This window comes from Carcharhinus amblyrhynchos, unplaced genomic scaffold (genome assembly GCF_965287045.1).
Source record: "Carcharhinus amblyrhynchos unplaced genomic scaffold, sCarAmb.v2.hapA scaffold_43, whole genome shotgun sequence".
Taxonomy (NCBI): domain Eukaryota; kingdom Metazoa; phylum Chordata; class Chondrichthyes; order Carcharhiniformes; family Carcharhinidae; genus Carcharhinus; species Carcharhinus amblyrhynchos.
Window position 1 is genome coordinate 1,515,766 of NW_027649784.1, and position 71,500 is coordinate 1,587,265.

The following is a 71,500-nucleotide window of genomic DNA, read 5'->3' on the forward strand; positions in this document are numbered from 1 at the left end:
CCTCAGCACTGACCCTCCGACAGTGCAGCGCTCCCTCAGCACTGACCCTCTGACAGTGCGGCACTGCCTCAGCACTGACCCTCTGACAGTGCGGCGCTGCCTCAGCACTGACCCTCTGACAGTGCGGCACTCCCTCAGCACTGACCCTCTGACAGTGCGGCACTCCCTCAGTGCTGACCCTCTGACAGTATGGCACTCCCTCAGTGCTGACCCTCTGTCAGTGCGGCACTCCCACAGCACTGACCCTCTGACAATGCGGCACTCCCTCAGCACTGACCCTCTGACAATGCGGCACTCCCTCAGCACTGACCCTCTGACAGTGTGGCAGTCCCTCAGCACTGACCCTCTGACAGTGCGGCACTCCCTCAGTGCTGACCCTCTGACAGTGCGGCACTCCCACAGCACTGACCCTCTGACAATGCGGCACTCCCTCAGCACTGACCCTCTGACAGTGCGGCACTCCCTCAGCACTGACCCTCTGACAGTGCGGCACTCCCTCAAGCACTGACCCTCTGACAGTGCGGCACTCCCTCAGCACTGACGCTCTGACAGTGCGGCACTCCCTCAGCGCTGACCCTCTGACAGTGCGGCACTCCCTCAGCACTGACCCTCTGACAGTGCGGCACTCCCTCAGCACTGACCCTCTGACAGTGTGGCACTCCCTCAGTACTGACCCTAGACTGTTGTCCTGTGAGCCATGAGCGAGATGTGGCACCGGCTGTGAGTGATGCTGCGGTCCGGCTAACACAGAGATGGTTGGCCATCCGCTGGTGTTTGGTACTGATTCTCTCACTCTCTTACACAGATTTCACAGTCGAATGAATTTGCAGTTGTGTTTCATCAATGACAGCAGCAGCGAGAGTGACACCGAGGAAGCTGTCGCGGGAGCCTCTGCCACACCGCCTCCTCAGGTAGCTTGACCCATCTCTGACCTTTCACTCCCTTTGTTTGACAGCGAGGTGAAAGGTCACCCTGGACACTGCGAGGTGACAGGTTGTCCTGTCCCATTTCCTTACCCACTACTGCCCTTGTGTCAGAATTCCTGTTGTTAAAAAGTCTAACAATGATCCATCAAGACTTTGACCCTGATTGCCAAGGTGGATTGGAGGTCAGGAACCATCCATACTGAGGGGGGCCCATTCAGGGGATTTTGATTTGATTTATTATTGTCACATGTATTGGGATACAGTGAAAAGTATTGTTTCTTGCACACTATACAGACAAAGCATACTGTTCATAGAGTATATAGGGGAGAAGGATTTGATTTGATTTATTATTGTCACATGTATTGGGAAACAGTGAAAAGTATTATTTCTTGCGCACTATACAGACAAAGCATACCTTTGACAGAGAAGGAAAGGAGAGGGTGCAGAATGTAGTGTTTCAGTCACAGCTAGGGTGTAGAGAAAGGTCAACTTAATGCGAGGTAGGTCCATCCAAAAGTCTGACAGCAGCAGGGAAGAAGCTGTTCTTGAGTCGGTTGATACGTGACCTCAGACTTTTGTATCTTTTTCCCGACGATGGAAGAGAGAATGTCCGGGGTGTGTGGGGTCTTTGATTATCCTGGCTGCTTTTCCCAAGGCAGTGTGATGTATAGACAGAGTCAATGGATGGGAGGCTGGTTTGCGTGATGGATTGGGCTACATTCACAAACTTTTGTAGCTTTTTGCAGAGCAGGAACCATACCAAGCTGTGATACAGAAATCAGAGTTGTGTGCGCGTCTGTGTGTGTGTGTGTGTGTGTGTGCGTCTGTGTGTGTGTGTGTGCGCGTCTGTGTGTGTGTGTGTGCGCGTCTGTGTGTGTGTGTGTGTGCGTCTGTGTGTGTGTGCGCGTCTGTGTGTGTGTGCGCGTCTGTGTGTGTGTGTGTGCGCGTCTGTGTGTGTGTGTGCGCGTCTGTGTGTGTGCGCGTCTGTGTGTGTGTGTGTGTGTGTGTGCGTCTGTGTGTGTGTGCGTGCGTCTGTGCTTGTGCATGTGTTTGCTTGCGTGTGTGTGCATATACGCGTGTGTGTTTGTGTGTGTGTCTGTTTGTGTGTGTGTGTGTGTGTGTGTGTGTGTGTGTGTGTGTGTGTGTCTGTCTGTGGTGGAGGTACACCTGCTCTGCTGTTAGAGAATTTTACAGAAGGACTAAAGAAGATTTGAGGGTAATCTTTTTCACACAGCAAGTCGTGAGAATCTGGAATGCCCAAGAGTGTGGTGGAGGCTTGTTCAGCCGAGGCTTGCGGGAGGAATTGAATTATTATTCAAAAAGGAAGAGTGAGTGGTGAAGGTGGGGGAGTGGCATGAGACCCATTGTTTGCCTGGAGAGCTGGCACGGACATGATGGGCTGAATAGCCTCAGCCTGTGGCTTGTAATAACACTGGCAAGTGATTAAGAGGTGGCATGGTGGTGAGCACTGCTGCCTCACAGCTACAGGTTCAATTCCCAGCTTGGGTCACTGTCTGTGCAGAGTCCGCACATTCTTCCCGTGTCTCCGTGGGTTTCTTCCAGGTGCTCCGGTTTCCTCCCACAGTCCAAAAGACATGCTGGTTAGGCGCGTTGGCCATGCTAAATTCTCCCTCAGTGTACCCAAACAGGCGCAGGAATGTGGCGACTAGGGGAATTTCACAATAACTTCATTGCAGTGTTAATGTAAGCCTTACTTGTGACACTGGTAAAATAAACGTAAACTAATTTCTGCAGAATTATGAAGAGAATTGAACTGAACTCAGTGGCACAGAGTTAAAATGGGGTATGTGGACGTGTGGGGGTTTATGTGTGGCAGTCTGTGAATGAAACAGGAGAGGCTGACAAAGCTACTTTTCAGAAAAAAAAACATATGGGGTCTTTGGCAGAGGGATGGAAAATGAAAGAAAGGAATTCCTGCCAAATATTTATAAATCCCTGATTTGGCCTCAGCTAGAATGTTGGCTCCTATTCCGAACTGTGCATTATAGGAAGGATGTCGAGGTCTGGGAGACGGTGCGGAGGGAGGTTTACCCAGCGTGGGACCAGGAATGAGAGGTTCACGTGGAAAGACTGGGAGAAACTGGGATCATTTTCCTCGGAGCAGAGAAGGTTAAAGGGAGAGATTAAATCGAGCCGTTCAAACTCACAAGAGGCTGCACAGTGGTTAGCGCTGCTGCCTCACAGCACCAGGGAACCAGGTTCAATTCCCAGCTCGGATCACTGTCTGTGTAGAGCCTGCATGTTCTCCCCGTGTCTGCATGGGTTTCCTCTGGGTGCTCCTGTTTGCTCCCACACTCCAAAGATGTGAAGTTTAGGCTAATTGGCCATGATCAATTGCCCCTTAGTATCAGGAGGATTAGCAGGGTAAATATGTGGGGGGTTACAAGGATAGAGCCTGGGTGGGATTGTGGTCAGTGTAGACTCGATGGGCCAAATGGCCTCCTTCTGCACTGTAAGGATTCTATGATTCTAAATAAGGAGAAAGCATTTCCTGCTGGCAGGAGGGTGGGTAACCAGAGGGGACGCACAGATTGAGGAGAATCGGGAAAAGAACCAGAGGTGGGGAGATGAGAAGAAGGGGTTTTATTTTAATGCAGCGAGTTGTTGTGATCTGGAAGGCATTGCCTGAAAGGGCAGTGGAAGCTGATTCAATAGTGTTATGGTTCAGGTCATGAACTCCAAACTGTTTTACGGAGCCCACCTGGATCTTAAGTTTTGCACATTGAATTTAGCCAGGGATAAGCATGAGATATTTCATTTCAGGTCTGATTCAAAAGACCCACTGGGGAGCTTTTATCAAATAAAGTTTATTTAAGAATATAGCTAACATGTATGGAGAGAATTAGCAATAACTTCTATCAATTACAAACAAAACAACCACAATAATGTATCACTCTTAACAAATATATCTAAGATGTTCCAGTTAAAATCATAACATTCCTTTCGACAAAACCCTTTACACAGGATTTAACATGGCAAAGACTACTGCTCACGTGATACTAGAATTAAGACCTTTCGTTGAATGCTGCAGTACTGTTGATACACTCAGAACACTTTGAAGTCAGAACAGCTTCCCAGAACACCAGGGAGACTCTCTGGTCAAGCCGCCAACTGCAGATTCTGTACACCGGGAATGCTTTCAGTTAAGCAGCAGAATTACCCAAAACCAGGGACAGAGAGAGAGAGAGAGAGAGAGAGAGACACTGCTTTCGGTCTGATGTCCCTTCTAAAACTAAAATCTGCAGCTCACAACTGAAAATAAAAGAACTCCTGTCACCTGATCTGCGAACAAAGAACAGTACAGCACAGGAACAGGCCCTTCAGCCCTCCAAGCCTGCGCCAGTCATGATGTTGGCTAAACTAAAACCGTATGCACTTACAGAGTTCATATCCTTCCATTCCCATCCTATTCATGTATTCGCCTAATTGCCCCTTAAATGTCGCTATCGTACCTGTTCCCACCACCTCCCCGAGCAGCACGTTCCAAACATTCACCACCTTCTGTGTAAAAAACTTGCCTCATACATCTCCTCTAAACTTTTCCCCACGCAACTTATACCTATGCCCCCTAATACTTGACTTTTCTACCCTAGAAAACAGCATCTGACTATCCACTCTGTCCATGCCACTTATAATCTTGTAAACCTCCATCAGGTCACCCCCTCAACCTCCGTCGTTCAGTGAGAACAAACCACAGTTTCTCCAACATCTCCTCATAGCTAATACCTTCCAGACCAGGCAACATCCTGGAAAACCTCTTCTGTACCCTCTCCAAAGCCCCCACAAACTTCTCATAGTGTGGCGAACAGAATTTTACACAATATTCCAAATGAGGCCAAACTAAGGTTCTATAAAGCTGCAACATGACCTGCCAATTGTTAAACTCAATGCTGCGACCAATGAAGGCAGGCATGTTGTATGCCTTCTTGACTACCTTATCCAATGTCTATTCTCTCTCCTGACATAAACTGAGAGCTACAGAGAACATGATTTTAAAAAAACCTCTTAAAGATTCACTAACATCACAATAGGAACTTTCAAACGGGGGAATTGGAGGAGTACTCTCCAGAGAAAACACTATTTGAAGGGAGGGTGGGATGGATCTTTCACAAGGCAGTAGCAGTAGCACAATGGGCTGAATGGCCTGCCTGTGCTTCATCTGGCTGCTATCCCAGTCCTCAGCAGCCGTGTATATTTTTTTGCAGAGGTGTTCAGCTGAGAGCGTCCCCGCTGAAGGAAGTCTCCTCTCTCGCAAGAAGGAGCTGGAAAGTGAAGCAAAGAGAGACCTGGCCTTAGTCAAGAGGAGACTGGACCTGGAGAAACAGCAGGTGTGTGAGGCATCAGAGGGTCTAAACTTGGCCAATTCCATTCACTGTGACCCTCTGTGGTTCAGGCAAAGATCGTTCAGGCTGGGTGGCACAGATTTCATCAAACTGGCCTCACACGTACCAGGCAGATAATCCCAGCACAGTGGGAAGGGTGTGCCGCACTGTCAGAGGGTCAGCGCTGAGGGTGTGCCGCACTGTCGGAGGGTCAGTGCTGAGGGAGTGCCGCACTGTCAGAGGGTCAGTGCTGAGGGAGCGCCACACTGTCAGTAGAACCTTCTTTCAGATGAGACATTAAACTGAAGCATTGTCTGCTACCTCAGGTGGATATAAGATAACCATGAATCTGTATGGTGGGACTGGGAAAGGTGTGGGTGGGCAGGGGGCTCTCTCTCCCCTGTGGAGGGACCAATATACATTCTTCAATCATTATCTGTTGAACTGGTCAGGTTATGTTGCTGTTTGTGGGATCTTGCTGTGTACCAATTGGCTGCCTCATTTGCTACAATGCGGACTGCACTTCTGAAAGTATCTCAGTGACACTAAAGCACTTTCCCGAGATTGGGAAAGGTGCTATAGAAATACAGGGCGTTGTTTGAGCTGCACATTCTGCGACAGAATTAATCTGTTTCTCTCTCAGTCCAGAGGTGCTGAAAGGAGAACCCGCTTACTGGAGCTGAGTGACCTGCGGAAGATGAACTTGACCCAACTTCAGAACCTGCAGTCCAGCATCTTCTCGCAAATCCACGGTAAATCTGTACGGCTCAGGAGGAAGCTTTACTCTGTACCTAACCCCGTGCTGTACCTGTCCTGGGAGTGTTTGATGGGGGGACAGTGTCGAGGGAGCTTTGTTCTGTCTCTCTCTCTCTCTGTCTGTCACACTGTCTCTCCCTGTCACTTTCTCTCCCTGTCATTCTCTCTATCTTTCTGTCACTCTCTCTGTCACACTCTCTGTCACTCTCTCTCCCTGTCTCTGTCTTCTCTGTCCCTGTCTCTCTCTCTTTCTCTGTGCCTCTGTCTCTCTCTCTGTCTCATTCTTTCTCTTCCTCAGTATCTGTCTCCCCTAGTCTCTCTCTCCCTTTGTCTCTCTCTTTCTCCCCTTGTCTCTCTCTTTCTCCCCTTGTCTCTCTCTCTCTCCCCTTGTCTCTCTCTCTCCCCCCTGTCTCTCTCCCCCCTCTCTCCCCCCTTCCCCTCTCTCTCTCTCCCCCCCGTCTCTCTCTCTCCCCCCCGTCTCTCTCTCTCCCCCCGTCTCTCTCTCTCCCCCCGTCTCTCTCTCCCCCCGTCTCTCTCTCTCCCCCCGTCTCTCTCTCTCCCCCCCGTCTCTCTCTCTCCCCCCGTCTCTCTCTCTCCCCCCCGTCTCTCTCCCCCCCCGTCTCTCTCCCCCCCCGTCTCTCTCTCCCCCCCCGTCTCTCTCTCCCCCCCCGTCTCTCTCTCCCCCCCGTCTCTCTCTCCCCCCCATCTCTCTCTCCCCCCCGTCTCTCTCTTTCTCTCCCCCGTCTGTCTCTCTCTCTCTCCCCCCCCCGTCTCTCTCCCGTCTGTCTCTCTCTCTCTGTCTGTCTCTCTCTGTCTCTGTCTCTCTCTCTCTCCTCTTTGTCTCTCTCTTTCCCTTTCTCTCCCTGTCTGTCTGTCTGTCTGTCTCTCTCTCTCTCTTTTCCCTCTGTATGTGTCTCTCTCTCTCTCTCTCTCTCTCTTTGTCTCTCTCTCTGTCACTCTCTCTCTTTCTCTCTGCTTCCTTGTCTCTCTCTCTCTCGCTGTCTCTTTCTCTGTCTCTCTGTCTGTCTGTCTGTCTGGCTCTCTCACTCTCAATCTGTCTCTTTCTCTCTGTCTCCCTCTGTCTCTTTTTCTCTCTCTCTCTCACTCTCTGTCTCTCTCTTACTCTCTCTCGGTCTGTCTCTGTCTCTGTCTCTCTGTCCCTCTGTCTCTCTGTACCTCTCTCTGTCTGTCTGTCTGTCTCTCTCTGTGTCTCTGTCTCTCTCTCTCTGTCCCTTTGTCTCTCTCTCTCTCTCATTCTCTGTCTCTCCCTCTCGGTCTGTCTCTGACTCTGTCTCTGTCTGTCTCTCTCTGTACCTCTGTCTGTCTCTCTCTCTCTCTGTACGTCCGTTTTTCTCTCTCTCTCCCTCTGTCTCTCTCTCTCTCGGTCTCTCTCTCTCTCTCTCTCTCTCTGTACCTCTGTCTCTCTCTCTCTGCCTGTCTCTCTCTCTGTACCTCTGTCTCTGTCTCTCTCTCTCTCTCTCTGTACCTCTATCTCTGTCTCTCTCTGTCCCTCTCTCTCTCTCTCTCTCTCGGTCTCTCTCAGTCTCTCTCTCTCTCTCTCTCTCTGTCTTTCTCTCTCTCTCTCTCAGTCTCTCTCTCTGTCTGTCTCTCTCCTTCAAGACTCTCCTTAAAGCTAATGTTGTTGACTCAGCCCTTGGCCCCCTGCCCTCGCGTCTCCCCCGGTGGCTCAGTTTCCTGTCTGATCTTCCTGTGAAATCTCCCCAGGCTGTTTCATTACATCGAAGGTGCTTTACGAAGGTGAGAGATTGTCTGTGGTTTAAACCTGTTCAGCCTTGTTGTGCTGTGCTGGTTTAGCTTGGAGCAGGGTCTGTGCATCCTGTGTGCCAACCCAACTGTACGAGATTCCAATTCCTTCTGTCAGAAGCTCAGGATTCAAACCTGAATCCAGGGACTTGGACACACTGCTGTAACATCAATTCAGTCTCTGAGATACAACTTATCCTGTTCCACAGCAGATCAACTAGACTCATAGAGATTTACAGCATGGAATCAGACCCTTCAGCCCAACTTGTCCACGCCAGCCCTTTTTTAACCACTAAGCTAGCCCCCAATTGCCCATGTTTGGCCCATATCCCTCTATACCCATCTTACCATGTAACTATCTAAATGCTTTTTAAAAGACAAAATTGTACCCGCCTCCACTACTATCTCTGGCTGCTCGTTCCAGACACTCTCCACCCTCTGTATGAACAAATTGCCCCTCTGAACACTTTTGTATCTCTCCCCTTTCACCTTAAACCTATGCCCTCTAGTTTTATACTCCCCTACCTTTGGGAAAAAAGTATTGACTCTCTAGCTGATCTGTGCCCCTCATTATTTTATAGACCTCTATAAGATCACCCCTCAGCCTCCTACACTCCAGGGAAAAAAGTCCCAGTCTATCCAGCCTCTCCTTCTCAAACCATCAAGTCCCAGTAGCATCCTAGTAAATCTTTTCTGCACTCTTTTTCTAGTTTAATAATATCCTTTCTATAATAGGGTGACCAGAACTGTACACAGTTATAATAGGGTGACCAGAATTGGACACAGTTATAATAGGGTGACCAGAATTGGACACAGTTATAATAGGGTGACCAGAATTGGACACAGTTATAATAGGGTGACCAGAATTGGACACAGTTATAATAGGGTGACCAGAATAGGACACAGTTATAATAGGGTGACCAGAATTGTACACATTGAGGAGAAACATAGAAAGTGGGTGAAGCAATAGGCCATTTGGCCCTTCGAGCCTGCACTCACCATTCAATATGATCGTTGTTGACAATGCACTTTCAGTATCCCACTCCCACTTTCTCTCCATACCCTTATTCCCTTTAGCCACACGGACCACATCCAGCTCCCTCTCAAACATATCTAATGAACTGGCCCCAACAGCTTTCTGTGGGAGAGAATTCCACAGGTTCACAACTCTCTGAGTGAAGAAAAGTTAAAGTTTTAAAGTTTATTTGTTAGTGTCACAAGTAGGCTTACATTAACACTACAATGGAGTTACTGTGAAAATCCCCTAGCCGCCACACTCTGGGGCCTGAGAGAGAATTTAGTACAGCCAATGCACTCTAACCAGCACGCCTTTCAGAGGAATCCCATGCAGACACAGGGGGGAACGTGCAGACTCTGCACAGACAGTGACCCAAGCAGAGAATCGAACCCAGGTCCAAGAGAGAAAATACTGGGAAAATCTCAGCAGGCATGGCAGCAGGAGAGAAAAAAGCTGACGTTTCGAGTCCAGATGTCTCTCTCTTGGTTTTGGAAAGCTCTTTTCTCTCCTTCCAGATGCTGCCAGACTTGCTGAGCTTTTCCAGCATTTTCTCTTTTGGTTTCAGATTTCAGCATCCGCAGTAATGTGCTTTAAATGAACCCGGGTCCCAGCAGCATGAGGCAGCACTGCTTACCACTGTGCCACCCTCAGGCACCGGAGAAGGTGCAAAATAAAAGAATTACAAAGGATAGTATCAGAATCTACACATTGGAAGCAAGAGGAAGCCACTCAGTCCCTCGAGCCTGCTCTCCCATTCAATATGGACATGGCTGATCTGATTATAACCTGAAAACCTTATTCCCGTCTACTTCCAGTAACCTTTCACCCCCAATCTACCCAACCCACACATCTTTGGACACTAAGGGGCAATTTAGCATGGCCAATCCACCTAACCTGCACATCTTGGGACATTAAGGGGCAATTTAGCATGGCCAATCCACCTAACCTGCACATCTTTCACGCCTAATAATATTTCACCCCCCCCTCTTGTTAATCAAGAATCTCTTTCGCTGTGCCTTAAAAATATTCGTGAAAACAGAGTCTGTTCCCATTGCCTTTTGAGGAAGGCAGTTCCAAAGAACTCACTACCCCCAGAAAAAACGTTCTCCTCATCTCCCACGTAAGTTAGTGACCCCTTAGTTTTAGACAAAAGAACTGAGGGGCTGCATACCTATCAGGAAAGTTTACTCAGGCCGGGGCTTTCTCTCCTCGTGAAAAATGGACCCAGGGTCACTGTCTATGCAGAGTCTGCATGTTCTCCCTGTGTCTGCGTGGGTTTCCTCTGGGTGCTCCTGTTTCCTCCCACAGTCCAAAGATGTGCAAGTTAGATGGATTGGCCATGCTAAATTGCCTCTTAATGTCTAAAGATGTGTGGTTTGGTGGATTGGCCATATTAAATTGTCTCTTAGTGTCCAAAGATGTGTGGTTTAGGTGGATTGGCCATGTTAAATTGCCCCTTAGTGTCCAAAGATGTGCAGGTTAGGTGGATTGGCCATGCTAAATTGCCCCTTAGTGTCCAAAGATGTGTAGGTTGGGTGCATTGGCCATGGTAGGGGAATTTCACTGTAACTTCATTGCAGTGTTAATGTAAGCCTGACTAATAAATAAATAAATTGCCCCCTTAGTGTCTAAAGATGTGCCATGGATTGGCTGTGCTAAATTGCCCCTTACTGTCAGGGGGATTAGCTGGGTAAATATGTTGGCGTTACGGGAATAGAGCTTATGTGTGATTGTGGTCAGTACAGACTCGATGGGCTGAATGGCCTCCTTCTGCACTGTAGGGATCCTAGGAAGGGGCAGTGGTTAGACCTGATCAAGGTGATTAAAACCATGAGTGGCTCTGACTGAGTCACAAAGATTTTGGCATTGTTAGATGAGAAGGAGGTGAGAGGTTGGAGTGAGGAGAGAGGGGTGGGTTGGGAAAATAACTTTGTGAAAAGGCAGGAGTAGCTGGAACCCAGACAAGTTCCCATCGCAACGCCCTTTTATTTAGGGGAAGTGAATCACAGGAGAAACTGTTTGAGGTGGAAACATGTTCTACCAGGCAGGGACAGGGTGGTGCTTGAGAAAGTGGAACTCGTCACCACAAGGTGCAGTGGAGGTGAACAATACCAATATATTTAACAGGAAGAAGGGCCTGAGGGGAGAATATCATGTAATCATAGAATTCCTGCAGTGCAGAAGGAGGCCATTTGGCCCATCGAGTCTGCAGTGACTGCAATCTCACCAGGCCCTGTCCCCACAACCCAATGTATTTACCCTGCTAATTCCCCTGACACTAAGGGGCAATTTAGCACAGCCAATCCACCTAACCTACACATCTTTGGACACTAATGGGAAATTTAGCATGCCCAATCCACCTAACCTGTAGGATTCTATGATTCACTTGGAAGAAACCCACGCAGACACAGGGAGAATGTGCAGACTCCCCACAGACAGTGACCCAAACCGGGAATCGAACCCAGGTCCCTGGCACAAGTGAGGCAGTAGTGCCAACCACAGTGTCACCTTGTTGCCCTAAAAGGACTCCGAGGTTATGGTAAATGGGGTGGGAAAATGACAAGGCGGCACAGAGGTTAGCACTGCTGTCTCACAGCACCAGGAACCTGGCTTCGATTCACGGCTTGGGTCACTGTCTGTGTGGAGTCTGCATGTTCTCCATGTGTCTGCGTGGGTTTCCTCCAAATGAATCATAAAATTCTACAGTGCAGAAGGAGGCCTTTGGGCCTGCCAAGTCTGCACCGACCACAATCCCACCCAGGCCCTATCCATGTATCCCTACATTTTTATCCTCTCAATCCAACTGACACTAAGGGGTAATTTAGCATGGCCAATCCCCCTAACCTGCACATCTTTGGACACTAAGGGACAATTTAGCATGGCCAATCCACCTAACCTGCACATCTTTGGACACTAAGGGACAATTTAGCATGGCCAATCCACCTAACCTGCACATCTTTGGACACTAAGGGGCAATTTAGCATGGCCAATCCACCTAATCTGCACATCTTTGGACACTAAGGGGCAATTTAGCATGGCCAATCCCCCTAACCCGCGGATTTTTGGACTGTGGGAGGAAACCGGTGCATCTAAAGGAAACCCACGCAGACACGGGGAAAACATGCAGACTCCACACAGACCGATTTCCTCCCACGTTCCGAAAGATGTGCAGGATACATGAATTGGCCATGCTAAATTATCCTTCAGTGTACCCAAACAGGCGCTGGAATGTGGCGACTGGGGGAATTTCACAGAAATTTCATTGCAGTGTTAATGCAAGCCTACTTGTGACTCATAAATAAACTTAATAAAAGCTTCAATGTGGATGCATTCGACCCAATGACCGGGGCAGAATTGAATATTTTTGAGGCAGGGTTAGATTGATGCAGCTCCGACGAAGGGTCATCCAGACTCAAAACATTGCCTCTCTTCCCTCTCTCCACTGATGCTGTCAGACCCGCTGAGATTTTCCAGCATTTTCTGTTTTTGTTTCAGACCCAGCATCTGCAGTAATTTGCCTTTATCTTAGATATTGTTTTATTCATCCATGGGACATGGGTGTCGCTGGCTGGGCCAGCATTTATTGCCCATCCCTAGTTGGATGGCAGTTGAGAGTCAACCACATTGCTGTGGCTCTGGAGTCACATGTAGGCCAGACTGGGTAAGGACGGCAGATTTCCTTCCCTAAAGGGGACATTAGTGAACCAGATGGGTTCTTCCAACAATGGGTCATCAGTAGATTCTTAATTTCAGATTTTTTTTATTGAATTCAAATTCCACGATCTACCGTGGCGGGATTTGAACCCGGGACACCCAGAACATTAGCTGAGTTTCTGGATTAATAGTCTAGTGATAATAACACTAGGCCATCGCCTCGCCTTACTTAGATATTGAAGGTTACCAGGTGTAGGTGGGAGTAAAGCAGAAACAGATTGGCCACGATCTTGTCGAATGGGGGGGGGGGGGCTCAAGGGGCCAAATGGTCTCCCCCAGCTCCAGCTTTGTGTCCGAGGTCACAAAGCGGTGATTCCTTCAACTGTAATTGATGGCACAGCCACCAGAGGGCAGTCACGGCTCAGAAACGTACTGTGCAGATTCAGCAGGGCTCAAACCATTGATGGTAAAGGAACCAGGAGTTCGATAGTCTCACCGGCCCCCAGCTGAAGGTGTGGGCAGCACTCTCTCTCTCTCTCATGCCTGTGACGTAGCAGGCCCCTTCCCCTCCCCACTTCCAGCACTCGAAGGCCGCAGCCAGCTGTGAGGGGAGCGCTGCATTGTCCGAGGAACCATCCCTCGAGGGGGCCATCAATGTGGATGGCCGTAAAACAATAGATAAAGGTCACGGGTGGAGGGGGGGACTGGTGGTGTTAAAGTGGCGGCGCGGGCTCGTTGGGCCTGTTTCCCAGGCTGTTTTGTTCTTTATTCTTTATCAAACCCTGGTTCCATCCGCCCTCTCAGGGGCACAGGCAGGAGCCCAGGGGTCAGTCTTTCTGACGAAGGGCAGGAGATTTCTCACCGCTGTCCTGGGGCCAATATCCGACCGTCAACCCGCAGCTGTTTTGAAGATAATTTGGCCATTATTGGCCTTGCCATGAGCTTGCTACGCACAAATTGGTTCCTGAGTTTCCTGCTGCACTGGCTTGGACGTTGTGTAAATTTGCACAAGGTTTGGTGGTCCAGACTCCCTCTAACCACCCCTCCTTGCCCTCTCCCCCCACCCTCCCTCAACCCCCAGTGAGTGCAGCAACATGACGCAGGTCCCATAGAATCCCTACAGTTTAGAAGGAGGCCATTCGACCAATTGAGTCTGTACTGATCACAATCCCATTTTAAGTATGTATGGATCTTGGCTCCAGGCAGATGTCCTTGTTTCCGACTGTCTGGATTCCAATGGCAGAGTTCCACAGATTCACCACTCTGGATAAAGAAATTCCTCCTTATCTCTGTTTTAAAGGAGTGTCCCTTCGCTCTGAGGTTGTGCCCTCGAGTTCTAGTCTCTCCCACTAGTGGAAACATCCTCTCCATGTCAATTCTATCTGGGCCTCTCATTAGATCCCCCCCACCCTTCTCTAAACTCCAATGAGTATAGACCCAGAGTCATCAACCGCTCCTCATGTGACAAACCCTTCATTCCTGGGATCATTCTTGTGAACCTCCTCTGGACCCTTTCCAAGGCCAGCACATCCTTCCCTAAGTATGGGGCCCAAAACTGCTCACAATACTCCAAATGGGGTCTGACCAGAACCTTATACAGCCTCAGAAGTACATCCCTGCTCTTGTACTCTAGCCCTCTCGACATGAATGCTAACATTGCATTTGCCACAGACTTGCTGAGTTTATCCAGCGTTCTCTGTTTTTAATTTGGACTTCCAGCAGTATTTTGCTTTCATTCTCATTGTAACTTCTGCATTTTGGTGCTTTCCGCGTTTAAGGTTTCCCATCTTTTTTTAAGACTCCTATCCTGGGTGGCTGAATGGGTTTGAACGGCAGACTTGCTGGGTCATGGCATCGGCTGTGAGCTAGATCACAAGCCAAGTAAAGCATGAAGCCAAACACAAATACTTCTCCTGATAGTTGATTTATTTACAGAATGCAGCGCGTCTGTCCCCTACTTACTCTCTCCCAGTGTCAAAGAGCAAAGAACAATCGAGGGATTGAGTTTAGGAGTCGGGAGGTAATGCTGGAACTTTATAAGACCCTTGTCAGGCCTCATTTGGAGTATTGTGCGCAGTTCTGGTCGCCTCACTATAGGAAAGATGTAGAAGCTATTGAAAGGGTGCAGAGGAGATTTACAAGGATGTTGCCTGGACTGGGAGGCATGCCTTATGAAGTTAGGTTGAGGGAGCTGGGACTCTTTTCCCTGGAGAGACGAAGGTTGAGAGGCGACCTGATAGAAGTTTACAAAATGTTGAGAGGGATAGATAGGGTGGACTCTCAGAGGCTATTTCCCCGGTTTGAAATGGTCGCTACGAGAGGACACAGATTTAAGGTGCGGGGAGGGAGGTTCAGAAGTGATGTTAGGGGTAAGTTTTTCACTCAGAGGGTGGTGAGTGAATGGAATCGGCTGCCGTCAGTGGTGGTGGAGGCGAACTCGCTGGGGTCTTTTAAAAGACTTCTGGATGAGTATATGGGGTTTAATGAGATTGAGGGTTATAGATAGGTCTGTAGGTTGGTAGGTGATGTGGTCGGCGCAACTTGTGGGCCGAAGGGCCTGTTTGTGCTGTAGTGTTCTATGTTCTATGTTCTATGTTCTAACAGTAAAGTACAAGAACAGGCCCTTTGGCCCCTCCAAGCCTGCGCCAATCATGATGCCCACTTAAAAAAAACCTTCTGCCCTTCCTCGGTTCGTATCCCTCTATTCCCTCCCTATTCATGTACCTATCCAGATGCCTCTTAAATGTTGCTAATGTGCCTGCTTCCACCACCTCTACTGGCAGTGCGTTCCAGGCACCCATCACCCTCTGTGAAAAACTTACCCCGCACATCTCCCTTAAACTTTCCCCCTCTCACCTTGAACCTGCGCCCCCTTGTAATTGACACTTCCCCACCCTGGGGAAAAAGCCTCTGACTATCCACTCTGTCTACACCTCTCATAATTTTGTCGACCTCTATCAGGTCTCCCCTCAGCCTCCGCCTTTCCAGCAAAAACAATCCTAGTTTAGTCAAACTCTCCTCATAGCCAACACCCTCCAGACCAGCAACCATCCTGATGAACCATCTTTGCACTCTCTCCAAAGCTTTCTGACAGTGTGGTGACCAGAACAGCACAGAATTCTCCAAATGTATCATAAGTCTTCCTTTTAACTCTTTGGAGAGAAGCCACGAGCTATAAACAAGTCAACAAACAATCAATCCTTTTAAGGAAGTCTTTCTTTATATGTACTCAAGATACTTCATCGCTTCACCTCTGTATACTTACCCTCAGTAATACAATTAACATACCATTAACACTAACAACTGGTGCATCACGATTAGTCAGTCCTGATCCTTCTGGTCCTGTTCTCCTGCTCAGATCTCAATACCCAACTGATGGAACTTCTCGAGACTCGAGATGAGCTGAATTCCAAGCAAGATGCCATGTTGGTCGAAATCGGAGACTTGACGCACTGAATGTCATTGAAGGTGAGTGAGTGGGTCACTTAAAAGTGGGGGGGTGGCACGGGTGGCACAGTGGTTAGCACTGCTACCTCACAGCGCCAGGAGCCAGGAGTTCAATTCCGGCTTGGAGTCATTGTCTGTGTGGAGTTCTCCGTGTCTGCGTGGGTTTCCTCCGGACGCTCTGGTTTCCCCCCCCGCCACAGTCCAAAGATGTGTGGGGTAGGGAGATTGGCCATGCTAAATTAATCCAGGCGTCAGGGGGATTAGCCCGTGGGGTTACGGGAATAGGGCCTGGGATCGGTATAGACTTGATGGGCCGGATAGCCTCCTTCTGTACTGGAGGGATTCTATGCAGTATTAGCCTATCATCTGCGACATTGCTAGTGCGGGGAGTGGATTCTAACGCCTGGCTTATCTGTTTGTGTTTGGATGAGGTTCCATTGACTTGGCTGAGTTGATTGCTCTGTCATCTCTGGATTGTAAGGCTGTGGTCCTGAGGGAGTGCTGCACTGTCAGAAGTGCCTTCCTGCAGCTGAAATTTTCAGTCAGGGCTATTGACTATCAGTTCTCAGCCAGCTGGTGAAAAATGGAACAAGACAGTAATACTTTTCTTGAGAATAGGTTTATTCATTACATGTTACGTTTGTTTCCTTCCAAACTACCGGCCCAGTGTCCCAGCGGTCTCTCTCTATAGGTGTTCTAAGTACTTATTTAAACAGTGCCCTTCACTGACATATCTTAACATAACAGATATTCCTTTAACATTGTCTCCGCACTCCAAAGAGTTGATTAGATACCTAGGCCCTGTGGTAGAGCAGGAAAGATTCCTGCTGGCCCTGCCAACATTCCTCCCTCAACCAACACAACTGAAAACAGGGCAGAAGTAGGCCATTCAGCCCATTGGGGCGGCACAGTGGTCAGCGCTGCTGCCTCACAGTGCTAGGGACCCGGGTTCGATTCCCGGCTTGGGTCACTGTGTGGAGTCTGCGCATTCTCCCCATGTCTGCGTGGGTTTCCTCTGGGGGGGCTCCGGTTTCCTCCCACAGCCCGAAAGACGTGCTGGTTAGGATTGACCGTGTTAAATTCTCCCTCAGTGTTACCCCGAACGGGCGCCGGAGTGTGGCGACCAGGGGATTTTCACAGTAACTTCATTGCAGTGTTAATGTAAGCCTACTCATGACACTAATAAATAATAATGACAAAACATTGAGTCTGCTTTGCCATTCAATGAGATCGTGATCTGATCAGATGTGATAACCCTCAACTCCACTTTCCCCGTAACCCTCGATTTCCTTACTGCTTAAAAAATCTATCTCAGCTTTGAACACACTTGGCTCTACAGCGGAGAAGAATTCCGCAGATTCACTGCCCTCTGAGAGAAGAAATTTCTCATCTCACTTCCATCTTCAATGGAAGCCTCCCCCTGCTTACTCTGGTATTAGACTCTCTCACAAGGGGGAAACAACTGCCAGGATTTTACAACCAAGCTCGGGCAAGGGTCGTAAAATTCTGCCGGAGGCCAACAGGGGAATTCCATCCTGGGATTCCGGGATAGTGAGGCGGCAAAATCCCGGCCAACCTCTCAGCCTCTATCCTGTCAGACTCCGCTGAGAATCCTACATGTCTCAGTAAGGTCCCCTCGTAAACTCCAGTGGGTGCAGGCTCAACCCACTGCTGATGAGGATCGACCTTCTCTGGGTTGCCTCCAAAGCCGGTCTACCTTCCCTTAGACAGGGGGAACCCAAACTGAATGGATTTACTCTGGTTGATCTATTCTTTTCCTCTCTCAGATTCTACACCCTTCAACCAAAGAATGACAGAAAGTGAAGAGGTTTACACCGTAAGGAGCTTTTCTCGTAGTTTCTTTTTTTTGTTGCGGATTTTGCACCTGAGGGAAAAAAATTTCCGGGATTGGGATCGACGTTCCGACCCAGCCAGGACGTGAACTTCGCACCTTCGGGTCCGGGCGTGTGGAGAAAGAGGAGGCCATTCGGACCCTCCAGACTATTCCGGCACTGTGCAGCACCCTGGCTCTGTTCCGCCAGCTCTTACTCCATCGCCCTCGGTCCGCCCCACGCAGTGATTCATTCCAGGCCGACACTCCCACTGCCAGAACTGGGGGAGGGTGCGGCACTGTTGGAGGGTGCCACACTGTTGGAGGGTGCGGCACTGTGGGAGGGTGCCACATTGTCGGAGGGTGCGGCACTGTGGGAGGGCGCGGCACTGTCGGAGGGTGCGGCACTGTGGGAGGGCGCGGCACTGTCGGAGGGTGCGGCACTGTCGGAGGGTGCGGCACTGTCGGAGGATGCAGCACTGTCGGAGGATGCAGCACTGTCGGAGGTGCCACACTGTCGGAGGATGCAGCACTGTCGGAGGTGCCACACTGTCGGAGGGTGCGGCACTGTCAGAGGTGCGGCACTGTCGGAGGGTGCGGCACTGTCGGAGGATGCAGCACTGTCGGAGGTGCCACACTGTCGGAGGGTGCGGCACTGTCAGAGGTGCGGCACTGTCGGAGGGTGCGGCACTGTCGGAGGGTGCGGCACTGTCGGAGGATGCAGCACTGTCGGAGGTGCCACACTGTCGGAGGGTGCGGCACTGTCGGAGGGTGCGGCACTGTCGGAGGGTGCGGCACTGTCGGAGGTGCGGCACTGTCGGAGGTGCGGCACTGTCGGCGGGTGCCACACTGTCAGAGGTGCGGCACTGTCGGAGGGTGCGACACTGTCGGAGGGTGCCACACTGTCGGAGGGTGCGGCACTGTCGGAAGAGTCACACTGTCGGAGGGTGTGGCACTGTCGGAGGGGGTGCAGCACTGTCAGAGGCTCCGTCTTTGCAATGAGAATTTAACCCCACCTCAGGTGAATCTGAAAGATCCCAGCAGCCGCTATTTGGAAGAAGAGGTGGGGGGGGTGGCATAGTCTCTGAGGTGATTATCGCATTGTTGTTTATGGGATCTTGCTGTGCACACTTTGGCTGCTGCATCGTGAGTTTTTTTTTTAAATGTGGGTGTCGCCCACATTTAAATGTGGCTAGGGCAACACTTAATGCCCACCCCTAGTTGCCCCCTGAGGAGGTGGTGATGAGCCGCCTTCTTGAACCCACTGCAAGCCCTGGGGATGTGACAGGTGATATATAAATGCACAATCTTTCGATTCGAGGCCGAAGCTGGGGTGGGGGGTGGGGATTTATCCAATCCTGAGTTCGGGGTAGAGGGGGAGGTGCAGAGCGAGGGGAAGCAGGAGTGCAAAATCAGCCAAGGCTGCAGGCAGTGGCAAAACCTGGAAGAACGGATAACTGGCCTCATTCTCCAGTCCCCAGTCGCTGAACCACAGAAGGAGGTATTAAAATGAGACAATCAAGCAGTGAAAGAGTTAAGTCATGGAGAGCATCTTAAAGGAGAGAGAGGGAATTCCAGAGCTCATCCACCCACCCCCCGAGGCAGCTGAAGAGACAGCCGCCAATACTGGAGCGATGGAGAACTGGGAGATGCTCACGAGGTGCAGAGGAGGGCTGCAGGAGGGGTTCACAGTGATCAGGAAAGGGCAAGACGATGAAGGAATTTGAAGAGGAAGATGGGAATTTTAAAATGGAGGCATTGGAGACAGTGTAGGTCAGTGAGCGAGGGGTGAACAGGGTCCACTCGAGTCCGATTTTCACCCCTCTGTTTTGGAGAAGTGGGTCTGGGTTCCGGTGCAAACATCCACGCTTCCCAATGATGGGAGGGTCCTCGCGTTCACTTGGTTAGTACAGAGCCCAGTGGAGATGGGCCAGATATGGCTCCATCTCTCTGATAACCAAAACTCCATCGATTTACAATTCCAGTATTTAACCCGGAGCTTCTGAAACGCAGACTATGGAGTTTGAAAACAGGCCATTCAGCCCAGCTGCTCCATGCTTGCTTACAACACCACACATGCCTCAAACTTTCCCCTCTTCATCACAGCTCAGCAACAGATCCTCCGATTCCTTCCTCCCCTCCATGTGTTTATCCAATTTCCTTGCCAATGTTTTCACATCATTCACCTGAATCACTCCCCGTGGGAGCGAGTCCCACATTCTCCCCACTCCCCATGGGAGCGAGTCCCACATTCTCCCCACTCCCCATGGGAGCGAGTCCCACATTCTCCCCAACTCCCCGTGGGAGTGAGTCCCACATTCTCCCCACTCCCCGTGGGAGCGAGTCCCACATTCTCCCCCACTCCCCATGGGAGTGAGTCCCACATTCTCCCCCACTCCCCGTGGGAGCGAGTCCCACATTCTCCCCCACTCCCCATGGGAGTGAGTCCCACATTCTCCCCAACTCCCCATGGGAGCAAGTCCCACATTCTCCCACTCCCCATGGGAGTGAGTCCCACATTCTCCCCACTCTCCGCAGTAGAGAGTCCCACATTCTCCCCCACTCCCCATGGGAGCGAGTCCCACATTCTCCCCCACTCCCCATGGGAGTGAGTCCCACATTCTCCCCACTTCCCCCCTTGGGAGTGAGTCCCACATTCTCCCCACTCCCCATGGGAGTGAGTCCCACATTCTCCCCACTCCCCATGGGAGTGAGTCCCACATTCTCCCCACTCTCCCCATGGGAGTGAGTCCCACATTCTCCCCACTCCCCGTGGGAGTGAGTCCCACATTCTCCCCACTTCCCCCCGTGGGAGTGAGTCCCACATTCTCCCCACTCCCCATGGGAGTGAGTCCCACATTCTCCCCACTCCCCATGGGAGTGAGTCCCACATTCTCCCCACTCTCCCCATGGGAGTGAGTCCCACATTCTCCCCACTCCCCATGGGAGTGAGTCCCACATTCTCCCCCACTCCCCATGGGAGTGAGTCCCACATTCTCCCCCACTCCCCATGGGAGTGAGTCCCACATTCTCCCCACTTCCCCCCCGTGGGAGTGAGTCCCACATTCTCCCCACTTCCCCCCCGTGGGAGTGAGTCCCACATTCTCCCCACTTCCCCCCTGTGGGAGTGAGTCCCACATTCTCCCCACTCCCTGTTTTTTATTCTTGTGGGAGACTGGGCATTTCTTACCCTTGAACTGAATGTCCGACTGGGTCATTTCAGAGGGGTAGTTAAGTGTTATCTGCATTGGCTGTGGAATTGGAGTCATGTGTAGGCCAGACTGCCCCCATCTCCAGGCTCAGTCTATTCAGAGTAAAGACCACTCTGAACCCCAACCTAGTTTAGTCTGTCTGTTTTGTGTTTTGCCCAGACCTCTGGGGGAGATAGTTTGTCTACATTTACCCCGTCAAATCCTAGAATCATAGAATAGAATCCTAGAATCCCTACACTGTGGAGGAGGCCATTCGGCCCATCGAACCTGTGCTGACAACAATCCTACTCAGGCCCTATCCCCATAACCCCACACATTTACCCTGCTAGTCCCCTGATACTAAGGGGCAATTTAACACGGCCAATCCACCTAACCTGCACATCTTTGGACTGTGGGAGGAAACCGGAACACCCGGAGGAAACCCACACAGATACTGGGAGAACGTGCAAACTCCACGCAGACAGTGACCCCAAGCCGGGAATTGAACCCGGGTCCTTGACGCAGTGAAGTGTCAGTGCCAAACCCTCTTAAAACATTTCAAACAGACCACCCCTCCACCTGCAGAACTCGAGTTTATGCCTCCTCCCAGGCCCACATTGTTCAGGGTAACTTCCCCCTCCCTGTCACCCCCACTCGGTCACTAATCACCCAGATAATTTTCTCCTGCAAATTAACCTCTCGGACAACGAGCAAGAGTATTTTTTTGGCGGCCTTATCACTTATGGGTTATAGAAGTATTAGGAGATGTAGGATTCTGAGACCACACGAGGGCCAGGGGCTATACTTTTCCCAGGAAATGTCCAACCTGGAGATTGCGATTGAATCCCAGTCCACCCGCCTTGCTCTGGTCTCTGCCCTGACCACCTCCACAGCTCTGGCAGTGGCCCTTCCACCGTCCCACAGGGCCCCAGACACAGCTTTCGGCCTAAGCGAGGAGGCCGCAGTATTTACTCCAGGTAAATACGCACTGGCCCTGTGCCAACAGGAACCCAGTGTCCCTCGTCAGTCAGTATTCTACCTGTATGTTTTTCAGAAGTATTTAGATTATATATATATTTTTTTAAATTGCTGCTTTCCTCACATTAACTGTTAACCACCGGCTGCTGCTGCGATAATGTTCTGTATCAAAATAAAAGTTCGTAAAACGGAAAATATATATATCTTTTGGTGGATTTTTGAAAGCCATGTGGGTGGCAGTGCCTCAGTGGATGGCTCCCTCTCAGCTAGCTCCAGTCCTATGTAGAGATGTAAGTATGGGGACCCATCCCAACCCTCCCAGCACAGTACATACTAAAGGAGTGCTGCACTGTTGGAAGCGCTGCCTTTCGATCTACTCTCTCAAGTGGATTTAAGGATGGCACAGTGGGTTAGCACTGCTGCCTCACAGTGCCAGGGTCCCGGGTTCAATTCCCAGCTCGGGTCACTGTCTGTGCGGCGTCTGCACGTTCTCCCTGTGTCTGTGTGGGTTTCCTCCGGGTGCTCCGGTTTCCTCCCACACTCCAGGTTAGGTTAGGTGGATTGGCCGTGCTAAATTGTCCCTGGTGATAATTTTGAAATCGAGGTGCTATTTAATTGAAGTTGGCCAACAGATTGGTCGGGGGGAGGGTGGTGGTGGTGGTGGTGTTGGAATAGTTGGGCATGGATGAAGGTTTATGAGTTGTGGGGGGGATGGGGGTGGGGATGTGGGGACATGATGTTTGAAAGTGGAGATAGTTGTTTTCTGGTACTCACTGACCCTGTCACTTTTCACTCTTTAATGTACTCATTAGCCACCGCAGCCCTGCTCTCCGAGAAATGTTACTCTTTCATCTGTTGACAGGCGCTCCTAATGGCTTCAATTAACTGTTCGGTGCTCTCTCTCTCTCTCTAAGCGGCGCTCCACTGAGCAATCAGCAGCGGCCCTGTCATCCTGTTTTCCGTTTCGTGAACAAACATTTCAGGATCAAAATGTGCCGGGTAAGCAGTGGAAGGCAAGCTGTTGTCATAGTCAGCTCGATTAAACGTTGTCCACGGAATCCTTTGATGGGAAGGTGATTGTAGCGCCGGGAAAACTCAATCCCGTTCCCTCCTGCTGCGTTCCACCTCACATCGCGACTACCCCCACCATCTTCAACCCAGGATCTACCGTACACTTATACGTTGACCCTGCAGATAAGATGACCCCGTTTTTCCAAATTCGACAAAACCCCGCTGTTTTTGTATGTACTCGGTGTATAAGTGGAACCCCCCCCCAATGACTCACCCCAACATGTTGGGCGTGATTCTCCGGGCTCCCAGCTACCTGTGTCCAGCCGGACATGCGCAGGAGTTCAAGCACGCCCACTCTCTGAGGTCAATGTGGGGTCACGTTCCAAAATGGTGATTTCCATCCCCCCCAACCACCACCACCACCTTACCTCGACACACACTGTCGACACTGGGGGGAACTTGATGTGTGGATTAGATGGATTGGCCATGCTAAATTGCCTCTTAGTGGCCAAAGATGTGTTGGTTAGGTGGATTGGCCATGCTAAATTGCCCCTCAGAGTCCAAAGATGTGCAGGTTAGGGGGATTGGGTATCCTAAGTGTGAGGGAGATTGGGCAGAGGGGAGGACCTGGCTGGGATGCTCTTGTGCAGACTCGATGGGCTGAATGGCCTCTTTGTTGCACCGTCGGGATTCTCTGATCAAATTGCCTGAATGTCATGTGGCTTGGTGTCAATCTCTGCTTCTGTGAGGCATCATGGGATGGTTTACTGTGTTAAAGGTGCTATCTAAATGCAGTTGTTCTTCTCACTACCACATGCTCAAATGCCCCAGAGCATTGGTTTGAAGGTGCGCCGGTTTTATTTAGACCCTTAACTCTTATCACAATCATTCGATAATCTTTAATTTTCCTCGCCCAAAATAAAATCTATCCATCCAGCAGAAATCCCCGGGACAGGTGACTGCTCGGATTCCCAGGCTGGGGTCGCTCAGACAGCTCCCTCTGAAGTCCCAGTCTCCCTGGGGCCTCCCAGTCCCAGATTCTGGGCTGCCTGGGAGGCTGCAAGTACAGACTCTGTGTTGACAAGGCTAAGTGCCTGGATTACTCACTGTTTCTGTTTGAACAGAAATCTGCTGTTTACTCCTTTAATCTCCTCAAACCATCATCATTTCATCACGGTTCTCCAACCCAAAACTCATCTGCTGACACAGGCTCTCTCTCTCTCTCTCTGTCTCTCTCTCTCTTCCTCTCTCTCTCTGTCTCCCTCTCTCTCTCGCCCCCTAATTATCTGTCTGTCTTTCTCTCTCTCTGTCTCTCTCTTTCTCTCTCTGTTTCTCACTCTGTCTCTCTCTCTCTCTCTCTCTTTCTCTCAGCCTCTAACTATCTGTCTTTCTCTCAGTCTCTGTCTCTCACTCACTCTCAGTCTCTGTCTCTGACTCTTTCTCTCTCAGCCCCTATCTGTATATCTTTCACTCACTCTGTCTCTTACTCTCTCTCATCTCTCTCTTTGTTTTCTCTCTCTCCTTCGGTCTCTTGTTCTCTGTCTCTCTTTCTCAATCTCTTTTCTCTCAATCCCCCTCTCTTTATCTCATGCTTGTGTTATCGATCTCTTATCTGTCACTCCTTTTCTCTTTCTAGCTGTTTCTCACTTAAAAACATTCAATGAGGTTGCCTCACTGGGCAGGGAATTCCACAGATTCACAACCCTTTGTGTGAAGAAGTTCCTCCTCAACTCAGTCCTAAATCTGCTCCCCCTTATTTTGAGGCCATGCCCCTTAGTTCTAGTTTCACCCGCCAGTGGAAACAACTTCCCTGCTTCTATCTTATCTATTCCCTTCATAATCTTATACGTTTCAATAAGATTTCCCCTCATTTATCTGAATTCCAATGAGTATAGCCCCAGTCTACTCACTCTCTCCTCATGAGCCAATCCCCTCAACTCCGGAATCAACCTCGTGAATCTCCTCTGCACCCCCTCCAGTGCCAGTATATCCTTTCTCAAGTAAAGAGACCAAAACTACACACAATACTCCAGGTGTGGCCTCACCAGCACCTTATACAGCTGCAACATAACCTCGCTGTTTTTAAACTCCATCCCTCTAGCAATAAAGGACAAAATTCCATTTGCCTTCTTAATTACCTGCTGTATCTGCGAACCAACTCCTTGAGATTCCTGCACAAGGACACCCAGGTCCCTCTGCACAGCAGCATGCCACAATTTTTTACCATTTAAACAACAGTCCATTTTGCTGTTATTCCTACCAAAATGGATGACCTCACATTTACCAACATTGTACTCCATCTGCCAGACCCTTGCCCACTCCCTTAGACTATCTATATCCCTTTGCAGACTTTCAGTGTCCTCTGTACACTTTGCTCTACCACCCATCTTAGTGACATCGGCAAATTTTGACACACTATACTTGGTCCCCAACTCCAAATCATCTATGTAAATCATAAACAATTGCGGTCCCAGCACTGATCCCTGAGGCACACCACTGATCGTCAAGCAGAAAAACACCCATTTACCCCCACGCTTTGCTTTCTGTTAGCATCTATGCTAATACATTACCCGTAACACCGTGCACCTTTATCTTATGTAACAGTGTTTGGTGTGGCACCTTGTCAAATGCCTTCTGGAAATCCAGATACACCACATCCACAGGTTCCCCACTGGCCACTACACATGTAATGTTCTCAAAGAATTCTACCAAATTAGTCAAACATGACCTGACCTTCATGAACTCTCTTATCGCTGTCTTTTTCTCTCTCAGCCTCTCTGTCTCGCTCTCTCTCTCTGTCTCGCTCTCTCTCTCTGTCTCGCTCTCTCTCTGTCTCTTTCTTTCTCTGTCTCTCTGTCTGTCTCTCTCTCTGTCTCTGCTTATGTGTCTCTCTCTCTGTGTCTTTTTTCTTTATATCTTTCTATATCTCTGTGTGTGTGTCTATCTCTCTCGTCACTCTCTCTCTCGTCACTCTCTCTCTCTGTCACTCTCTCTCTCTGTCGCTCTCTTTCTCTCTCTGTCTCTCTCTTTCTGTCTGTCTATCTCTCTGACTCTTTTTCTCTCTTTCCCTCCCTCTCTCGCTCGTTCTGTTTTTCACCTTGTTTCTATGTCTGTCTCTTGTTCTCTAAGACTCTGTTCTCTCTCTGCAGCACTCTGCCTGGTGTCACACTGCGGGACAGGGATCAATCCCAATTTGCAAACTGCGTTCCCCCACCATGGCAAATAGTGTTGCCAACCCTCCAGGGCTGGCCTGGAGTCTCAGCAGTGGGATATTAAACTCCTGGTCCCTCCAAAACACCCGGGGAGGGAAAAAAAACAAAAAAAATTTTTTTTTTATCAAGTTGAACCCATCTTAGTCACAGAAATCTTGCAAATGGGAATTATAAAGATTACATAGGAGATCCACACTCCAGGAGACATCCAACCAGGATTGGCAACCCAACCAGAGGCCCAGAGTCCACTTGGGGGAGAGAGAAAGAGAGAGAGAGACTGAGGGGAGGAGGCCATTCAGCCCATCGAGACAGGATCACACTGACCCACTTTGGCTCTTTATCCCTGAAAGCTCCCCACCCGCCCCACTTGAGAACCAAAAATCCATTCTCATTGGTGTCTGGAAGCTTCAGTTTGACCCTTCACCCACAAAGCCTTATACAGGGGGTCAGAGTTCAGGTGTCAGAGAGATGTTTAGCTGCACTCCTGAATCCAGGGGGCAAAGGCTGAAGAATGGGAGGAGGCCATTTTCAGTTCAGCACAGCACAGAAAGAAGGCCATTCGACCCGTTGAGTCTCTGCTGGCTCCATGTAGAACCATCCAGTCAGACCCATTCCTGGTCCCTGGATCCTGGAAAGTTTATTTCCTTCACATGACCATCCAATTTCCCTTGGAAATCATTCATCGTCTCTGTTTTCTCTTCATTCATTCGTGGGACATGGGCATCGCTGGCTGGGCCAGCATTTATTGTCCACCACTGGTTGCCCAAGGGCTGTTGAAAGTTAACCACATTGGCTGTGGGTCTGAAGTCACATGTAGGCCAGACCGGGTAACGACAGCAGATATACTTTCCTAAAGGAACATTAGAGGGGTCAGCATGGTGATTAGCATCGCTGCCCCTCAGCGCCAGGGACTTGGGTTCGATTCCGGCCTTGGGTCACTGTCTGAGTGGAGCCTGCATGTTCTCCCCATGTCTGCATGAGTTTCTTCGTGTGCTCCAGGTTCTTCCCACAGTCCAAAGATGTGCTGGCTAGATGGATTAGCCATGCTAAATTAACTCTAATGTCAGGGGGGATTAGCAAGGTAAATATAAAGGGTCATGGGAATAGGGCTTAGGTAGGATTGTGGAGGGTGCATACTTGATGGGCCAAATGGCCTCCTTCTGCACTGAAGGGATGCTATGATTCTAGAGAACCAGATGGTTTTTTTCTGACAATCGACAATGAGTCATCAGTAGATTCTTAATCCCAGATATATTTTAGTGAATTCAAATTCCACTATGTGCCGTGGCGGGATTCGAACCCCAGTACCCCAGAACATTAACTTCCACCATCCACAGGTTCCAGCCCATTACCACTCGCTGGGTAAAAGCAATTCTTCCTCCTAACTCACCCCCATGCCCCTTGCCCCAAACCTTACATCTGTGTCCCCCCAATCCTTGTCCATCAGCCAACGGGAACAGGTCTGAACCTGTCACACTTCCATCAAATTCCACTCCCCTTGCTCCCCACCCCCACCCCCCCCCCCCCCCAACCCCCGAGTCAAACTCCTGGAAATCAGCCCTAAAGTCTCAACTTCCTTCACAAAGTTTTGGATTTTCTAAACAACGCCCTTTTCTAATTTAGAATAATTGCTTCAGCTCGTGTGTGATCCCTGGCCAGGAACCAGGAGCGTGAGAGAGATTGAGAAGGAGGGAGGCTGGTTAACCTCATTTGGTCCTTGGGGAAGCAGGGCAAGAGAGAAGGGCTCTCTGAGTGAGAGACAGGAGCAGGGAGATGGAGAGGACCCATACATCCAGAACCCAGTTCATAATCACCAGGAGGTGAGGGGCAGGTTATTCTGAAGGCAGCTGATTAGTTTTACATCTGCTGTTTGTCCTTTAATACTGAGAAGAGATTGTGTGTGTGTATTTGTCTGTATGTATGTATAATTGTGTGTGCGCGCCTTTGTGTGTGTGTGTGCACGTGTGTGTCTGTATCTATATTTGTGCGTGTATGTGTGTGTATGTATATTTTGTATGTGTATATGTGTGTGTCTGTATATGTGGATATTTGTGTGTGTGTGCGTGTATGTGCATGTATATTTGTACGTATGTATATGTATGCATATTTATGTATGTATGTCTGTCTGTATGTATGTATGCTTGTGTGTGTGTGTGCATATCTATATTTGTGTGTGTATGTATATTTGTGCATGTATGTGTGTGTCTATATGTATAGTTGTGTGTGTCTATATGTACGTATATTTGTGTGTGTGTGTGTACGTCTCTATGTAGATATATTTGTGTGTGTATGTGTGCATGTGTATATCTGTATGTATGTATATTTGTGTGTATATGTGTGCGTATATATGTATGTATGTACAAGATAATTGTGTGTGTGTGTGTGTGTGTGTGTGTGTGTTTATGACCTGGGTCCAATTCCGGCCTCAGGCCACTGTCTGTGTGGAGTTTGCACATTCTCCCCGGGTCTGCGTGGTTTTCCTCCAGGTGCTCCGGTTTCCTCCCACTGTCTATGCTAAATTCTTCTGCAGTGTTACCTGAACAGGCGCCAGAATGTGGTGACTAGGGGATTTTCAAAGTAACTTCAGCGTTAATGCAAGCCACTTGTGACTAATAAATAAACTTTACTTGAACCCATCCTCCCCTCCCCCGCCGCCTCCCCCACCAGCAGAAACATAGGCAGTTGTCCCTTTAAGTGTTAATTTAAGCATTTCTGAGAGAGAGTGCCATTAAATGTCACTTTGAGCAGTTCTGAGAGGGTCCCATTCAGCATCAGTTTTGAACAATTCTGTGAGGGTCCCTTTAAGCGTCGGTCAAACTGAGAGGGTCCCTTTAAGGGTCAGCTGAACTGTTCTGACAGGGTGTCTTTAAATCTTGTTTTGAGCACTCTGAGAGGGCCCCTTTAAGAGTTAGTTGAACAGTCCTGTGAGGTCCCTTTAAGGGTCAGTAGAATAATCCTGTGGGGCCCTTTAAGTGCCGTTTCTCTCTAAGGCAGGGGGTTATGGGAGGAAGATGCAAGTGTGTGTGAATCAGGGGAGCCTCTGACGCAGTGGGAGAATGGAAGACTTGGTCATCGCGTTTCCAGATTCTGTTGCTGGAGAGATTGGAAGTGTGGAGAACGCACCCCCCACCTCAGCCAGACGATCCAGCCTGTGGGATCGTGCTGTGCATAATTGGTTGTGTGTTTCCCACATTACAGCAGGGACTACACATCAAAAGAGAAAGACACTTCACTGGTGGTAATTTCTGAGCCGTTCCAGAACAATCCCTGCTAATTAAACGAGGACTTAAACTGAAGCAAATTGCACCAGTGCCCATATATCCCATAATTTCATAGATCATAGAACACAGGTCATAGAACCCTACAGTGCAGAAAGAGGCCCTTCAGCCCATCGAGTCTGCACTGAACACAATCCCACCCAAGCCCTATCCCCATATCCCTACATATTATACCCACTAATCTCTCTAACCTACACATCCCCGGACACTAAGGGGCAATTTCTTAGCATGGCCAATCAACCTAACCCTGCACATCTTTGGACTGTGGGAGGAAACCAGAGTACCCGGAGGAAACCCACACAGACACAAGGAGAATGTGCAAACTCCACACAATTTCAGTGGAATTCTGCAGGGTGCCTGCAGGGGGCAGAATATCCCAGTGTCAAAAGAGGCTTAACCCGTCCAGATATTGCTCTATTGGCTCATAGTTACAACCATAGAATCCCTACAGTGCAGGAGGAGGCCATTCAGCCCATCAGGTCTGTACTGACCACAATCCCACAGGCATCATTCCCATAACCCTGCGCATCTACCCTGCTAATCCCCCCAAAACTAAGGGGCAATTTATCATGGCCAATCCACCTAACCCACACATCTTTGGACACTAAGGGGCAATGTAGCACGGCCAATCCACCTAACCTGCACATCTTTGGACACTAAGGGGCAATTTAGCATGACCAATCCACCTAACCTGCACATCTTCGGAATGTGGGAGGAAACTGCAGCACCCGAGGGAAACCCACGCAGACACTGGGAGAACATCCAAACTTGGCACAGACGGTCACCCAGGCCGGAATCGAGCCCAGGTGTCCGGCGTTGAGACAGGTTGCTCTGAAACAGAGATCGGAGTGGGGGGAGTGGGGGATCTCCTGTGATCCCAGGATTGTGGGAAATTCTCACACAAGGTCCCGGTACAGGGATTTGAGTGTCAGATCCAACACCCTCCCTCCCAGCGCAGTAGCGAGGGAGCAGTACGCTGGTGGAGGTGGTCACTTTAAGGGTGGGGGGGGGGGGAGCAGGGGAAGGAGTGAGTGTGGAGTGGAAGCAGAGATATTGCGGGATATTGAAACATTGGAGCTGGAGCTTTCAGGAGAAAACTTCGGAAAGTTTTAGCAGAAAGGGTGGCGAGAGATTTGGAACTCTGGTCCGCACAGGGCAAGTGATGCGAGGTTGGTAGTTAATTATAACATTGAGATTTTTGTTACTGAGTGATATTTCAGGAAAATTGACGGGTATTCAGGAATGCTGAGGGATATTTGCCGGACATTGAGGGATGTTGAGGAATATGAAGAACAAGGAGAACAAAGAAAATTACAACACAGAGAGGGGTTGAAATGTCTGGGAGGGGAACAGGAGCGAAAGGGGATGAAGCGTTTGGGGTGTTACAGGAGGAAGAGGGGTTGAAGTGTCCGGGGAGGGGACAGGAGTGAGAAGGGTTGGAGGTGGGGGTGAGAATTAAAGAGGGGACAGGGTTTCAGTCCGGGAGCTGGGACCTCCAGCCAGTTGCCGTGACGACAGGAGCGAGTGACTTATTAACCGGGGTAACGAGGTGCATCAGGGAGCTGACACAGCTGTACTCGGCACAAGAGCGGAGCTGACGGTTAACTCCGGAGTCCCGAACGGAGGAAAGTAACGGGCGTTTAACTCTGGCCGGCGTGCCCCCCCCCCCTCCCCTCCCCGCTCCCCACCTCTCCCTGCAGGAACGGGACACCGAGAGTCGGGGAGGGGCAGGGTGGGGTGACGCTGGGACTCTGCGTGGGAGCCACCCCGTGTGTTCCTATCCCGTGAGTACTACAGCTCCCTCACCGAGCCAGGAGCTCGCGGTTATGGTTTAAGGAGGAAGGGTTTAACGGTTGAAGGGACGGGCTTTGCGAGGAGCTTTCGGTCCGAGAAACCTTACCCGCTCCCCGCCCCCCCCCCTTCTCCCCGGCACGCTCACGAGCGTCGGGAAGGACAAGGTACGCGAGTCTGGGCCACCATTGCATGAGGGACACGAGCGAATGTCCACATCATCATTGGTGAGTTCCCTACCTCAGCCCCACTTTTCCTGGGGTGGGGTGGGGGCAATAATTGGGAGTGGAGGAGGGGGGTGGTAGCCTGATCAGATGGGTGCGGACGGGCAGTGAAGAGACCTTGTCTCTTTCCCAATCTATTGCACAGTGCGATCCCAATCTGTGACACACCCGCAGTGGGCCGACCCTTACTGAACAGTCCCGGGACACACCTCAATAGCAAATCCCCACTTCAGGGTGAAAAAAAAAGGAAGGAGCCTAGAAATCTTCAAGATTGTGAGGGGCAGAGTAGATAGAAGTTTATTCCCAGGGGCGGAACAGTCAAATTACTCAGGGGCACAGGTTCAAGGTGTAAGAAGGCAAGGTTTAAAGGACATGTACGAGGCAAGTTTTATTTTTTACACAGAGGGTGGAGGGTGCCTGGATCTCGCTGCCGGGGGAGGCGGTGGAAGCGGATACAGTAGTGACTTTTAAGGGGCGTCTTGATAAGTGCAAGAATCAGATGGGAGAGGGATATGGTCCCTGGAAGGGTAGGGGATTTTGGTTCAGTGGGGCAACATGGTCGGTGCGGGCTTGGAGGGGCCGAAGGGCCTGTTCCTGTGCTGTAATTTTCTTTGTTCTTTGACTTGCATTTATATAACGCCTCTTGCGACTGAAGGAGACCTTTACGGATGTTGAGGTGCTTTTGAAGTGTGTTCACTGTCACAATATGGGAAACAGTGCAGGCAATGTGTGCACAGCAAGCTGCCATAAGATAACACCATGGTAATAATTGCATCAACTCTTATCTGTGTGCAATCCTATTGGATTGAGAATAAATATTAACTCAGGAGACGGGCTGGGGGGCGGGTATCTGTCCATCACACTCTGAACCTGATAACCCCCACCCTCCCACAATCCTCACCTTCTAATCCTTACTTTTAGCTCCCCACTTATAGAACCCTCGCTATCTCTGTAGCCTCCTCCAGCCCCTATCTCTGTAACCTCCTCCAGCCCCTACACCCTCTCCCTATCTCTGTAACCTCCCCCAGCCCCGAATCCCTCCCTATCTCTGAAACCTCCTCCAGCCCCTACACCCCCTCCCTATCTCTGTAACCTCCTCCAGCCCCTACACCCCCTCCCTATCTCTGAAACCTCTTCCAGCCCCTACACCCCTCCCTATCACTGAAACCTCCTACACCCCCTCCCTATCTCTGAAACCTCCTCCAGCCTCTACACCCCTCCCTATCTCTGTAACCTCCTCCAGCCCCCTACACCCCACCCTATCTGTAACCTCCTCCAGCCCCTACACCCCTATCTCTGTAACCTCCTCCAGCCCCTACACCCCCTCCCTATCTCTGCAACTTCCTCCAGCCCCTCCACCCCCTCCCTATCTCTGCAACTTCCTCCAGCCCCTCCGAGATCTCTGCACTCCTCTGATTCCGGCCTCTTGGGCATCCCGCGATTCCCATCGCTCCACCACTGGCAGCTGTGTGTTCAGCTGCCCGGGAGCTCTGAAATTCCTCCCTAAACATCTCCTTCTCTCTGTCTCTCTCTATCTTTCCCTCTCTCACAATCTCTCTCTCTCTCTCCCCCACCTCTGTCTCTCTCCCCCCTCTTCCTATCTCACCCCCTCTCTGTCTGTCCCTTTCTCTCTGACTCTCCCTCTGTCTTTCCCCCTCTCTGTCTCTGTCCCCTCACTGTGTCTCTCCCGCTCTCTCTCTCCCTCTATCTCTACCCATCTCTGTCTCTCCTCCTCTGTCTCTCCCTCTCTCTCTTTCTTTCCCTCTCTGCCCCTCTGACGCTCTCCCAGTCTCTCCCCCTCTCTGTCTCTCATTCTCTTGCTCTCTCTCATTCTCTCCCTCTCTCTCTGTCTCTCCCCCTCTCTGTCTCTCTTGCTCCATCTAACTCTCTCTCTCTCTCCCTCTCCCGTTCTCTCTATACTTTTCCCCTCTCTCTCTCTCTCTCTCTCTCCCCCCTATTCTCTCCCTCTCTATCTCTCTCTCTCTCCCTCTCCTCCACCCCACTCTCTCAGTAGCTGTTTGTGTCTTGTTTCTGGGTGCTGATGTTGTCAGGGTGTGTTCTATGCTCCGTGCAGCCTCCGGTTCCGAGCCTGAACACGGATTTTCCTGAATATCCGCTGGGTTTCCATCCCGGGGTGTTAGTCAGGTGCTTTCCTCCGCTTGGTTAAAGACCCTCTGACAGTGCGGCGCTCCCTCACCACTGACCCTCTGACAGTGTGGCGCTCCCTCAGCAATGACCCTCTGACAGTGCGGCGCTCCCTCAGCACTGACCCTCTGACAGTGCGGCGCTCCCTCAGCACTGACCCTCTGACAGTGCGGCGCTCCCTCAGCGCTGATACTTCTGTTCCTTTCTCCCTCCATTTGTTTATCCAGTTTTCCTCCTTAAATATCTCAATATTATTCACCTTGACCACTCCCCGTGGGAGCAAGTCCCACATTTTTCCCACTCCCCATGGGAACAAGTCCCACATTCTCCCTGCTCCCCGTGGGAGCGAGTCCCACATTCTCCCCATTCCCCGTGGGAGCGAGTCCCACATTCTCCCCATTCCCCGTGGGAGCGAGTCCCACATTCTCCCCATTCCCCGTGGGAGCGAGTCCCACATTCTCCCCATTCCCCGTGGGAGCGAGTCCCACATTCTCCCCGCTCCCCGTGGGAGCGAGTCCCACATTCTCCCCGCTCCCCGTGGGAGCGAGTCCCACATTCTCCCCGCTCCCCGTGGGAGCGAGTCCCACATTCTCCCCGCTCCCCGTGGGAGCGAGTCCCACATTCTCCCCGCTCCCCGTGGGAGCGAGTCCCACATTCTCCCCCACTCTCCGTGGGAGCGAGTCCCACATTCTCCCCCACTCCCCGTGGGAGCGAGTCCCACATTCTCCCCACTCTCTGGATAAAGATCTTTCTACTGAATTTCCATTGTCACAGAATTATTACGGTGCAAGGAGAGGCCATTTGGCCCATCCTGTTTGCACCGGCTCTCCCAATGAGCATCGTGAGTTCGTCCCATTCCCCTGCCTTTTCCTGTGACCCCTGTTTCTATTCAAACAATCACCTAATGTCCTCCTGAATGCCTCGGTGGAATCTGCCTCCACCACATTTCCAGGCAGTGCCTTCCAGACCCCAACCACTCGCTGAACGAAGTTTGTTATCACATCACATTCGCTTCTTCTACAAATCACCTTAAATCTGCACCCTCTCATTCTCACTCCTTTTCTGAGCTGGAACAGTTTCTCCCTCTCTACTCTGTCCCAGACCCCATTATGATTTTGAACATCTCTAATGAATCTTCTCTGCAAGGACAGTCCCAACCTCTCCAATCCATCCTCATAACAGAAATTTCTCAGCCATGGAACTATCCTTGTAAATCTCTTCTGCACTCTCTCCAATGTTTAAGTTAAGTTTATCTATTAGTGTCACAAGTCGGCTTACATTAACACTGCAATGAATTTACTGTGAAAATCCCCTAGTCACCACACTCCGGACACTGAGGGATAATTTAGCACCTAACCCGCACGTCTTTCGGACTGTGGGAAGAAACTGTTGCACCCGGAGGAAACCCACACAGACACGGGGAGAACGTGCAGACTCCGCACAGACAGTGACCCGGGTCCCTGGTGCTGTGATGCTAACCACTGTGCCAGCATAGCCGCCCCAATGTGTTCACATTCTCCCAACTCAACTTTGTCTGCCACCTATCTGTCCACTCTACCAATCTGTCAATTTCTAAACTGTCCTCGTCACAGTTTACAATGCTTTGTGTCATCTGTAAGCTTTGAAATTGTCCCCTGCACACCAGGATCGAGATCATTATCAGGAAAAGCCAGGGTCCCAATACTGACCCCGGGAAACACCACAACAAACCTTCCTCCAGCCTGAAAAATATACATTGACCATTACTCTCTGCTTCTTATTATTCCACAAATTTTGTATCCGTGCTAAATTGTCCCTTAGTATCCAAAGGTGTGCAGGTTAGGTGGATTGGCCATGCTAAATTGCCCCTTAGTGTCTAAAGATGTGCAGGTTAGGTGGATTGGCCAAGCTAAATTGCCCCTTAGTGTCTAAAGATGTGCAGGTTAGGTGGATTGGCCAAGCTAAATTGCCCCTTTACGTCAGGGGGATTGACAGGGTGAAAATGTGGTGGATAGAGCCTGGGTGGGTAGTTGTCAGTGTCGGCTCAATGGGGCCAAATGACCTTCTTGGTCACTGTGTTGATTCTATGAATGACCAGGATAGGAAGTTCTCCTCGGATTCTGGCAAAACTGGAGCCCATTGAGGGTGGCACGGTAGCACAGTGATTAGGACTGCTACCTCACAGCGACAGGGATCTGGGTTCAATTCCTGGCTTGGGTGACTGTCTGTGTGGAGTCTGCAAATTCTCCCCATGTCTGCGTGGGTTTCCTCCGGCTGCGCTGGTTTCCTCCCACAGTCCAAAAGTGTGTGGGTTAAGCGGATTGGCTGTGCTAGATTGCCCCTTAGTGCCAGGGGGAACTAGAAAGGTATGTATGGGTTATGGAAATAGAGATGGGGTGGGATTGTGATCAGTGCAGACTCGATGGGCCAAATGGCCTCCTTCTGCACTGTAGGGATTCTATGATTTTATGATTGACAAGACTGCCTTAATGTGACCGTGGCCCAGGACATAGAAACATAAGAACTAGAAGTGCCAGGAGGTCACATTACTCCTCAGGGCTGTTCCCCTGATCGGAATGTACATCCCAGATAACCCTTCACCTCCCCCAGAGTTCATCAAGAACCATCTCACTCTGCCTTAAGAAAAATATTCAAAGGCTCTGTTCTCACCGCCTGTGAGGAAGAGAGTTCTAGCAACTCACTATGGTCCGAGAGAAAAACATTCCCCTTGCCTCTGTCTTCAATGGGCGACCCTTTATTTTTAAACAGTGACTCCCTCGTTCTAGATTCTCTCACAAGAGGAAACATTCTTTCCACATCCACCCTCTCAGTACTCCTCAGCACCTCATGTGGTGCTGGTTGACCAGGCCTGGGGTTCAAATGGGAAGGAGTCTGGCCCTTTGAGAGTGTCTGCGTTGGCAAGTCATGTTGAGGCCGTGTAGAATTTTAGTTAGGCCACTTTTGGAATATTGCATACGGTTCTGGTTGCCACGCTATCTCCTAAGGCTTTGGAGAAGGTACAGAGAAGGTTTACGAGGAGAGGATGTTGCCTGGTTTGGAGAGTATTAGCTATGACGAGAGATTGGAGAAACTCGGTTTGATCTCACTGGAATGGCAGAGACTGAGGGGCGACCTGATAGAAGTCTACAAGATTATGACAGGCACAGATAGAATGGAGAGTCGGAGACTTTTTCTCAGGATGAAAATCTCAATTACTGGGGGACACAAGTTTCAGGTAAAAGGGGGAAAGTTTAAAGGAGATGTGAGAGGCAAGTTTTTTTAACACAGAGGGTGGCAAGTGCCTGGAATGCAGAGGAGATGGTAGAAGCAGATACAGTAGCAAAATTTAAGAGGCATGTTGACAGAGGGAAGTGATGGCCTAGTGTTATTATCACTAGACTATTAATCCAGAAACTCAGCTAATGTTCTGGGGGATCCAGGTTCAAATCCCACCACGGCAGACGGTGGAATTTGAATTCAATAAAATAAAATCTGGAATTAAGAATCTACTGATGACCCATTGTTGGAAAAACCCATCTGGTTCCCTTTAGGGAAGGAAATCTGCCGTCCTTACCCGGTCTGGCCTACATGTGACTCCAGAGCTACCACCAATGTAGTTGACTCTCAAGTGCCCTCCAAGAACAACTAGGGACGGGCAATAAATGCTGGCCCAGCCAACGATGCCCATGTCCTACGAATGAATAAAAATAAAATTAATGGGCAGGGAAGAGAGGAACACGGACCGCGTAGAGGCAAAAGGCCTTTAATTTAGAAAGGTGTCATGTGTCAGCACAGGTGTGGAGGGCCAGAGGGCCTGTTCCCGTGCTGTGCTGTTCTTTGATTTTGGTAAATTGGGATTCAGTTCTCTGAAGTTTAGAAGAATGAGGGGCAATCTTATTAAACATATAGAATCCTAAAGGGTTTAAATTATTTATTAGTGTCACAAGTAGGCTTACATTAACACTGCAATGAAGTTATTGTGAAAATCCCCTAGTTGCCACACTCTGGCGCCTGTTCAGTAACACTGAGGGAGAATTTAGTATGCCTTTTGGACTGTGGGACGAAACAGGAGCACCCGGAGGAAATCCACACAGACACGGGGACAATGTGCAAATTCCACACAGACAGTGACCCAAGCTGGGAATTGAACCCGGGTCCCTGGCGCTGTGAGGCAGCAGTGCTAACCACTGTGCCACCGTCCTGCCCCAACCCCCATGCCATTGAGAGATTGTCTCTGCTGGTCAGGGAATCTAGAACACAGGGGACAGACTCAGGGTGATTTCTTCACTCTGAGGTTCCTGGGTGCTGTGTTGGGGACAGCGCTCAAGTCTGGCATATGCTGCTTGTTCATTTCTGTGGGAATCATGGGCACTGGATGGACAAGTGAGGGGGAAGATCTGCCATGATGATATTGAATGGGCCCAATGGACCAAAAGGTCTGCTGCTGCCCCTTCTGCTCATTTCTTTCCACAAGGTGGCAAATTACACACACACACACACACACACACACACACACAGTCTCTCTCAACATACACTGTCTCTCTCTCTCTCTCACACACACACACACACGCTCAGTCTCTCTCTCTCTCACACATACACACACACACTCAGTCTCTCTCTCTCTCTCACTCACTCACTTACACACACACAGACACTCAGTCTCTCTCTCTCACACACACACACGCTCAGTCTCTCTCACACACACACACACTCAGTCTCTCTCTCTCTCACACACACACACACGCTCAGTCTCACACACACACACTCGGTCTCTCTCACACACACACACACACTCAGTCTCTCTCTCTCACACACACACACTCAGTCTCTATTTCTCAACACACACACTCGGTCTATCTCTCACACACACACACACACACTCAGTCTCTCTCTCTCTCTCACACACACACACACACACACACATACACTCAGTCTCTCTCTCTCACACACACACACTCAGTCTCTATTTCTCAACACACACACTCAGTCTCTCTCTCTCTCACACACACACAGACACTCTCACATACACAGTCACACAGCCTCTCTCACACACACACAATCACTCTCACATACACAGTCACATAGCCTTTCTTCCACAGTCACTCTCAGATACACAGTCACACAACTTCTCCCACAGTCACTCTCACATACACACAGTCACATAGTCTCAGCCTCTCTCACATACAGTCACTCTCACATACACACAGTCACACAGTCTCTCTCACACATACACACTCTCACATACAGTCTCACATATACACAGTCACGTAGTCTGTCTCACATACACACAGTCACACATACACAGTCCCATACACACACACATGTCAAACATATGCATGGACACAAGCACACTTATACACATGCATATACCCACACGTGCGTACACAGACAGACATGCACACACACGCTGCACTTTTTTGCTGTGTACGCCACCACACAAACACATGCACACATAAACACATAAAAACACACACACAACCATAAATACACACGTGCACTGTACACACATATACACGCATCCATGTACACACACAACCCATATGTACATGCATGCACAATCTTTTCCATTATGTGGCTCTCTGTAAGCTCACAGCTGCAGCACAGTGTGTGTTGTTAGATGTGGGAGAGGGCTGTGTGCGTTCTGCACACATTGCAATCGTGGGGAGCTAGCCTGCTGTGATATGGACCCTTGTCCCTTTCTGGAGGTTTCTCAGGTTACTGGTTAACCAGAGAATGCCATGATGTCCTGTTAGCCATTTACCCAGCGAGGCTGGAACCGCCGGCAGTAGCCCTGAGTGCCCAGGATGAAAAACTCTTACACTTGTGATGTTTGCAAAACAAAAATAACAGCTCATCAGCAAATCGCACGCCGTGCGGAGAAGGAGCTGGAAGAAGGTTGCTAACTCGTGCTGGGTGGATTGGTGGAGGCTCCATCATGTGAACTCATATTACTACACCCCTTGCACCCCTACCCTCCCCTCCCCTTCTAACCCTCCATCCCCACTTAGGTTAGGTGGATTGGCCATGCTAAATTGCCCCTTAGTGTCCAAAGATGTGTAGGTTAGGTGGATTAGCTATGCTAAATTGTCCCTTAGTGTCCAAAGATGTGTAGGTTAGGTGGATTAGCTATGCTAAATTGTCCCTTAGTGTCCAAAGATGTGCAGGTTAGGTGGATTGGCCATGCTAAATTGTCCCTTAGTGTCCAAAGATGTGCAGGTTAGGTGGATTGGCCATGCTAAATTGTCCCTTAGTGTCCAAAGATGTGCAGGTTAGGTGGATTGGCCATGTTAAATTGTCCCTTAGTGTCCAAAGATGTGCAGGTTAGGTGGATTGGCCATGATAAATTGCCCCCTTGGTGTCCAAAGATGTGCAGCGATGATGCATGAGGATACCAAGGTCTCGTTGAGTATCCACCTCTCTCAATTTATACCCATTCAAGTAATAATCTTGGTGTATGAAAAACCACCATGATGGACTGCAATGGTTGAAAGTAGTTTTCCCCCACTTTCTCAATGGGCGATAAACGCTGGCCTTGCCAATGAAGCTCATACTCCATCGATAATTATTTTCTTTCAATTCTTGCATTGGAGGAATGTAACTTATTGACAGGAGAGGAAAGGAATGGAACAGGGAATGAGGCCTACTCAAACAGGCCTCAAGGCCTGAGATGAACTCTTCCCACTGGGAGAGAGATTTCTTGCTTGCATGTGGGACAGTCCTTTTCAATTCATTCTCAGGATGTGAGAATCCTTGGTAAGGCAGCCATCCGTTACCACTCCGTGTTTATCAGGCCTCCTCAGAGGGCAGTTATGAGAGCATTAGAGCGGGACTGAAACTTTGGGCCCAGTCTGCCTAAGGAAGGCGTGTTTCCTTGTCTGTAAAGTTGGATTTTTATGACAAATTTCCTGGTCATACTGCTGCACGCTTCATATTTCCAAATTATTTTAAGAGTTGCATTCAGATTCTCAAAAGAATCCGAATTGCTATTTTTGGCAAAATATGTGGGATCCAGAGAGAAAGGCCACCTTGTGAGATTGGCATGTATTTTAGCGAATTATGGACAGAAAATAAACAAAACTGTGCATGTTTGTGTGTATGTGTCTGTGCGTGTGTCTATGTATGCATCAGTGTGTGTGTGTCTGTCTGTATGTACATGTCTGTTATGTATGTGTGTCTGTGTGTATATATATGTGTGTGTATGTCTGTATTGGGCAGGTCAGTTTATTTATGTGCCAGTGTCTGTGTGTGCATGTCTGTATGTATGTGTCTCTGCGTGTGTTTGCATGGGCAGGTCATTTTGTGTGTGTGTGCACACGCACGTGGGGGTACGTCCATGTCTGAATGTATGTGTGTGTGTGCGTGTGTGCACGCACATGCAGGATATTTTCATGCCTGAATGTATGTGTGTGTGCATGTGAGTGTGTGTATGAACCTAACCCACTTTTAGTTCACATGTTAGAGTAAGTGAGGCCTACAGAGACAGGCTTCTGTACAGACGCAGGGCAGTGCAACCAGATGGAGAGAAGGAAGAATAGAGAGGATGATGGTTACATGAGTATGAGAGAAAGATAGAGCAAGTGAGAGATTATAATATTGATAAAATGAGTGTGGGAGACAGTGATAGGAAGAATGGGGGGTGGGGGGGGGGGGCGGGGGGGGAGAGAGAGAACAATGTCTAATGTCCAACAGTTTATGATTTGCCACATTACGCCTTTGCTGATGGAGGCCTTGTCCAATGGGTCTTAGGAGAAGGGTTAGCATTTTAATCCGATGGAGCCGGGGTCACGTTCAGAACATGAATAGATGGACTGAGCCTTTGCTGTTAGGCTGCATCTCCCCTGGCTGAGCTACAGATACAGAGGTTGAACGAGGATTGTTTTCCTGTGAAAATCGATTACTGGGTGATCTAACCAAAGTTATTTTAAGATGATTAGAAGATCAAGAGAGAGAAATATTTCTTCTTGTTGGGTTGGGTTGGGTGGGGTGGGGTGGTGGTGGTTGGGGGGGGTGGGGGGGGCAGAATTCCTAAAGTTTGAGCCAGACCATTCAGGTCTACATCTGATCGTTCATTTTAGGTCTTTTCAGTTAATACTTATCTATCCAATAAATGATTACAATTATTGGGTGAATAGAAAGGGGAAATGAGAAGCCAATCAATTTATACAGAGTACAAAAGATTACATTTGAAAAGCCTATTTGGCTCCCTATTGGGTAGCTATGGCAGCCTTGGTACCAGACCCTAGAATGTTAAGGGCAGAACAGAGAAAAATAGTTGACTATGAAGGAGACGTAGGCCTAGAAAATATATTTCTAACCGAATTCTCACTGGAGTTGTACCAAACATGTTCATGGGAGTGAGTGATATTCTGTCCCATCATTGCACCAACGCTGACCAACAAATGTTTCCATCTGTGCATTCTGTACTGTGAGCATGGGAAGGTCCAAAGATGTGCAGATTAGGTGGATTAGCCATGCTAAATTGCCCCTTAATGTCCAAAGATGTGCAGGTTAGACGGATTGGCCATGCTAAATTGCCCCTTAGTGTCCAAAGATGTGCGGGCTGGGTGGATTGGCTATGCTAAATTGCCCCTTAGTGTCCAAAGATGTGAGATTTGGTAGATCAGCTATGCTAAATTGCCCCTTAGTGTCCAAAGATGTGCAGATTTGGTAGATCAGCCATGCTAAATTGCCGCTTAGTGTCCAAAGATGTGCAGGTTTGGTAGATTAGCTATGCTAAATTGCCCCTTAGTGTCCAAAGATATGCAGGTTAGGGGGATTAGCTGTGCTAAATTTCCCCTTAGTTTACAAAGATGTGCAGGTTAGGTGGATTGGCCATGCTAAACTGTCCCTTAGTGCCCAAAGATGTGCAGGTTAGGTGGATTGGCCATGCTAAACTGCCCCTTAGTGCCCAAAGATGTTTAGATTAAATGGATTGGTCATGCTAAATTGCCCCTTAGTTTCCAAAGATGTGTAAGGAAGAGGGATTAGTGGGTGAATACATGAGGTTACAGGGATAGAACCTGGATGGGATGCTCTGTCAGAGTCAGTGCAGGCTTGATGGGCTGAATGGCTTCCTTCTGCACCGTCGGGATTCTATGATTCTATAATCTCACAGTTTCTCTGTAGCACATCTTTGGACACTAAGGGACAATTTAGCATGGCCGATCCACCTAAAGTGCACATCTTTGGGCACTAAGGAGCAATTTAGCATGGCCAAACCACCTAAACTGCACATCTGTGTACAATTCCCATCTCCTCCCTTAAGCAGGGACATATTCATTTTGGGCAAAGTTCAGAGAAGGTTCATGAGGTTGTTTCCTGATGGGGCCTCCAATGAGAGGCAATTGAGCCAGTTGGGCCCCTCACTCATTGGAGATAGGACAGCACAATGGCACAGTGGTCAGCACGGCTGCAACATAGCGCTAGGGACCTGGGTTCGATTCCCAGCTTGTTTGACTGCCTGTGTGGAGTTTGCACATTCTCCCCATGTCTGCGTCGGTTTCCTCCAAAGATGCTTGGGTTAGGTCAATTGGCCATGCTGAATTGACCCTAGTTTTGGGGGAATTGCATGGTAAATATGTGGGGTTATGAGGATAGGGTGAGATTGTTGTTGGTGCAGGTCTGATGGGCTGAATGGCCTCCTTCTGCACTGTAGGAATTCTATGAAGCATAAAATATTCTGAGGGGGCTTAAGGGGGTAGATACTGAGGGGATGACTCCCCTCATGGGGAAATCTAGAAATGGGGGCTGGGGGGCACAGTTTAAAGATCTAGGATGGGACTTTCTACACCTCCCACCATGGTTTTCCCACTGAACGTTCTCCCCTGTCACTGGGAATCATGTAGTTGGGTGGAGAGGGGGGGAATCTTTGGAATTTTCTCTCCCAGAGGGTTGTGGAGGCTAGGTCACTCACTATATTCAAAACTGCGTTACAGAGATTGTTGATCGAGAAGGGGGGTCAAGGGTAGCAGAGCAAACATTAGGAACCAAATGGCCTCCTCCTATTCCTTATGCTCTTATTAGCAAAGTTATCAACACTCCCTGGACCACAGGCAATTGTACCTGTTCATAGAATCATAGAATCCCTACAAGAAGGCCATTTGGCCCATCGAGCCTGCACCGACAACAATCGCTCCCTAGTCCCATCCTCATAACCCCACCCAGTTACACCGCTCAGCCCTTTGACACTAAGGGGCAATTTAGCACGGCCAAATCACCTAACCCGCACATCTTTGGACACTAAGGGGTAATTTAGCATGGCCAATCCACCTAGCCCGCACATCTTTGGACACTAAGGAGCAATTTAGCATGGCCAATCCACCTAACCCGCACATCTGTGGACACTAAGGAGCAATTTAGCATGGCCAATCCCTCTAACCCACACATCTTCGAAGTGTGGGAGGAAACCAGAGCACCCGGAGGAAACCCACGCAGACACGGGAGGAGAACACAGACAGTGACCCAAGCTGGGAATCGAACCTGGTTACCTGGTGCTGTGAGGCAGCAGTGCTAACCATTGTGTCACCCCTCCAGATTTTTATGGTACGTCATCTTCTATGTTGTTGATATCAAACCTCAACACAGCGTACCAGTCTGGAGTGACACTGGTGCAATCCATTAACCATATATATCACACGTGGATGCTGTATCCTTTGACGGGATAGGATTAGCACGGTCTCCCCTCATGAGGCCATTCACAAGGTATTGGCATACGTTAGTTATATTACTAAAAATAAAGCTGTGTCCAGGCCTAATCCAGAGAACCTGAATATTACCAAGACAAGTTTAGAAATTAGTTAAAAAGTTAGACGTTTGATTTGATTTATTATTGTCACATGTATTGGGATACAGTGAAAAGTATTGTTTCTTGCACGTGATACAGACAAAGCATACTGTTCATAGAGTACATGGGGAGAAGGATTTGATTTGATTATTGAGACATGTATTGGGATACAGTGAAAAGTATTGTTTCTTCCGCACGATACAGACAAAGCATACCATTCATAGAGTACATGGGAAGAAGGAGAGGGTGCAGAATGTAGTGTTACAGTCATTGTTAGAAAAACCCATCTGGGTTCACTAATGTCCTTTAGAGAAGGAAATCTGCCGTCCTTACCTGATCTGGCCTACATGTGACTCCAGAGCCACAGCAATGGTGGTCAACTCTTAACTGCCCCTCTGAAATGGCCTGAGTGAGACACTTAGTTCAAGGGGCAATTAGGGATGGGCAATAAATGCTGGCCCAGCCCAGAGTATGATGGCAACTTTCCTCCCCTGAAGGGTGTTGATGAAACAACTTGGCCACTTTTACTGACACCTTTATATCGATAGTCATCGACTTCAGGGTGTGCAGAGGAGAGCACGCCCCTGTCTACGTCAATGGGAATGAAGTAGAAATGGAGAGCTTCAAGCTTTTAGGTGTTCAGATCACCAACAACCTGTCCTGGTCCCCCCCCATGCTGATGCTATAGTTAAGAAAGGCCACCAACACCTCTACTTTCTCAGAAGGCTAAGGAAATTTGGCATGTCAGCTATGATTCTCACCAACTTTTACAGATGCACCATAGAAAACATTCTTTCTGGTTGTGTCACAGCTTGGTATGGGTCCTGCTCTTCCCAAGATCGCAAGAAACTACGAAGAGTCATTAACGTAGTCCAAACTATCACGCAAACCAGCCTCCCATCCATTGACTCCATCTATACTTCCCATTGCCTTGGGAAAAGCAGCCAGCATAATTAAGGACCCCACGCACCCCGGACATTCTGTCTTCCACCTTCTTCCGTCGGGACAAAGATACAAAAGTCTGAGGTCACGCACCAACCGGCTCAAGAACAGCTTCTTCCCTGCTGCCATCAGACTTTTGAATGGACCTACCTCGGATTAAGTTGATCTTCCTCTACACCCTAGCTATGACTGGGAAGTATAAGAACATAAGAAATAGGAGCAGGAGTAGGCCATCTAGCCCTTCAAGCCTGCCCGCCATTCAATAAGATCATGGCTGATCTGTCGTGGCTCAGTTCCACCTTCCCGCCCCCTCCCCATAACCCTTAATCCCCTTGCCTATCAAAAACCTATCAACCCGCGTCTTAAATATATTTAGCGAGGCAGCCTCCACCACTTCAACGGGCAGAGAATTCCAGAGGTTCCACCACCCTTTCAGTGAAGAAGTTCCTCCTCAACTCTGTTCTAAACCGCTCCCCCCCTTTATCTTGAGGCTGTGCCCCCTAGTCCTACTGTCCTTTCTGAGCGGGAAGAGCCTTTCCACCTCTATCCTATCCATCCCATTCATCATCTTATATGTCTCAATGAGATCTCCCCTCATTCTTCTAAACTCTAACGAGTACAAGCCTAGTTTATTCAGCCTCTCCTCATAGTTCAACCCCCTCAACTCCGGTATCAGCCTAGTAAACCTCCTCTGCACTCCCTCCAAGGCCAAAATATCCTCGCGTATGTGCGGCGACCAAAACTGCACACAGTACTCCAGCTGCGGCCTCACCAGTGCCCTGTACAGCTGCAGCAAGACCTCCCTACTTTTATATTCAATCCCCCTCGCTATGAAGGCCAGCATCCCATTCGCCTTCCTGACCACCTGCTGCACCTGCAGGCTGGGTTTTTGCGACTCATGCACAAGGACCCCGAGGTCCCTCTGCACTGTTGCATGCTGCAGTTTTTCGCCATGTAAGTAATAGTCCTTCCTACCATTATTCCTACCAAAGTGGACAACTTCACACTTGCCAATATTAAATTCCATTTGCCAGTTCCTGGCCCATTCGCCCAGCCTATCTACATCCTTCTGCAGACTTTCCACACCTTCCGCACAATTTGCTGTTCCACCAATTTTGGTGTCATCAGCAAATTTCGACATCATACACTCGGTTCCCTCCTTCAGATCATCTATATAAATGGTAAATAGCTGAGGCCCCAGCACCGACCCCTGGGGCACTGCACTAGTCACCAACTGCCAATCCGAATAGCACCCATTGACCCCTACTCTCTGCCTCCTATTTGTCAGCCAATCCCCTATCCACGCTAACACCCTACCCCCAACTCCATGCCCCCTGACCTTCTGTAATAACCTCTTGTGCGGCATCTTATCAAACACCTTCTGAAAATCAAGAAACACCACATCCACCGGCTCTCCTCTATCCACCGCCCTAGACACATCCTCATAGAACTCCAATAAATTCGTCAGACATGACTTCCCCTCAACGAAACCATGCTGCGTCTGCTCTATCAAACAATTCTCCTCAAGATGCCTTGCTATTTTCTCCTTGATCACGGATTCTAACATTGTACCTACAACAGACGTTAAACTAACCGGCCTATAATTCCCTGCCTTTTGACTGCCACCCTTCTTAAACAACGGTGTAACATTAGCCGTTTTCCAATCTTCCGGCACTTCCCCGGAATCCAGCGACGTTTGGAAAATAATCACCAAGGCATCCACTATCACCTCCGCCATTTCTTTCAGAACCCTTGGATGCATTCCATCCGGTCCTGGGGACTTGTCCACAATCAGTCCCTCCAGTCTTTCAAGCACTGCCCCTCTAGTAACAATAATGTCATTCAGGCCCTCTACTCCTACCATCTTTCCATCGCTAACACCCGGCAAACTATTCACGTCCTCCTCCGTGAAGACTGAAACAAAAAAGTTATTCAAGGCCTCAGCCATTTCCCCATCCCCTACCACTAAGTCCCCCCTCTCATCCTCTAAGGGTCCAACGTTCACCCTAGTCAGCCTCTTCCTTTTTATATATTTATAAAAACTCTTACTATCCTTTTTTATATTTAGCACTAACCCAGCTTCATAGTTTATCCTACCCTTCTTTATCAACTTCTTTGTTGATATTTAAACCTCTCCCAATCCTCTTCTCGCCCACTACTCTTGGCTACTCTAAACGCATCTGCTTTTAATTTAACACTTTCCTTTACCTCCTTTGTTATCCACGGCTGATTATCTCTCCTCCTACGATCCTTTTTAACCATCGGAATAAATTTCTGCTGAGCACCAAGAAAGATCTCCTTAAAGATCCTCCACTGCTCCTCAGCAGACCTACCTTCCAATGCGCTCCCCCACTCAACATTCGCCAATTCCTCTCTCATCCTATCGTACTCCCCTCTGTTCAAACAAAGGACACATGTCCGGGAACCCACTTTCTCTTCCTCCATCTGCATCAGAAACTCCACCATACAATGATCACTCTTCCCAAGAGGATCCTTCACCACAAGGTCCCTAATTCTACCTGCCTCATTACATAACACCAGATCCAAGATAGCTCACTCCCTCGTCGGCTCCAACACACACTGTTCAAGGAAACTATCCCGGCAGCATTCCAAGAACTCTTCCTCAAGCCCACCGCGTCCAACATGGGTCGACCAATCAATATGTAGATTGAAATCCCCCACAATTATCGCCGTTCCATTCCTGCACGCCGCACTTATTTGCGTGTTAACAGCCCGTCCCACCTCCAGATCATTATTTGGGGGCCCATAGACGACACCCACCAGCGTCTTCCTCCCTTTGCTGTTCCTAATCTCCACCCACAACGATTCCACTTTCTGCTCTTTGGCTCCTATATCATCCCTTACTACCACCCTGATGCTATCCTTAATCAGCAGAGCTATGCCCCCCGCTTTTTCCTCCTGCCTATCCTTCCTAAACACTTGATACCCCTGGACATTCAGCTCCCAGTCCCTGTCACCTTGCAGCCATGTCTCTGTAATGGCCACCAGATCATATCCTTTTGTGCTGATCTGCGCCACCAGCTCATCTACTTTATTCTGAATGCTTCGTGCATTTAGATAAAGTGCCTTCATCCCAGCCTTCACCTGTATCCTATTTGCTGGAACACCACCAACCTTACTCACGCCCCCTACTCCCCTCATTATTGGGACATCCTTGGCCTCTTCCCTTACCTGTACCCTCTCCTTTACTTTAGACCTCGTAATTTCACCTACCCTCGCACCCTCCCCCCCCTAATTAGTTTAAAGCCCTATTTATAGACGGAGTCAATGGATGGGAGGCTGGTTTGCGTGATACATTCTGCACTCTCTCCTTTCTTTCTCTATGAACGGTATGCTTTGTCTGTATAGTGCGCAAGAAACAATACTTACCACTGTATCCCAGTACATGTGACAATAATAAATAAAATAAAAATCAAATTCAGGACATCCCAAAGCTCTTCAGAGCCATGAAGTGCTTTTGAAAAGTAGTCACTGTTATGATCAGGTGGATTGGCTATGCTAAATTGACCCTAGTGTCAGGGGGATTAGCAGGGTAAATTTGAGGGGTTACAGGGTTAGGGCCTGGGTGGGATTGTGGTCGGTGCAGGCTCGATGGGTTGAATGGCCTCCTTCTGTACTGTAGGAATTCTATGATTCTATGACGTAAGAAATTGTGACAGCCAGTTTACACACAGCAAGATCCCACAAACAGCAATGTAATAATGACCAGACTCTGTTTTAATCAGTCACTTCCGACTGGTTCTACCTGAAAACAGTGGCTGTGTAATATTTCAGTGCTGGGAATGAGAGAACCACAGCCAAACTTCAGACACTTTTATCAGGATTCACTTACATCGATACAGCAACAGAAAGTGCTGGAAAATCTCAGCACTTTTGTTTGTGGAGTGAGAATAGAGCCAATGTTTCAAGTCTAGATGACCCTAGGTCCATTCAAAAGTCTGACAGCAGCAGGGAAGAAGCTGTTCTTGAGTCGGTTGGTACGTCACCTCAGACTTTTGTATCTTTTTCCCCATGGAAGCAGTTGGAAGAGAGAACGTCCGGGATGCGTGGGGGTCCTCGATTATGTGGCTGTTTTTCTGAGGCAGCGGGAAGTGTAGACAGAGTCAATGGGTGAGAGGGTGGTTTGCATGAGATGCTACTGAAATGCAACTCTTTCCCACAACACCACCCCTCCCTCTTGTGTTTCATATCACCATCGATGGTCAGTCCTTCAGTAAACCCAAGCTAAGCACTGTGCCAACCACCAGGGTGTGTAGGGTCCTTGATTATGCCGGCTGCTTTGCCGAGGCAGCGGGAAGTGTAGACAGAGTCAATGGATGGGAGGCTGGTTTGCGTGATGGATTGATTTGATTTGGTTTATTATTGTTACAGGTTATTAACCTAAAGTGAAAAGTATTGTTTCTTGCGTGCTATACAAAGCATACCGTTCATAGAGAAGGAAAGGAGACAGCGCAGAATGTAGTGTTACAGTCATAACTAGGATGTAGAGAAAGATCAACTTAATGACAGGTAGGTCCATTTAAAAGTCTGACAGCAGCAGGGAAGAAGCTGTTCTCGGTTTGTGACCTCAGACTTTTGTATCTTTTTCCTGGCCGAAGAAGGTGGAAGAGAGAATGTCCGGGGTGTGTGGGGTCCTTAATTATGCTGGCTGCTTCTCTGAGGCAGCGGGAAGTGTTGACAGAGTCAATGGATGGGAGGCTGGTTTGCGTGATGGATTGGGCTACATTCATGATCTTTTGTAGTTTCTTGCAATCTTGGTCAGAGCAGGAGCCCATACCAAACTGTGATACAACCAGAAAGAATGCTTTCTATGGTGCATCTGTAAAAGTTGGTGACAGTCAAAGTTAACATGCCAAATTTCCTTAGTCTCCTGAGAGAAAGCAGAGGCGTTGGTGGGGCTTTCTTAACTATAGTATCACCGTGGAGGTAGTGGTGAGCTGCCTTCTTGAACCCACTGCAGTCCCTGAGGTGTAGATACACCCAGAGTGCTGTTAGGGAGGGAGTTTCAGGATTTCGACCCAACCACAGTGTAGGAACAGCCGATACATTTCCAAGTCAGGATGCAGAGTGACTGGGAGGTGGTGATGTTCCCAGGTATCTACTGCCCATGTCCTTCTAGATGGTAGCGGTTGGAAGGTCAAAGGAGCCTTGATGAGTTGCTGTTTGTAGATGGTACACATGGCTGTCGCTGTGCGTCGGTGGTGGAGGGAGTGAATGATTGTGGATGGGGTGTCAATCAAGCGGGTCTGCTTTGTCCTGGATGGTGTCTTTGAGTGTTGCAGGAGCTGTGAAAAAAAGGCGTTATATTGTTGGTGGTCGGCCTGGACTCTTGGTTCTGCCGTTTGTGACTTTTCTCGTGCTTAAAAAAGCTTCAATGAAGCATCCAGAAACAGATGTTTCCTGTAATGTTTGTTGCAAAGGGACACTTTGATTTTTCAACTCTCAACTGATTACTCTGTCTCCGTTCAAAACTTCCAAATTGCTTAAAAATGCAAGGTCACGTTCCAAGGTTCACAGTTTATGTCCCAAGTATTCCGAGAAATCGTGGGTAACCTGGGCGTGAGCCAGCTGAAGTCCTCAATGTTTTGCCCGCTATCTCAGAGGGTGCCGGAACCAGAGCCTAAAAACAACGTTCCGTGCATTCTGATGTATCTCTGTGATTTGGATAAAGGACCAGGTTTTATTCTACAAACCATAAAATGCTGGATAAACTCAGCAGGGCTGGCCACAGTGTGGAGAGAGAAACAGAATTAATGTTTCGGGTCTAAATTCTATCTGTTCTCCACAAGTGACTCATCCAATGAGCCCACCAGTTTTAGAATCATAAAATCCTGACAGTGCAGAAGAGGCCATTCGGTCCATCAAATCTGCACTGACCCTCCAAAGAACATCTTACTCAGACTGCCGCCTATCCTCGTAACCCCATGCATTTATCATGGCCCATCCACCTAACCTGCACATCTTTGGACACTAAGGGGCAATTTAACATGGCCAATCCACCTAACCTATACATCTTTGGACTGTGGGAGGAAACCCACGCAGACACGGGGAGAATGTGCAAACTCCTTCAGTTTACAGACACAGGTGAGATTTTCTGAAAGCAAATCAAGGAGAGATGTTTGGAGCAGAAGAAGCAAGTTGCCATGCTGAAGGATTGTGATGATAGTCCCTTTGAGGGCAACACAGCAGAGGAAGGATGACCTGGCTTGGGTGACCAATCAGGACTCAGCGTGGGGAATCACCCCAGGGAAGGCCTTCTCTTTGGACAGAGGTAGCTTGGAGCTTGCTGGAAATCTGCTGTTGCCCTTGAAGATCACGGTAAATAAACTCCTTTCGGTTTATGAGCAACATCTTTGGAAGTACACTGTCGTCACAACTAGGCAGCCATGCAGCGTGAGGGCCTCAGGAGAGCTGGTGATATGACTCGGGAACAGCTATGAAAGAGCAGGCAGACAAACGTGTTGAGTGTGTTAGCCAGGAGATTGGATACAACTGTTCCTACCAATACCCCCCCCCGGTGCATCTCGGAGCATCCCGAGGAAACACAGGCAGACATGTGCAAACTCTACACAGACAGTGACCCAAAGTGGGAAGTGAACCCGGATCCGTGGCACTGTGAGGCAGCAGTGCCAACCACTGTGCCTTCCACGTATATACCGGGGTGCTAAAACATCATCCCAGCAAGAACGGGTCAGGCGGGTCATAGTCTGTCGAAAAATGACAGACCTGGAGGAATGGTGAGGGTGAGGTGCACAGCCTCCCATCCATTGACTCTGTCTACACTTCCTGCTGCCTCAGAAAAGCAACCAGCATAATTAAGGGCCCCACACGTTCTCTCTTCCACCTTCTTCCATTGGGAAAAAGATACAAAAGTCTGAGGTCCCGTACCGACTGACTCAAGAACAGCTTCTTCCCTGCTGCTGTCAGACTTTTGAATGGACCGACCTTATATTAAGCTGATCTTTTTCTACACCCTAGCTATGACTGTAACACTACATTCTGCACCCTCTCCTTTCTTTCTCTATGAACAATATGCTTTGTCTGTACAGCGCGCAAGAAACAATACTTTTCATTGTACCCCAATACATGTGACAATAATAAATCAAATCCTTTTCCCCTAGGTACTCTATGAATGGTACGATTTGTCTGTATAGCACGCAAGAAACAGTACTTTTCACTGTATCCCAATACACGTGACAATAATAAATCAAATCAAATCCTTCTCCCCATGTACTCTATGAACAGTATGCTTTGTCTGCATAGCATGCAAGAAACAATACTTTTCACTGTTTCCCAATACACGTGACAATAATAAATCAGATCAAATCCTTCTTCCCTAAGTACTCTATGAACGGTATGCTTTGTCTGTATAGCACGCAAGAAACAATATTTTTCACAGTATCCCAATACATGTGACAATAATATGTGGAGTTTGGAAAGGCACCTTCCATTTGGTAACAATCCTATTGGTTAGGCCCTAAAGAGAGAAGATTAACTACGCCTTGGATTACTATCTCATCGAGCCTCGCTGGTGATCCCCAGTTGTGCTGGTGCCTAAGGCAGATGGCTTCACAAAGCTTCAGCATTTACTTCCAAAGGTTAATGCAGTAACCAGAGCTACTCCAGCTGGGTGTCTGCATCGATAGGATGGGTAAAACAGCCTCACTTACAAAGATAGATTTACTCACAGCATACTGGGGCGTTCCACTAGCTGCCCATGCCAAGGAAATCTCCACCTTTGTGACTCAAGATGGGTTATACCAGTGTCAAGCCATGCCTTTTGGACTCACTGCCAGCTTTCAAAGACTAATGAACCAAGTGGTGACGGGCTTATCCAATTGTGCAGTCCAGACAACCTCCTGAAGTAATTGGCTATGATGGTCCCAAGCTGTCCCAAGGGTGGCACAGTGGTTAGCACTGCTGCCTCACAGCTCCAGGGACCCGGGTTTAATTCCCAGCTTGGGTCACTGCCTGTGTGGAGTTTGCATGTTCTCCCCATGTCTGCGTGGGTTTGCTTTGGTTTCTCCCACAGTCCAAAGATGTGCAGGTTAGGTGGATTGGCCATGCTAAATTGCCCCGTAGTGTCGCAGGATGCATAGCTTAGAGAGGTTAGTGGAGTAAATATGTGGGGTTACAGGGATAGGGCCAGGATGGGATTGTTGGTGCTGATTCGATGGACTGAATGGCCTCCTTCTTGCACTAAGGCTTCTATGATTCTATGTGCTGGTTAGATGGATTGGCCATGCTAACTTGCCCTCAAGTTTTTTTTATTCATTCATGGGCTGGGCCAGCATTTATTGCCCATCCCTAGTTGCCCTCAGAAGGTGGTGGTGAGCTGCCTTCTTGAATCACTGCAGTCCACGTGCTGTGGTTTGACCCACAATGCCATTAGGGAGGGCATTCCAGGATTTTGACCCAGCGACAGCGAAGGAACGGCGGTATATTTCAAAGTCAGGCTTGGAGGGGAACTTGCAGGCGGTGGTGTTCCCCATGTATCTGCTGCCCATGGCCTTCTAAGTGGAAGTGGTGGTGGGTTTGTAAGGTGCTGCTTCAGGATCTTTAGTGAATTGCTGCAGTGCATCTTATAGATAGTACACACTGCTGCTACTGAGCGGGGGCAGGAGTGAATGTTTGTGGATGTGGTGTCAATCAACTGTCCCAAGATGTGTAGGTGAGGGGGAAAATAGCGGGGTGGGGGTAGCGGGGAGGTGCCTGGGTAAGATGATCTGCCGAAGAGTCAGAGCTGACTCGATGGGTCGAATGGACTCCTACTGCAGTGTAGGGATTCTCTGATGTTCTGCGACCTGAGGCACTCACTGGATGCCCTCTTCCAGACAGTACAGTCAGTGGTCAATATTGCATTCTCTAAGGATCAGGTGATCTATCCAGGACACGTACCTGTCCAGAGCTGCTAAGGTACACACAGTGATACGGCTTCCCAACCTCACAATAAAACCATCAGATTTTTTCAGGATGTTACACCCAAATTTCATCACTGACAAACCTATTAAAACTGGTAATAGAGCGACAGTTTTTGAGAAGCAGAAAGTTATTTTAATAAATGGAGCAGTGCTAACAGATCCAAGTCACCACAGATTCCTGTCAGCTGGTGATCAGGAATCTCGTCACCTCAAAGAGCAACCCGAAAGATAGAGATTGATTGGGTACTTTTAATACCTTGTAATCAAATGCGAGGAATCTCTTTCCGTTTCTGTGTGATGGGGAGGTGTCCCAAGAAAGTTTCCACATTTCAACTGTCTGGAAATGTTGCAATCGTGTGTGTGAGTGAGAGTGTGTCTGAATGTGTGTGAGTGAGAGTGTGGGTGTGTCTGAATGTGTGTGAGGGAGTGTGGTGGGGAGGGTGCGTGTGGGATTGTATATGGGGCTTATCTATGTGAAAATGTATGTGTGTGTGTGTGTGAGTGGGTGCGTGTGTGTATGTGTATGTGAGTGTGTATGAGTGTGTGAGTGCGTGTGTATGTGTGTATATGGGTTTGTATGTGAGTGTGTGTGTGTGTGTGTGCGTGTGAGAGAGTGTGAGTGTGTGTGTGTGTGAGTGAGTGTGAGGGTGTGTGTGAGGGGAATTTTCCTGGGGTGTCCCACTAGGGAGTCTTTATTTGAAGACACGGATTGAGGAGTGAGGTGTCTGGTTACTTAACATTACATTTGGCCAGTTACTAAGTTACGTTTTAACAGTTTGCAAGGATGATTACAGCTTGGATTGCTGGTACAAAACTAAATTGTAACTCATCACCGAACATTGTGCAATGCCAGTAAGGCCGAGGCAGAGAGAGAGAGAGAGATAGATTATTTTTTAAAATTTTATTTATTTGTGTAACAAGTCGGTTTACATTAACACTGCAATGAAGTTACTGTGAAAATCCCCTAGTCGCCACACTCGGAATAACACCGAGGGAGAATTTAACACAGCCAGTGCGCCCTAACCAGCGCGTCATTCGGACTGTGGGAGGAAACCAGACCACCCGGAGGAAACCCTTGCAGACACGGGGAGAACGTGCCGACTCCACACAGACAGTGACCCAAGCTGGGAATCGAACCCGGGTCTTTGGCGCTGTGAGGCAGCAGCGCTAACCCACTGTGCCACATCTTGTTGAGTAAGTGGAAGGTGAAAGATTATTGGGGGACAGGCACGAAAGAGATAAAGTCCCAATCAGTTCAGCCCTGGCCTTATTGAATGGGCAGATTCGTAGGGGCCGAGTGGCCTCCTCCTGCTCCGAATTAGTATCTCTGCAGCTTTTCAGCTCTGATCAAATGACTGAAGTTTTGACCTTTGCTTCTCACTCTTTTGGCTGCTGCGTTCCGGGCTTTGGGCCTTGTGATCGGCCAATGGAACTCTTAGCTTCTGGCTTAAGCTCCGTGGCCAGAATTTTATGTTGCTCGCACAACTGCGTACTGACCTGGAGGCAGGTGAAATTGCACAAAGGTGAAGATCTGGGAGGGCGGGTGCCTGCGATGGGCAGCACAGTGGTTACCACTGCTACTTCACAACGCTAGGGATCCATGGTTCGATTCCTGACTTGGGTCACTGTCTGTGCGGAGTCTGCATGTTCTCCCCATGTCGTGGGTTTCCTCTGGGTTCTCCAGTTTCCTCCCACAGTCCAAAGACTCGCTGGTTAGGTGCGTTGGCCACACTAAATTCTCCCTTGCTGTACCCGAACAAGCGCCAGAGATTGGGGGATTTTCACAGTAACTTCATTGCTGTGTTAATGTAAGCCAACTTGTGACACTAATAAATAAACTTAAAACTTCACCAAATATGCTGCTTTTTTTTTATTTTACTCCATCTTTTTCCATCAGGAAAAAGATACAAAAGTCTGAGGTCACATACCAACCGACTCAAGAACAGCTTCTTCCCTGCTGCTGTCAGACTTTTGAATGGACCTACCTCGCATTAAGTTGATCTTTCTCTACACCCTCGCTATGACTGTAACACTACATTCTGCACTCTCTCCTTTCCTTCTCTGTCAAAGGTATGCTCTGTCTGTATAGCGCACAAGAAACAATACTTTTCACTGTATCCCAATACATGTGACAATAATAATTGGAGTACAAAAATAAGGAAATGTTGCTACAATTTCACAGGGGAGGGGTGGGAGTGGCTTTGGACAAACCATTCCTGGAATTCTTTGCACAGTGTTAGGATCCATATTTAAGGAAGGATATAGTTTCATTGGAGGCAATACAGCGAACATTCACTAAATTGGCCCCTGTATGACGGGGTTCGCCTACGATGAGAGGTTGAGTAAACTGGGCCTATATTCTTTGGGGTTGAGAAGAATTCGAGGCGATTCCCTCGAAATGCACACGATTCTGAGGGGGTTTGACAGGGTGGACATTGAAAGATTGTTTCTCGCTGGCTGGGGGGATATAAAACACAGTGGGGGGTGGGGGCGGGGTAGGTGGATACTTTGTGGGAGCGTCATCAGAGAATGATTGACAAGGAGCCACATTGGGAGATAGTACAACAGGTGAAAGAGGAGTAGTTTGAGGAGCATGTTGGAGGAGGAGGGGGGTAGAGGCTGGGGCAGGTTTAAGGAGGGAAGTTCCGAGCTTGGGGAACAGGTGTCTAAAGGCATGGTTGCTAATGGCGGAGCAATGGGAATCCGGGGGAATATCAGGGAGCCAAAACTGGAGGAACGCCAGGATCTTGGGGAGTTGTAGGACTAAAGGAGAGGGGCAGCGGGAAAATAGAAATAGGGGTGGGGGGGGGGTATCACCAGGTTCCAGCACTTTTGAAAGATGGCAGCCAATTTGTGCACAGCAAGCTCCCACCAATCTCTCACCGCAGTTCTTTCCTTGTCCCCATCTAGGTCTGAGAACTCACAAGTGGTGGGCGATGCTTACCACAAGCGGGAGAGTCTAGAAGATGAATGAACATGTCGCAAGCCCGATGGTTGACAATGGTTCGAGTGAGGAACTCCCGCAGAACGCCTCCTGCAACAAGGACGAGTCGTACAAGTATGTCTTCCTGCCTGTCTGCTACACCTACACCTGCATCCTCAGCCTGGTGCTCAACTCCATCATCCTCTGCAGCATCCTCAAGCGTCGGAAGGAATGGAACTGCTCCCTCATCTACATGTTCAACCTGGCGCTGACTGATTTCATGTATGGCCTCTCGCTGCCGTTCCTCATTGCCAGCTACATCATGCACGATGTCTGGGTCTTTGGGGACTTCACCTGCCGCCTGGTCCGTTTCCTGTTCTATTTCAACCTCTACTGCAGTATCTTCTTCCTCACCTGCATCAGCTTCCACCGCTACCTGGGCATCTGCCACCCCATGAAGACCATCACCATGGAGACCAAGAAGACGGCCCGGGTGGTCTGCGTGCTGGTGTGGCTGGTGGTCCTCGCCCTCACCTGCCCCATCTTTCACTTCGCCAAGACGGCCGCCTTCAACAACGCCACCAACTGCTGGGACGACGCGCTGGACACCGAGTACCCACACTACGTGCCCTACGGGATCATCCTGCACTCTGTCGGCTTCTTCCTGCCCTTCTCCATCATCGCCTGGTGCTACTCCCGGGTGATAAAGACCATCTTCAAGACCATCAACAACCAGGAGTTCAAATCCGCTGCCCCAGGCTTGGAGAAGAGGCGCAAGTCCATCAAAACCATTGTCACAATCACCCTCCTCTTCGCCCTCTGCTTTTTCCCGTTCCACGTGACCAAGACCATCTTCCTGATCAACAAGGCCGTGCCCCACGTGGCCTGCACCACCAAGCGGGTGGTGACCATCTGCTACAAGGTCACCCGGCCCCTGGCCAGCTTCAACGCGTGGCTCAACGCGCTGCTCTACTTCCTCACCAAGGACAAGTGGCCTCAGAACTGCCTGAAGGCCAAGAAGGACGCCGAGGACTCCAAGTCCTCGTGGAACATTTTCAAGCCCTTCAACCACCTGACGCCGCCCTCCTGAGCCAAGGTGGCCAGCTGGCGCGTGGCACCCGGAAGGGGGCGATTGGACCTGGCGCCAGGCCAGCGCGAGGGTCCCAGGTCGGCGAGATCCGCGCTGTTCCGAGGGCGGAGCTCAAGCGCAGGGAGGCATATTGGGGCGTCACGCTCAGTCCTGGATGCGCGAGTGCCCGAGCTCTTCTCGTGGTCACCTGCACCTGTTTCAAGCTTTTCTTCCCCCCTTTGTTTTTTGACTGGCCGTTCTGACTGGACTGACGCGTCGGAATATGTACATCAAGGAAATTAACCTCACAGAGTTGCCTAACGTTCTGCCGTAACTGGGGAGCCCGACATTAGAGACGGATGGGGGGACTTGAAGCTTCAAGTCAGGGCCTGAGATGGCTCGTGACCTCTGACCTCAGTTTGGCAGTCCGTTTCCCCCCTCTTCCCCCAGGTCCATCCAGTGACATCTCCACAGTGTCACAGCTATAGGGGACTGGGTTTCCAGTACCCCCACCCTAACCCTCTCCCCTTTCCCCAAAGCACTTTACAGCTGACGAAGTACTTCTGGAAGCATGGCGACGCACAGCAAGATCCCACAATCAGCGATGGACTGGTGTTGTTTTATTTGCGTGTGCGTGTGTGCATGCGCACACGCGTGCTCGATGTTGGTTTGAGGGATAAATGTCAGCCAGGACGCTGGGAGGGAGAATGACCCCTCGCTCTTCTCCAAACCACACCCGCGAGGCCTCCTCACTCCTCATCCGAGAGGGCGGATGGGGGAACCTTCGACTTGGCGTCTCGGCTGAAAGATGGCACGGTGGGCAGCGCAGCACTCCCTCAGTATCACTCCGGGTGTGCCCCTGGAACGGGACTCGACTCCGAGGCAGGAGGGGCAGAGAGCGACCCACTGAACCACTCTGTTAATGGCTTTGACTTTTGTTTGATCCTGCAGGCTCCATGACCACTGGTCACGTTGGACGTTTGGGAGCTTGCCTTCTTTGTGTTTTATCCACAGACGGTGACTATTGTTGAGTTGGTGAGGTCAAACCACCCTCCCCCAGCCCCAGAACTCTCACTCCCACCCTCCCCCCTCACTTTGACCTCCATCAACTCCACTTCCGTTCCTGAAAAGCGGCAGCTCCACAAGATGACCCCCGTCCGCTGACCCCTGGATTGGTTGTTGTGGTAGCCATTTTGATTTTTGGAAGCTGCCCTTCCTGAGGTCCTCACCTGTCAATCAGCACCCCCCCCCCCCCCCCGCGGTCTGTTTAATGTATTGTAGTCATTATAACGTTCTATCAAAAAGAGATCGGCACTGTTGATGGTTGTCACAAGTCATTTTGGCGCCGTTGTCGCCCTCTTGCTTGCTTACTTCTCCTCCTGCTTTTTCCAACACTTTGGCCACTGGTTGGGGGTGATTGTTGGGCTTGTTTTCCGACTGCGGGGTGTGGCGGGGAGGCACCGTGGCTGAACTCTGATCCGGCAACGATAATAATCAGGGAACGAGTGCTTCACTTTCTCTGTTCCGTGTACCTCAAGGGTCTATTTTTCTTATTAATTCATGGGACATGGACTTTGCTGGCTGGCCATCCCTAGTTACTCGAGGGCAGTTGAGAGTTGTTGCTGTGGCTCTGGAGTCACATGTAGGCCAGATCGGCTAAAGACGGCAGATTTCCTTCCCTAAGAGGACATTCATATCATTGAATCCCTAAATGCAGAAGGAGGCCATTTGGCCCATCGAGTCTGCACCCACCACAATTCCACCCAGGCCCTGTCCCCATAAGCCTACTTATTTACCCTGCTAACGCCCCCCCCCCCCCCCTCGAAACTAAACGGCAATTTAGCACGGTCAATCCACCTGATCCGCACATCTTTGGAGTGTGGGAGGAAACCCACGCAGATACGGAGAGAACGCACAGACAATGACCGCAGGCCAGAATTGAAACCAGGTCTCTAGCTTGCAGGAGTGCCAACCACTGTGCCACCACATTAGTGAACCAGATGGGTTTTTCCGACAATCGACAATAGTTTCATGGTCATCAATAGATCCTTCATTTATTTTTTACTGAATTCAAATTCCACCATCTGTCGTGGTGGGATTCGAACCCAGGTCCACAGAACATTAGTTGAGTTTCTGGATTAATAGTGTGGACATATCACTAGGCCATCACCTCCCCACAAGGGCCTAGCACCTTGGCCTAGGCTCAGTCAGCAGAGGCCCAGGATAGAGTAAGGGATTGAAAACCTGCGAGGGAAAGGCCTAGAGTCTCCAGGCTTCCAGGATTTGCAGCTTGCTCACCATCGACACTGCTGGGAGAGGAAACACTGTTTAAATCAAAAGGGAGGGGGCACTGAGGTTGCCGGTATAAGGGGGTTTTAAGATACCAACAAATTCCATCATGGAATCTGGAATGGTGGAATACTCCCCACTTGTCTGGATGAGTGCAGCTCCAACAACACTCGAGAAGCTCGACACCATCCAGGACAAAGCAGCCCCGCTTGATTGGCACCCCATCCAAAAACACTCACTCCCTCCACCACTGACCCTCAGTAGCAGCCATTGGTAGCATCTACAAGATGCACTACAGCGATTCACCAAGGCTCCTTAGACAGCACCTTCCAAATCATTGATCTCCAACATCTCGAACACAAGGGCAACAGATACACAGGAACACATGGATTTCCCTCCAAGTCACTCACCATCCTGACTTGGAAATATATCGGCCGTTCCTTCACTGTCGCTGGGTCAAAATCCTGGCAGTCCCTCTCTAACAGCGCTGTAGGTGCACCTACTCCATCATGGACCGCAGCGGGTTCAAGAAGGCGGCTCACCCACCACCTTCTCAAGTTAGGGATGGGCAATAACACTGGCCTGTAAAATGAATTTTAAAACCTGTTCCCTTCAGGGGGCGGGTGGGACTTGACTTAATGTCTCACCTAAAAAACAGCACCTTTGACAGCACAGCACTCCCACGCGGGGGTGGGGAGGTGGGGGTATCAGCCCACATATTTACCCCACCAATCCCCCTGACACAAAAGGGCAATTTAGCATGACTAACCTGCCCATCTTTGGACTGTGGGAGGAAACTGGAGCACCCGGAGGAAACTCTCGCGGACACAGGGAAAATGTGCAGAGTCCGCACAGACAGTGACCTGAGCCGGGGAATCGAACTCAGGCCCCTGGCGCTGTGAGGCAACGGTGCTAACTGCTGTGCCACCGTGCCGCACCAAAAGAAGCCATGGTACAGTGGAGCCAAACATGGCAGAGAGTAAGATGGCAACAGAAAGAGGCCATTCAGCCCTAGGGTTGCCAACACTGCAGGGTTGATCTGAAGTTTCCAGAAATTGAAGGTTAATCACCAAGTTGTTGCCGTGTGGGAAACGCTGGAAGGCAAAATCATCAGGGCATTGGAAAAGATTGGGTTTTATTGTTGTCGCTTACTTTGAACCTTTCTCTTCAGTAGTTAGAAAAATGTTGAAAATGGGTTAAAACGAAAAGGGGGACGTTTGGCCGACAATCAAACATTAGCCAAGTTGTGTAATAAGTCTTTTCGCTTTCCAACTGATGTGGAGTGCAGTGCCTGACAAGGACCGGGTGCGATGTATGAAAATCCCAAGTCGTAATGTGTTGAAATCTCCGGGAATATGTTTAATTTCAGCTGGCAACCCTCTGCAGCCCATGTGGTTCACCAGTTTTTAGGGTTTGTTAGTCCCAAGTAAGGCTTACATTAACACCGCAATGAAGTTACTGTGAAAATCCCCTAGTTGCCACACTCGGGCGCCTGTTCGGGTAACACTGAGGGAGAATTTAGCGTGGCCAATGCAAATCTTCTTCCCGAGATTCTTCCTGCTTAGAAAGGATAGCAGACTTAGAGGGCACAGCTTCAAAATAAAGGGGCGAGGGGGGGGAATGCAGTTTAGAACAGAGTTGAGGAGGAACTTCTTCACTCAAAGGGTGGTGAATCTCTGGAATTCTCTGCTCATTGAAGTGGTGGAGGCTGCCTCGCTAAATATATTTAAGTCACGGGCAGATAGGTTTCTGATAGACAAGGGAATTAAGGGTTATGGGGAGAATGCGGGAAAGTGGAACTGATCGACTTCAGATCAGCCATGATCTTATTGAATGGCGGGGCAGGCTCGAAGGGCTAGATGGCCTACTCCTGCTCCTATTTATGTTAACTCACCAGCACGTCTTTTGTACTGTGGGAGGAAACCGGAGCACCCGGAGGGAACAGGATGCAGACATGGGGAAGCTCCACACAGACACTGATTCCAAGCTGGGAATGGAACCCAGGTCTCTGGTGCTGTTAGGCAGAGACCTCGGTCAGTCTCCCACCCACGTCAGTCTGCTCTGCTACCCCCCGCCTTCATCTCAACACTCCCCTTCCCCCAGCCAATTTATCCTTCTATTCCCATCTCCCACGTGTTTATCCAACTTCCCCCTTCAACATTATTCACCTCGACCTCTTCCTGGGTGGCGCAGTGGTTAGCACTGTGGTCCCTCACAGTTCCAGGGAACCAGGGTTCGATTCCCGGCTTGGGTCACTGTCTGCGTGGAATCTGCACGTTCTCCCTGTGTCTGCATGGGTTTCCTCTGGGTGTTCCAGTTTCCTCCCACACTCCAAAGACGTGCCAGTTACGTTGATTGGCCGTGCTAAATTGCCCCTCAGTGTCGGGGGGGATTAGCGGGGTTAACAGGTGGGGTTACAGGAATTAGGTCTAGGTGGGGTTGTTATCAGCGCAGGCTTGCTGGGCCAAATGGCCTCCTTGGAGGATTCTATGATTCTGGGATAGTGAGTGACAACATTTAAGCAGCGAAGGGGTGGTGGAGGCGGATTCAATAATATTGCCAACAGGTTGGCATTGTGGGGCTGTTGCGGAGTGGAGGGGGACTAATTGGATGAGCTAGCACAAGAACCACGGGCTGAATGGCCACTGTCTGTGCCATGTGATTTTATGAAATGCAACATCTCCCCCCACCACGTCAGCCTCCTCCGCTCGAGATACTGTGTAAGCATGGTCCAAACCAAACAATATTATTGAAATGTCATTAACCTTAAAGACATTCCATTACAAGTTAACAAGGACTTTCTTGATCAACCGTGGATCGGAGTTGGATAGGGTCCAAAGGTCAGAGGATAGCACGTTGCTGTGGAGACGCGGCTAAAGGGAGAAACAATCATCAGTCCCAAAAGCTGGTATTAAATTCTCTGACAGTTTCTTTTCACCAAAAGGGTTGTGCTGACCCCCAAAAGTAGAATAAATATTGTGCAATAAAATGACTGTAATATGAATATAATCGGCCAATCCTTCACTGTCACTGAGTCAAAGTCCTGGCACTCCCTCCTTAACTGAACTGCGTGCTGACCACAAGGACTCGAGGGGTGGCAAGGTGGCACAGTGGTTAGCACTGCTGCCTCACAGCGCCAGGGACCCAGGTTCAATTCTGGAGTCAGGTCACTGTCCGTGTGGAGTCTGAACATTCTCCCCGTGTCTGCGTGGGTTTCCTCCGGGTGCTCCGGTTTCCTCCCACAGTCTGAAGATGTGCAGGTTAGGTGGACTGGCCATGCCAAATTGACCCTCAGTGTACAAAGAGTTGCAGGTTAGGGGGATTAGCCATGCTAAACTGTCCCTTAGTGTCCAAAGATGTGCAGGTCATGTGGATTGGCCATGCTAAATTGTCCCTTAGTGTACTAAAATGCGTGGATTAGATGGCTTAGCGGTGTAAACGTGTGGGGTTATGATGATAGGGCAGAGGGTGGATCTGGGTAAGATGCTGAGTTGGTACAGACTCGATGTGCCGAATGGCCTCCTTTTGCACAGTAGGGACTCTATGAATGATGGAGTAGGTTTGGAGGGCCAGATGGCCTACTCCTCCTCTGATTTTCTACGTTTTTTTGATTTCTAAAACTGAGCTGTTATCATGGAATTATTACATTTGGCTCATTGTATCTGCACCAGCTCTTCACCCAGTTCCATTTTCCTGGTCAACCCGCAATCCTGAACTTTCCTCCTTTGCGGAAAGCATTATAATTTCCATTTGAAACTGTGCATTCCAGATCCTAACCACCCGCTTTGCCCTGTATCACTCCTGCTCCTTTCAGTAATTATTTTAAGAAGTCTCACAACACCAGGTTAAAGTCCAACACGTTTATTTGGAATCAAGAGCTTTCGGAGCACTGCTCCTTCATCAGGTGAGTGGAGAGGGAGCTTTCACAAACACGGCATGTGTAGACAAGGACATAATCGCAATGGTTGGAATGTGAGTCTTTACAGGTGCAGACAGTGCAAGTGGACAGAGGGATAATCACAGGTTAAAGAGGTGTGAATTGTCTCAAGCCAGGACAGTTAGTCATACTAACTAAATCCTTTTAACTGGCTGGAGACTGTTCACACTTCTTTAACCTGTGATTATCCCTCGTTCCACTCGCACTTTGTATCTGTAAAGACTTGATTACCTGTAAAGACTCGCATTCCAACCACTATCTTGCAATTGTATCTCTGTCTGTATATGCCCTGTTTGTGAAACCTACCTCTCCACTCACCTGATGAAGGAGAAGTGCGCCAAAAGCTTGTGCTACCAGATAAATCTGTTGGAATTTAACCTGGTCGTGAGAATCCTTACTGCGCCCACCCCAGTCCAACGCCGGCAGCCCCACATCATAATTATTTTATATCCCATATGGCTGGGAACGGTTTCTCTCTATCTTCACTATCCAGGTCCCCAGGGATCTTGGTCACCTCTGACAGATCTCCACTCAGCCTTCTCTTCTCCACTGTACACATCATACAGATTATGTGTACAGGAAACTTTTCTGTTTGGTTTAGAGAAGATGGTACAGTGAGATGGTGGGAGAGGCCAAGACTAAAGGCCTATAAATACACGGGAGTCACAAAAAGGGAATCCAAGAGAAACCTCTTTATCCAGAAAGTGGCATACACTGCCGCTAGGATTAGTTGACTTGCATTCCGATTCCAAATCCCTTCCCTCACGCACTAAGACAGACATTTGTCCATTTCCATGGCTAGTTATATGGCCACGTTATGGATGCACCTTCCTCAGCCGTCAGGTCCTGGGGTGGGACTCGAACCCGGAGCTTCTAGGCTCAGAGGCAGGGACGCTAACCCCACTGCACCACAAGGACTCCAGCTGACTTGCGCCAATCCATTTAAAGGGGAACTGGGTACACATACACGTGAGGGGGGGGGGGCTGCGGGGGGGAAGGATCGGGAGGTTTTGTTGACAATGTGAGGTGACGAGGGGGCAGGAGGGACAAAAGGGGGTCCTGGAGGAGGTTGGGGTGAGTGGGAGACCAGGAGCTAGGCCTGTTCAGACTTAGCGAGGGAATTCCAGAGCTTAGGCTCAGGTCACAGCTGGGGAGTGAGGGGATTGGCCAGGGGCTAGAATATTGCTAGAAATCGTCAGGGTGGGGGGAGAGAGAGACACTGGAAGGTGAGGAGTTGACAGGGTCGTGACAAGGAGGCGCTGTGGGGAAACGGCAAGCGGGATCCTCCGACTGCCACTGGGCATCGCCATCGGAGGGACTGGAACATCCCACCGGTGGGAAGGGCTGGAAAATCTCAGCAAGTAGGTGGATTCACTTGGCCTCGACATTGCAAGCCTTTTATCAGTGTTGCCTTGCAGAGAGGAGTTGGTGGGAAGAACGCTGGCACCTTCCCAATGGAAATCGCCCTGATTGGCTGGGACCATTGTATCTGTAGAATATTTGTGTGCAGAAACAGGCCATTCGGCCCTGCTGGCGGCCATCTTTGCTCACCACTCCCCTTCATAATAAAGGAAGAAATTGGAGCAGGAAACAGTGGATTTGGGCCCCTGAACCTGCTTCGCCATTCAATATGACTGCGCTTGGAAAGGACAACCCCATTTCCCCATCGATCACTCTTGTATTTTCAAATCAATTGGGAGTATCAGGAAGAACATGAAGAAGATTCCTCACTTTCCAAGTGAAGAAACCTTGCTTCACCTCGATACAAAATGGCCGATCTGCTATCCCGAGACTGGGATTGTCCAGTTCAGTCAGCGGTGATTCCAGCAGTGGGCAGTTCTAGAAAATCCTGCCCTCTGTTCCCTGGACCCTGCAGCCAACAGGGGGAAACAGTCAGCGTCTGCCCTCTCCTGGTCACTAACAGGTCTGTACGCTTCGAAGAGGTTGCCTCTCGTTCTTGTGAAGTCCAGAGGATAATCTTTGAATCTCTACAGAGTAGGAAAAGGCCATTCGGTCCATTGAATTTGCAGTGACTATCCAAAAGAGCATCTTACGCAGGCTCAACCCCCCCACCCTATTCCAGTAACACATACATTTAGCCCACTAATTCCCCTAACTTATATACATCTTTGGACACTAAGGGGCAATTTACATGGCCAATCCTCCTAATCAACACATCTTTGGTCATTAAGGGGCAATTCAGCATGGCCAATCCCCATAATCTATACATCATGGACACCAAGAGACAATTTAGCATGGCCAATCTCCCAACCTGCACATCTTTGGACACTAACGGGCAATTTAGCATGGCCAATTCACCTAATCAGCATATCTTTCGGACTTTTGAGAGGAAACTGGAGCTCCTAGAGCCCACGGAGAGAACGTGCAGACTCCGCACAGATGGTGACCCAAGCCAGGAATCGAACCTGGGTCCTTGGCGCTGTGAGGCAGCAGTGCTAACCATTTTGCCACTGTGCCGGGAGTGGGAATACCAGCTCATTCTGCTGGATCTCGTTTCAGAGGACAACGCAGTAATCTCACTTTGACCCTCTTGTCTGTGTGTCTCTCTCTCTCTCTCCCATGTACTAATTTAACTTCTCCTGCGATGAATGCCTGTCTGCCTTGGGTTTACATTGATTGTTGTGAGTTACAGGAGGGCAACTGAATCCATCCTGCCCTGGCTTGTCCTTGTAGACCATGGGCTCTCTCTGGGTTGTGTGGGTGGCATTGTGAAATATTGTTGCCAACCCCCCCTGGAGTCAAGGGGCAATTTAGCACGGTCAATCCACCTAACCCGGAGTGCAGGACGAAACCAGAGCATCCAGAGGAAACCCACGCAGACACGAGGAGAACACTCCGCACAGACAGTGACCCAAGCCAGGAATTGAACCCAGGTCCCTGGCACTGTGAGGTTGCCGTGCTAACCACTGTGCCACCCTGCTGCCCATATCCACCATTCAGAAAAGAAACACTTAGTTAGAGAGCTTCGTGTGGGATCAGCAACAAGACAGAATTTACTCCATTACGGACATTTTTATTTACAGTTTGTTCATTCCCACATTGCATGGCAGGTCCAAAGGTCTCAATTATACAAATACAACAGCTCTATCTGTCCACTGGGGAAGAGAAATATCTGAAGAGGAATAAATAAAAACAAGAGTCCAGTTTCTGTAATTCTACCAGTTTGCGTCTATGACTATTCATTAACATGTTCACTGTTCAATAAAGCTGTCTTGTGGTTTGGAATTCGAACTAGAAGCTGATAAGAGTGTCTATTCTGAAGTGTGGGAAACTACCTATAAGAACCAGGACAGGAGTCAGGCAGCCTGGTCAGCGCAGGCTTGGAGGGTGAAGGGCTTGCTCCTGCACTGTAATTTTCTTTGATCTTTGAGATGGCCATCTGGCCCCCTCGAGCCTGCTCCGCCATTCAATAAGATCATGGCTGATCTTCTCGTGGACTCAGTTCCACTTACCCGCCCGCTCACCATAACCCTTCATCCCTTTACTGTTCAAAAATCTATCTATCCTTGCTTTAAAAACATTCAATGAGGTAGCCTCACTGGGCAGGGAATTCCACAGATTCACAACCCTTTGGGTGAAGAAGTTCCTCCTCAACTCAGGGTGGTGAATCTCTGGAATTCTCTGCCCGTTGAGGTGGTGGAGGCTGCCTCGCTAAATATTTTTAAGACGCGGGTTGATGGGTTTTTGATAAGAGAGGGGATTAAGGGTTATGGGGAGAGGGCGGGAATGTGGAACTGAGCCACGATAGGTCATCCATGATTTTATTGAATGGCGGGGCAGGCTCGAGGGGCCAGATGGCCTACTCCTGCTCCTATTTCTTATGTTCTTATTTTGAGGCCATGCCCCCTAGTTCTAGTTTCACTCGCCAGTGGAAACAACTTCCCTGCTTCTATCTTCATAATCATATCTATTCATAATCATAATCTATTCCCTTCATAATCTTATATGTTTCTACACCAGCCTACCAAGAACAGCTTCTTCCCTGTTGCCATCAGACTTTGGAGTGGAACTACCTCGCATTAAGTTGATCTTTCTCGACACCCTAGCTATGACTGTAACATTACATTCTGTACTCGCTCCTTTCCTTCTCTATGAACAATATGCTTTGTCTGTAAAATGTGCAAGAAACAATACTTTTCACTGTATCCCAATACATGTGACAATAATAAATCAAACCAAAATCTATTCAGGGGTACGTGACAGATCCAGCCATGAATACCATTTCCTTGGCCTTACTGTATTTACTGGAATACTGAACAAACGAGATGGCTCACGATGACAGAAAGCTCTGGGGGCCATAGGTCCATCTGAAACCCTTGTTCATGCCTCGAGATACTCCAGTTGTGGCCGACGCACCTAAACTTCGGATTGCTGCTCAAGAGCTCAACTCAAACCAAGTCCCGCTCCCCACCCCCTCCAACAAATCACACTTCCTCTGCTCCCGGTCTATGATTTCAAATCCCTCTACGCCCTCCCCCTCCTTCCTCCATAACCTCCTCCAGCCTCAAAACCCTCCAAAAATAGCTGCGTCCCTTTAACTCTGGTCCCTCCAACACCACCCCCCCACCCGATTTTAATCGCACCGCCACTAGTGGCTGGATGGACCTTCGGTTCCCCACGGTCACTAACTCTGGGAAGTCTTCCCTGCAAATTTCCACCTCTCTGCATTGGTCTCTTCCTTTCAAATGCTTCATAAAAGCCACCTCTTTTGACCACGCTTGTTTTTATCTGATTTAATATCCCTTATTTTGATGTCATAGCTTTTTTTAAATTGCTCACATGATTCATCTTGGGGCATTTTCTTTCTTTAATCTTTCAGAGGATGTGGGAATTGCTAGATGACCATTGCCCATCCCTAATTGCCTCTTGAACTGAGTGTTTCCCACAAGGAGCAATGAAGTCATTACCAAATCTCGTAACGAGGTTGGGTTGAGAGATAACTCTCTTCCAATTCAATCTATTCCAACAGGTGAATAACTAACAGGAACAAACCAACGGCAGTGAGATCCAGAGGTTAAGAATGGGTAAGAAGGCATACAGCATAAAGCAGGCCGGAGAGAGGGCACATAGGCCCTTCCGGAATTCAGAATGTCCATAACGGTGTTGGTTGTGGGATCAGAAGATGTGAGGGTATGGAAGGGAGAATGGGAGTTCTGGGATCAGATGGATACTTCGTTGTGGTTCTAGTCTGGGAATGGGCAGCACAGTAATTAGACAGCCTGGTTAGAGTGGAAGTGGAGAGGATGTTTCCACTATTGGGAGAGACTCGAACACGAGGGCACAACCTCAGAGTGAAGGAACGCTCCTTTAAAACAGAGATGAGGGGGAATTTCTTCAGTCAGAGAGTGGTGAATCTGTGGAACTCTTTGCCACAGAAGGCTGTGGAGGCCAGGTCATTGAGTGTCTTTAAGACAGAGATAGATAGGTTCTTGATCAATAAGGGGATCAGTGGTTAGGGGGAGAAGGTAGGAGAATAGGGAATCATTTCAGCCATGATAGAATGGTGGAGCAGACTTGATGGGCCGAATGGCCTAATTCTGCTCCTATATCTTATGGTCAGCACTGCTGCCTCACAGCGCCAGAGACCCGGGTTCAACTGCAGCCTAGGATGACAATCTGCGTGGAGTTTGCACCTTCGCCCTGTGTCTGCATGGGTTTCCTCCGGGTGCTCCGGTTTCCTCCCACACTCAAAGATGTGCAGGTTAGAAGTTGGCCATGCTAAATTGCCTCTTAATATCCAAAGATGTGCAAGTTAGGTGGATTGGCCATGCTAAATTGCCCTTAGTGTCCAAAAATGTGTGGGTTAGGGGGATTAGCAGGGTAAATAAAAGGGGGTTACGGGGATAGGGTGTTGGTGAAATATTCAGTCGGAGGGTCAGCACAGACTCGATGGGCAGAATGACCTTCTAGGAATTCTACGTGTTAGGTAGTCTTTGGCAATGACTGAACACGAGATAGCCATCCACACAAACTATTTGTTCCCAAGGCAATGGATCAACAGTCTTCCTTCCCCAGGACAAGCCCATAAAACGTAGGAACAGAAGTAGGTCATTCAGCCCATCGAGCCTGCTCCTCCATTCAATGAAGATCATGACTGAACCAAGGGGCAACCAATGCTTGCTCCCAGCCAATGACACTCATGTCCTCCCACAAAAGAATAAGTGTTAAAGAATAATCCAAGAAACCAACTGGAAAGGAATGGTGTTTTATTTTATGAAGCAAAACTTAAAACACAAGCGTGTGATATCTGTATATAAGTCCCATTCGGGACGATAGAACACTGGAACTGCTCCGGGATCTGCCTCATAAAGGACTCGGGATTCCTAGTACCAGGGGAATTTGCATTCTACTGGGAGCTCAATCAGGGATTCTCCAACGCACCACAGAAAATATCCTTTCAGGATGTATCACAGCTTGGTACGGCTCCTGCTCTGCCGAAGACCACAAGAAACTACAAAGGGTTGTGAACAAAGCCCAGTTCATCACTCAAACCAGCCTCCCAACCATTTATCCCATCCACACTTCCTGCTGCCTTGGAAAAGCAGTCGGTGCAATCAAGGACCCCACGCACCCCGCACATTCTCTCTTCCACCTTTGTCCGTCGGGAAAAAGATGCAAAAGTCTGGGGTCACATACCAAACAGCTCAAGAACAGCTTCTTCCCTACTGCTGTCAGACTTTTGAATGAACCTACCTCATGTTAAATTGATCTTTCTCTACACCCTATGACTATAATACTACATACTGCACTCTCTCTTTCCTTCTCTGTGAACAGTATGCTTTGTCTGTATACTGCGCAAGAAACAATGCTTTTCACTGTATCCCAATACATGTGACAATAACAAATCAAATCCTTCTCCCCTATGTACTCTATGAATGGGATGCTTTGTCTGTATAGCGCGCAAGAAACAACTTTTCACTGTATCCCAATACATGTGACAAGAAGAAATCAAATCAAATCAAATGCAAGGCCCAAGAGTTATTGCAAAGAATGACATTGCTGTTTGTGGGATCTTGCTGTGTGCTTAACTAAAACCCCTCACTCTT

General features: G+C 49.2%; 2 protein-coding genes across 7 annotated transcripts in view; both read left to right on the top strand.

Annotated features, from left to right (window-relative positions):
- LOC145337128 (schwannomin-interacting protein 1-like) overlaps positions 1–18,057 on the top strand; it is a 44,118-nt gene extending 26,061 nt beyond the window's left edge. For all 4 annotated transcript variants that reach the window (XM_080181900.1, XM_080181901.1, XM_080181903.1 and 1 more), the window contains 5 exons: positions 806–911; positions 5,153–5,275; positions 5,913–6,021; positions 15,820–15,929; positions 17,696–18,057. In XM_080181900.1, coding sequence (XP_080038026.1) covers positions 806–911; positions 5,153–5,275; positions 5,913–6,021; positions 15,820–15,917 — 436 coding nt within the window. In that variant the 3' untranslated portion in view covers positions 15,918–15,929; positions 17,696–18,057. The remainder of the gene's footprint in view (positions 1–805; positions 912–5,152; positions 5,276–5,912; positions 6,022–15,819; positions 15,930–17,695) is intronic.
- A 12,902-nt stretch (positions 18,058–30,959) lies between these two features.
- Positions 30,960–59,515, top strand: LOC145337127 (P2Y purinoceptor 3-like). Of its 3 annotated transcripts, XM_080181898.1 has the most exons (3): positions 30,960–31,193; positions 56,113–56,285; positions 57,126–59,515. In XM_080181898.1, exon 3 carries the CDS (start codon positions 57,182–57,184, stop codon positions 58,226–58,228), a length of 1,047 nt encoding a protein of 348 aa, XP_080038024.1. In that variant the 5' UTR covers positions 30,960–31,193; positions 56,113–56,285; positions 57,126–57,181; the 3' UTR covers positions 58,229–59,515. The 3 variants fall into 3 exon arrangements, with proteins under 3 accessions (XP_080038024.1, XP_080038023.1, XP_080038025.1); XM_080181897.1 differs by lacking the exon at positions 56,113–56,285; XM_080181899.1 differs by lacking the exons at positions 30,960–31,193; positions 56,113–56,285 and adding an exon at positions 32,163–32,186.
- Positions 59,516–71,500: the final 11,985 nt, after the last annotated feature.

Excerpts from the sequence above, each read along its gene's own strand:
- LOC145337127 (XM_080181898.1), top strand. The coding sequence starts at position 57,182 with ATGAATGAACATGTCGCAAGCCCGATGGTTGACAATGGTTCGAGTGAG.